This window comes from Pan troglodytes, chromosome 22 (assembly GCF_028858775.2).
Source record: "Pan troglodytes isolate AG18354 chromosome 22, NHGRI_mPanTro3-v2.0_pri, whole genome shotgun sequence".
NCBI lineage: Eukaryota > Metazoa > Chordata > Mammalia > Primates > Hominidae > Pan > Pan troglodytes.
The window spans coordinates 6,612,405-6,684,493 of record NC_072420.2 but is presented as its reverse complement, the minus strand read 5'-3'; positions in this window follow the sequence as shown (position 1 = coordinate 6,684,493).

The following is a 72,089-nucleotide window of genomic DNA, read 5'->3' as shown; positions in this document are numbered from 1 at the left end:
AATCCGAGTGCAATGGAATGGAGTGGACGGGAATGAAATGGAATGGAATGGAATGGAGTGGAGTGGAATGGAATGGAATGGAATGGAATGGAATAGAATACAATGGAATTGAATCAACTGGAATGGAACGGAATGTAGTGGAATGGAATGGAGTGGAATGGAGTGGAATTGAATCAAACAGAGTGGTATGGAATGGAATGGAAACGAATGGAATTGACTGGAAACGAATGGAGTGGAATGGAATGGAATCGAATTGAATCAACACTAGTTGAATGGGATGGAATGGAATGTAATGGAATGTGGAATGGAATTGAATCAACCGCAGTGGAATGGAATGGAATGGAATGGAATGGCATGGATTGGAATGGAATGTAAAGGAAAGCAATAGAAATCAATCAACCGAAGTGCAATGGAAAGGAATGGAATAGAATGGAATGGAATGGAACGGAATGGAATCAACCCGAGGATAATGTTTGGAATGTAATGTAATGGAATGGAATGGAATGGAATGGAATGGAATGAAATGGAATGGAATGGAATGCAACGGAATGGAATGAAATGGAATGGATTGGAATGGAATGAAATGGAATGCAATGGAATGGAATGAAATGGAATGGGATGGAATGCAATGGAATGGAAAGAAATGGAATGAAATGGAATGGGATGGAATGCAATGGAATGGAATGAAATGGAATGGAATCGAATGCAACGGAATGGAATGAAATGGAATGGATTGGAATGGAATGAAATGGAATGCAATGGAATGGAATGAAATGGAATGGGATGGAATGCAATGGAATGCAATGGAATGGAATGAAATGGAATGGGATGGAATGCAATGGAATGGAATGAAATGGAATGGAATGGAATGGAATGCAATGGAATGGGATGGAATGCAATGGAATGGAATGGAATGGAATGGAATGGAATGGAATGGAATAGAATGGAATTGAATAAACCCGAGTGGAATGGCATGGAACGAAATGGAATGAAATGAAATGGAATGGAATGGTATAGAATGAAATTGAACCAATTGAATGGAATCGAATGGAATGGAATGGAATGGAATGGTATGGTGTGGAATGGAATAGAATGGAATTGAATCAATATGAGCGGAGTGGAATGGAATGGAAAGGAATGTAATGGAATGGGATGGAATTGAATCAATCTGAGTGAAATGGAATGGAGTGGACGGGAATGAAATGGAATGGAATGGATTGGAGTGGAGTGGAATGGAATGGAATGGAATCGAATGGAATAGAATACAATGGAATTGAATCAACTGGAATGGAATGGAATGGAATGGAATGGAATGGAATGGAGTGGAATGGAATGGAATTGAATCAACCAGAGTGGTATGGAATGGAATGGAATGGAATGGAATTGAATCGACCGGAAAGGAATGGAATGGAATGGAATGGAATGGAATGAAACCGAATGGAATGGAATGGAATGGAATGGAATGGAATGGAATGGAATAGAATGGAATTGAATCAACCCAAGTGGAATGGAATGGAATGGAATGGAGTGGAATGGAATGGATTGGAATGGAGTGGAAAGGAATGCAATAGAATTCAATCAACCGAAGTGGAATGGAAAGGAATGCAATAGAATGGAATGGCATGGAATGGAATCAACCCGAGGAGAATGTTTGGAATGGAATGCAATGGAATGGAATGGAATGGAATGCAATGGAATGGAATGGAATGGAGTGGAATGGAATGGAATGGAATGGAATGGAATGGAATGAAATGGAATGGAATGCAATGGAATGGAATGAAATGGAATGAATTGGAATGGAATGGGAAGGAATGAAATGGAATGGGATGGAATGCAATGGAATGGAATGGAATGGAATTGAATGGAATGGAATGGAATAGAATGGAATGGAATGGAATGGAATGAAATGGAATGAAATGGAATGGAATGGAATGAAATGGAATGAAATGGAATGGAATGGAATGGAATGGAATGGAATGGAATGAAATGGAATGGAATGGAATGGAATGGAATGGAATGGAATGGAATGGAATGGAATGAAATGGAATGGCATGGAATGGAATGGAATGGAATGGAATTCAATGAAATGGAATGGAATGAAACGGAGTGGAATGGAATGGAATGGAATGGAATGGAATGGAATGGAATGGAATTCAATGAAATGGAATGGAATGAAACGGAGTGGAATGGAATGGAATGGAATAGAATGGAATGTACTGAAATGGAATGGAATGGAATAGTATAGAATTGAGTCAAACCAAGTGGAATGGAATGCAATCGAACGTAATGGAATGGAATGGAATGAAATGGAATGGAATGGAATAGAATGGAATGGAATCATCCCAAGTGGAAGAGATTGGAATGGAATGGATTGGAATGGAATGGGATGGAATGGAATGGAATAAAATGGAATTGAATCCACTGGAATGGACTGGAATGGAATGGAATGGAATTGAATCAACACGAGCAGAATGGAATGGAATGGAATGGAATGAAATGGAATGGAATGGAATAGAAAGGTATTGAAGTAACCCGAGTGAAATGGAATGGAATGGAATGGAATGGAATGGAAGGGAATAGAATGGAATGGAATGGAATGGAATCAACCCGAGTGGAATGGAATGGAAAGGGATGGAATAGATCGGAATGGAATGGAATGGAAAGGAATCAACCCAAGTGGAGTGGAATGGACTGCAATGGTATGGAATGGATTGGAATGGAATGGAATAAACCCGAGTGGAATGGAATGGAATGGAATAGAATAGAATGGAATGGAATGGAATAGAACAGAATGTAATTGAATCAACCCGAATGGAATGGAATGGAATGGAACGGAATGGAGTAGAATGGAAATGAATGAACTGGAATGGAATTGAATGGAATAGAATAAAATGGAATTGAATGAAGTGGAATGGAATGGAATGGATTGGAATGGAATGGAATGGAATCGAATAAACTCGAGTAGGATGGAATGGAATGGAGTGGAATAGATTGGAATTGAATGGCATGGAATGGATTGGAAAAGAATGGAATTGAATCAACTGGAATGGAATGGAATGGGATGAGATGGAATGGCATGGAATGGAATGGAATGGAATGGAATGGAATAGAACGGAATAGAATCAACTGGCATGGAATGGAATGGAATGGAATGCAATGGAAAGAAATGTAATGGAAACAACTGGAATGGAATGGAATGGAATGGAATGGAGTGGAATGGAATGGCATGGAATTGAATGGAATGGAATGGAATGGAATGGAATGGAATGGAATTGAATGAAATGGAATGGAATGAAACGGAGTGGAATGGAGTGGAATGGAATGGAATGGAATGGAATGGAATAGAATGGAATGTACTGAAATGGAATGGAATGGAATAGTATAGAATTGAGTCAAACCAAGTGGAATGGAATGGAATCGAACGTAATGTAATGTAATGTAATGGAATGAAATGGAATGGAATGGAATAGAATGGAATGGAATCATCCCAAGTGGAATAGATTGGAATGGAATGGATTGGAATGGAATGGATTGGAATGGAATGGGATGGAATGGAGTGGAATAAAATGGAATTGAATCCACTGGAATGGACTGGAATGGAATGGAATGGAATGGAATCAACACGAGCGGAATGGAATGGAATGGAATGGAATGGAATGGAATGAAATGGAATGGAATGGAATAGAAAGGTATTGAAGTAACCCGAATGAAATGGAATGGAATGGAATGGAATGGAATGGAAGGGAATAGAATGGAATGGAATGGAATGGAATCAACCCGAGTGGAATGGAATGGAAAGGGATGGAATAGATCGGAATGGAATGGAATGGAAAGGAATCAACCCAAGTGGAGTGGAATGGACAGCAGTGGTATGGAATGGATTGGAATGGAATGGAATAAAATGGAATAAACCCGAGTGGAATGGAATGGAATGGAATAGAATGGAATGGAATGTAATAGAACAGAATGTAATTGAATCAACCCGAATGGAATGGAATGGAATGGAATGGAATGGAATGGAATGGAACGGAATGGAGTAGAATGGAAATGAATGAACTGGAATGGAATTGAATGGAATGGAATAAAATGGAATTGAATGAAGTGGAATGGAATGGAATGGAATGGAATGGATTGGAATGGAATGGAATGGAATCGAATAAACTCGAGTAGAATGGAATGGAATGGAGTGGAATTGATTGGAATGGAATGGCATGGATTGGAATGGAAAAGAATGGAATTGAATCAACTGGAATGGAATGGAATGGGATGAGATGGAATGGCATGGCATGGAATGGAATGGAATGGAATAGAACGGAATAGAATCAACTGGCATGGAATGGAATGGAATGGAATGCAATGGAAAGAAATGTAATGGAAACAACTGGAATGGAATGGAATGGAATGGAATGGAATTTAATCAATAAGAATGGAATGGAACGAAATGGAATGGAATGGAAAGTAATTGAATCAACCGGAGTGGAATAGAATGGGATGGAATGGAATGGAATGGTAATGAATGGAATGGAATGGAATAGAATGGAATTGAGTCAACCTGACTGGAATGGAATGGAATTGAATGGAGTAGACTGGAATTGAATCAACCCGAGTGGAATGGAATGGAATGCAATGGAATTGAAACAACTGGAATGGAATGGAATGGAATCGAATGTAATGTAATGGAAAGGAATGGATTGGAATGGAATGGAATGGAATGGAATGGAATGGAATCAACCTGAGTGGAACAGAATGGAATGGAATGGAATGGAATGGAATAGAATGGAATTGAATAAACCCAAGTGGAATGGAATGGAATGAAATGGTTGGAATGCAATGGAATAGAATGAATTTGTACCAATTGGAATGGAATGGAATGGAATGGAATGGAATGGAATGAAATGGAATGGAATGGAATGAAATGGATTGGTATGGAATGCAATCGAATGTAATTGAATGGAATGGAATCAACCCTAGTGGAATGGAATGGAACGGAATGGAATTAACTGGAATGGAATGGAATTGAATGGAATGGAACACAATGGAATTGAATAACCCCGAGTGTAATGGAATGGAAGGGAATGGAATGGAATGGAATGGAATGGGAGTGAAATGCAGTAGAATGTAATTGAATTAACCGGAGTGTAATGGAATGGAATAGAAGGGAATGGAATGGAATGGAATGGAATGGAATGGAATGCATTAGAATGTTATGGAATCCACTCTTTTAAAATGGAATGGAATTGAATGGAATGCAGTAGAATGGAATGGAATCCACTCGAGTGGAATGGAATGGAATGGAATGGAGTGAAATGCAATAGAATGGAATTGAATCAACCTGAGTGGAAATGAATGGAATGGAATGGAATGGAATGGAATGGAGTGAAACCCAATAGAATGGAAATGAATCAACCCGAGTGGAATGGAATGGAATGGAATGGAATGGATTGGAATGGAAAGGAATAGAATGGAATTGAATGAACCCGAGTGGAATGGAATGAAATGGAATGGAATGGAATGAAACGGAAAAGGATGGAATTGAATCAACTGGAATGGAATGGAATGGAATCAACCAGAGTGGAATGGAATTGAATGGAATTTAAATGGAATGGAATGGAATGGAATAGAACAGAATTGAATCAACTGAAATGGAATGGAATGGAATGCAATGGAATTGAATTAACCGGAGTGGAATGGAGTGGAATGGAATGGGATGGAATGGAATGGAATGGAATGGAATGGAATGGAATCAACCTGAGTGGAATGGATTGGAAGGGAATGGAATGGAGTGATGTGGAGTTGAATGAAATGGAGTGGAGAAGAATGGATTGGTTTGGAGTGGTTTGGATTTGACTACATTGGAATGGAGTGGAGAGGAGTGTAATGGAGTGGAGAGGAGTTGAGTGGATTGGAGTGGAATGGAGTGTCATGGAGTGGAGTGGATTCGAGTGGAATGGAGTGTCATGGAGTGGAGTGGATTGGAGTGGATTGGAGTGGAGTGGAATAGAGTGGAGAGGAGTGTAATGGAGTGGAGTCGAGTGGAATAGAGGGGAAAGGAATGGAGTGGAACGGAATGGAATGGAGTGGAACGGAATGGAATGGAGTGGAATCAAATGGAATGGAAGGAAATGGAGTGAAATGGAGTGGAGTGTAGTGGAATGGGATGGAATGGAGTAGAATAGAATGGAATGCAGTGGTGTGAAACAGTGGAATTGAGTGGAGAGTAGTGGAATGGAATGGAGAGGAGAGGAGTGGAGTGGAGTGGAATATAGTGTAATAGAGGAGAAAGGAATGGAAAGGAGTGCAGTGGAATGGAATGGAGTGGAATGGAATGGAATGGAGTGCAATCGAGTTGAATGGAGTGGAATGGAGTGGAGTGTAGTGGAATATAATATAAAGTAGTGGAAAGGAGTGGAATGGAGTAGAGAAGAATGGAATGGAATAGGGTGCAATGGAGAGGAATGGAATGGAGTGAAGTGGAGTGGAATGCAATTGAATGGAGTGGAATAGAATGGAATGGAATGGAGTGGACTGGAGTGGAATGGTGTGGAGTGGTGTGGAATGGAGTGGAGTGGAATGGAGTGGAATTGGGTGGAGTGGAATGGAATGGGTTAGAGTGGAATGGAATGGACAGGAATGGAATGGAATGTTGTGGAGTTGAATGGAGTGGAGTGGAATGGAATGCAGTGGATTGGAATGGAATGGAATGGAATGGAATGGAATGGTATGGAATGGAATGGAATCAACCGGAGTGGAATGGAATGGAATGGAATGGAACACAATGGAATTGAATCAACCCGAGTGTAAGGGCGTGGAATGGAATGCAATGGAATGGAATGCAATGGAAGGAAATGGAACAAAGTGAAATGCAGTAGAATGTAATTGAATCAACCCGAGTGTAATGGAATGGAAGAGAAGGGAATGGAATGGAATGGAATGAAATGGAATGGAATGAAATGGAATGGAATGCAATAGAATGGGATGAAATGGAATGGAATGGAATGAAATGGAATCTAATGGAATGGAATGCAATGGAATGGAATGGAATGGAATGGAATGGAATGGAATGGAATGGAATAGAATGGAATGGAATCATCCCAATTGGAATGGATTGGAATGGAATGGAATGGAGAGGAATGGAATGGAATGGAATAGAAAGCAATTGAATCAACTGGAATGGACTGGACTGGAATGGAATGGAATTGAATCAACCAGAGCAGAATAGAATGGAATGGAATGGAATGGAATGGAATAGAATGGTATTGAAGCAACTGGAGTGGAATGGAACGGAATGTAATGGAGTGGAATGGAAAGGAATAGAATGGAATGGAATCAACCCGATTGGAATGGAAAGGAAAGGAATGGAATAGAATGGAATGGAATGGAATGGAAAGGAATCAACCCGAGTGGAGTGGAACGTACTGCAATGGTATGGAATGGATTGGAATGGAATAGAATGTAATGGAATGGAATAAACCCGAGTGGAATGGAATGGAATGGAATAGAATGGAATGGAAAGGAATGGAACACAAAGTATTTGAATGAACCCGAATGGAATGGAATGGAATGGAAAGGAATGGAATGGAATGGAATGGAAAGAAATGGAATGGAAAGGAATGGAATGGAATGGAATGGAGAAGAATGGAAACAATGAACTGGAATGGAATTGAATGGAATTGAATAGAAAGGAATTGAATGAAGTGGAATGGAATGGAATAGAAGGGAATGGAATGGAATGGAATGGAATAAACCCAAGTAGAATGGAATCGAATGGAGTGGAATTGATTGGAATGGAATGCAATGGAGTGGAATGGAATGGAATGGAAAAGAATGGAATTGAATCAACTGGAATGGAATGGAATGGGATGAAATGGAATGGAATGGAATGGAATGGAATAGAACGGAATAGAATCAACTGGAATGGAATGGAATGGAATGGAATGGAAACAAATGTCATGGAAGCAACTGGAATGGAATGGAATGGAATAGAATGGAATGGAATCGTATGGCATTTAATCCATAGGAATGAAATGGAATGGAATGAAATGGAATGTAAAGGAATTGAATCAACCCGAGTGGAATAGAATGGGATGGAATAGAATGAAATGGGAATGAATAGATTGGAATGGAATGGGATGGAATATAATGAAATGGGAATGAATGGAATGGAATGGAATGGAATGGAATGGAATGGAATAGAATGGAATTGAATCAACCTGACTGGAATTGAATGGAATTGAATGGAGTAGAATGGAATTGAATAAACCAGAGTGGAATGGAATGGAATGCAATGGAATTGAAACAACTCGAATGGAATGGAATGGAATCGAATGTAATATAATGGAAAGGAATGGATTGGAATGGAATGGAATGGAATGGAATTGAATCAACCTGAGTGGAACGGAATGGAATTGAATGGAATGGAATCAACCCTAGTGGAATGGAATTTAACGGAATGGAATCAACCGGAGTGGAATGAAATGGAATGGAATGGAATGGAATGGAACACAATGGAATTGAATCAACCCGAGTGGAATGGAATGGAATGGAAAGGAATGGAATGGAAAGGAATGGAATGGAATGGAATGGAGAAGAATGGAAACAATGAACTGGAATGGAATTGAATGGAATTGAATAGAAAGGAATTGAATGAAGTGGAATGGAATGGAATGGAAGGGAATGGAATGGAATGGAATGGAATTGAATAAACCCAAGTAGAATGGAATCGAATGGAGTGGAATTGATTGGAATGGAATGCAATGGAGTGGAATGGAATGGAATGGAAAAGAATGGAATTGAATCAACTGCAATGGAATGGAATGGGATGAAATGGAATGGAATGGAATAGAACGGAATAGAATCAACTGGAATGGAATGGAATGGAATGGAATGGAAACGAATGTCATGGAAGCAACTGGAATGGAATAGAATGGAATAGAATGGAATGGAATCGAATGGCATTTAATCCATAGGAATGAAATGGAATGGAATGGAATGGAATGTAAAGGAATTGAATCAACCCGAGTGGAATAGAATGGGATGGAATAGAATGAAATGGGAATGAATAGATTGGAATGGAATGGGATGGAATATAATGAAATGGGAATGAATGGAATGGAATGGAATGGAATGGAATAGAATGGAATTGAATCAACCTGACTGGAATTGAAAGGAATTGAATGGAGTAGAATGGAATTGAATAAACCAGAGTGGAATGGAATGGAATGCAATGGAATTGAAACAACTCGAATGGAATGGAATGGAATCGAATGTAATATAATGGAAAGGAATGGATTGGAATGGAATGGAATGGAATGGAATGGAATAGAACGGAATTGAATAAAGCCATGTGGAATGGAATGGAATGAAATGGAATGGAATGCAATGGAATAGAATGAAATTGAACCAATTGGAATGGAATGGAATGGAATGGAATGGAATGGAATGAAATGGAATGGTATGGAATGGAATCGAATGGAATTGAATGGAATGGAATCAACCCTACTGGAATGGAATTTAACGGAATGGAATCAATCGGAGTGGAATGAAATGGAATGGAATGGAATGGAATGGAACACAATGGAATTGAATCAACTCGAGTGGAATGGAATGGAATGGAATGGAATAGAGTGAAAAGCAGTAGAATGTAATTGAATCAACCCGAGTGGAATGGAAGAGAATAGAAGGGAATGGAATGGAATGGAAAGGAATGCATTAGAATGGTATGGAATCCACTCTTGCAAAATGGAATGGAATTAAATGGAATGCAATAGAATGGAATGGAATTCACTCGGGTGGAATAGAATGGAATGGAATGGAGTGAAATGCAATAGAATGGAATTGAATCAGCACGAGTGGAAATGAATGGAATGGAATGGAATGGAATGGAATGGAATGGAATGGAATGGAATGGAATGAAACCCAATAGAATGGAAATGAATCAACCCGAGTGGAATGGAATGGAATGGAATGGAATGGAATGGAATAGAATGGAAGTGAATCAAACCGAGTGGAATGGAATGGATTGGAATGAAATAGAATGGAATTGAATCAAACCGAGTGGAATCGAATTGAATGGAATGGAATGGAATGGAATGGATTGGAATCAACACGAGGGGAATGTAATGGAATTGAATAGAATGGAATGAAATGGAATTGAATGGAATAAACCCGATTGGAATGGAATGGAATGGAATAGAATGGAATGGAATGGAATGGAACACAATGTATTTGAATGAACCCGAATGGAATGGAAAGGAATGGAATGGAATGGAATGGAGAAGAATGGAAATAATAAACTTGAATGGAATTGAATGGAATGGAATAGAAAGGAATTGAATCAAGTGGAATGGAATGGAATGGAATGGAATTGAATAAACCCGAGTAGAATGGAATTGAATGGAGTGGAATTGATTGGAATGGAATGTAATGGATTGGAATGGAACGGAATGGAAAAGAATGAGATTGAATCAACTGGAATGGAATGGAATGGGATGAAATGGAATGGAATGGAGTGGAATAGAAAGGAATAGAATCAACTGGAATGGAATGGAAAGGAATGTCATGAAAACTACTGGAATGGAATGGAACGGAATAGAATGGAATGGAATAGAATGGCATTTAATCAGTAGGAATGAAATGGAATGGAATGGAATGGAATGGAATGGAATGGAATGGAATGGAAAGGAATTGAATCAACCCGAGTGGAATAGAATGGGACGGAATAGAATCAAATGGGAATGAATGGAATGGAATGGAATGGGATGGAATATAATGAAATGGGAATGAATGGAATGGAATGGAATGGAATGGAATTGAATCAACCTGACTGGAATTGAATGGAATTGAATGGTGTAGAATGGAATTGAATAAACCAGAATGGAATGGAATGGAATGGAATGCAATGGAATGCAATGGAATTGAAACATCTCGAATGGAATGGAATGGAATCGAATGTAATATAATGGAAAGGAATGGATTGGAATGGAATGGAATGGAATGGAATTGAATGAACCTGAGTGGAACGGAGTGGAATGGAATGGTGTAGAATGGAAATGATTAAACCAGAATGGAATGGAATGGAATGGAATGCAATGGAATGCAATGGAATTGAAACATCTCGAATGGAATGGAATGGAATCGAATGTAATATAATGGAAAGGAATGGATTGGAATGGAATGGAATGGAATGGAATGGAATGAACCTGAGTGGAACGGAGTGGAATGGAATGGAATAGAATGGAATTGAATAAAGCCATGTGGAATGGAATGGAATGAAATGGAATGGAATGCAGTGGAATAGAATGAAATTGAGCCAATTGGAATGGAATGGAATGGAATGGAAAGGAATGAAATGGAATGGTATGGAATGGAATCGAATGGAATTGAATGGAATGGAATCAACCCTAGTGGAATGGAATTTAACGGAATGGAATCAACCGGAGTGGAATGGAATGGAATGGAATGGAACACAATGGAATTGAATCAACCCGAGTGGAATGGAATGGAATGGAATGCAATGGAATGGAATGGAATAGAGTGAAATGCAGTAGAATGTAATTGAATCAACCCGAGTGGAATGGAATGGAATAGAAGGGAATGGAATGGATTGGAATGGAAAGGAATGCATTAGAATGGTATGGAATCCACTCTTGCAAAATGGAATGGAATTAAATGGAATGCAATAGAATGGAATGGAAACCACTCGAGTGGAATAGAATGGAATGGAATGGAGTGAAATGCAATAGAATGGAATTGAATCAGCACGAGTGGAAATGAATGGAATGGAAAGGAATGGAATGGAATGGAGTGAAACCCAATAGAATGGAAATGAATCAACCTGAGTGGAACGGAATGGAATGGAATGGAATGGAATACAATGCAAGTGAATCAACCCGAGTGGAATGGAATGGATTGGAATGAAATAGAATGGAATTGAATCAAACCGAGTGGAATCAAATGAAATGGAATGCAATGGAATGGAATGGAATGGAATGGAATACATGGAATTCAATCAACCCGAGTGGAATGGAAAGGAATGGAATAGAATGGAATGGAATGGAATGGAATGGAATGGAATGGAATCAACACGAGGGGAATGTAATGGAATGGAATGAAATGGAATGGAATGGAATAGAATGGAATGGAATGGAATGGAATTAAATGGAATGGTATGGAATGGAATGGAATGGAATTAAATGGAATGGAATGGAATGGAATGGAATGAAATGGAATGAAATCGAATGCTATGGAATGGAATTGAATGGAATTGAATGGAATGGAATCAACCCTAGTGGAATGGAATTTAACGGAATGAAATCAACCGGAGTGGAATGGAATGGAGTGAAATGGAATGGAATGGAATGGAACACAATGGAATTGAATCAACCCGAGTGTAATGGAATGGAAGGGAATGGAATGGAAGGGAATGGAATGGAATGGAATGGAATGGAATGGAATAGAGTGAAATGCAGTAGAATGTAATTGAATCAACCAGAGTGGAATGGAATGGAATAGAAGGGAATGGAATGGTTTGGAATGCAAAGGAATGCATTAGAATGGTATGGAATGCACTCTTTCAAAATGGAATGGAATTAAATGGAATGCAATAGAATGGAATGGAATCCACTCGTGTGGAATAGAATGGAATGGAATGCAGTGAAATGCAATAGAATGGAATTGAATCAGCACGAGTGGAAATGAATGGAATGGAATGGAATGGAATGGAGTGAAACCCAATAGAATGGAAATGAATCAACCCGAGTGGAATGGAATGGAATGGAATGGAATGGAATAGAATGGAATGGAATGGAATAGAAAGGGAGTGAATCAACCCGAGTGGAATGGAATGGAATGGAATGGATTGGGATGAAATAGAATGGAATTGAATCAACCCGAGTGGAATGGAATGAAATGGAATGGAATGGAATGGTATGGAATGGAATGGAATGGAATGCAATGCAGGGAATTCAATCAACCCGAGTGGAATGGAAAGGAATGGAATAGAATGGAATGGAATGGAACGGAATCAACACGAGTGGAATGTAATGGAATGGAATAGAACGGAATGGAATGGAATGGAATGGAATGGAATGGAATGGAATGGAATGAAATGGAGTGAAACCCAGTAGAATGGAAATGAATCAACCCGAGTGGAATGGAATGGAATGGAATGGAATGGAATAGAATGGTAGTGAATCAACCCGAGTGGAATGGAATGGAATGGAATGGATTGGAATGCAATAGAATGGAATTGAATCAACCCGAGTGGAATGGAATGAAATGGAATGGAATGGAATGGAATGGAATTGAACGGAATGGAATGGAATGGAATGCAGGGAATTCAATCAACCCGAGTGGAATGGAAAGGAATGGAATAGGATGCAATGGAATGGAATGGAATCAACACAAGTAGAATATAATGGAATGAAATAGAATGCAATGAAATGGAATGGAATGGCATGAAATGGAATGGATTGGAATGGAATGGAATCAACCCGAGTGGAAGGGAACAGAATGTAATGGAATGGAAAGGAAAGGAATAGAATGGAATGGAATCAACCCGAGTGGAATGGAATGGAAAGGAATGAAAAAGAACGGAATGCAATGGAATGGAAAGGAATCAACCCGAGTGGAGTGGAATGGAATGGAACGGTATGGAATGGAATGAAATGGAGTAAACTCGAGTGGAATGGAATGGAATGGAATGGAATCTACCATAGTGGAATGGAATTGAATGGAATGGTATGGAATAGAATGGAAATGAATCAATTGAAATGGAATGGAATGGAATGGAATGGAATGGAATGGAATGGAATGGAATGGAATCAACCCGAGTGGAATGGAGTGGAATGGAATGGGATTGAATGGAATTGAATGGAATGGAATGGAATCAACCTGAGTGGAATTGATTGGAATGGAATGGAGTGATGTGGAGTGGAATGGAATGGATTTTAATGGAATGGAAAGAAATGGAATGGAATGGAATGGAATGGTATGGAATGGAATTGAATAGAATGAAATTGAATCAACCCGAGTGGAATGGAATGGAATGGAATGGAGTGGAACTGAATGGAACGGAATGGAAAGGAATAGAATGGAATTGAAGCAACCTGATGGAATGTAATGGAACGGAATAGAATAGAATGGAGTGAAATGGAGGGGAATGGAATTGAATGGAATGGAATGGAATTGAATTTACCTGAGTGTAATGGAATGAAATGGAATGGAATGGAATGGAAAAAATGGAATGGAATGGAATAGAATGGAATTCAATAAACCCGAGTGGAATGGCGTGGAATGAAATGGAATGAAATGGAATGGAATAGAATGAAATTGAACAAATTGAATGGAATGGAATGTTATGGTACGGTATGGAATTGAATAGAATAGAATTGAATCAATACGAGCGGAGTGGTTTGGAATGGAATGGAAAGGAATGTAATGGAATGGGATGGAATTTAATCAATCCGAGTGCAATGGAATGGAGTGGATGGGAATGAAATGGAATGGAATGGAATGGAGTGGATTGGAATGGAATGGAACGGAATGGAATGGAATGGAATGGAATGGAATAGAATACAATGGAATTGAATCAACTGGAATGGAACGGAATGGAGTGGAATGGAATGGAATGCAGTGGAATGGAATGGAATTGAATCAACCAGGGTGGTATGGAATGGAATGTAATGGAATGGAATGGAATAGAATGGAATTGAATCGACAGAAAAGGAATGGAATGGAATGGAATGGAATGGAATGGAATGGAATGAACCCGAATGGAATGGAATGGAATGGAATGGAATGGAATGGAATGGAATAGAATGGAATTGAATCAACCGCAGTGGAATGGAATGGAATGGAATATAATGGAATGGAATGGAATGGAATGGAATGGAACGGCATGGATTGGAATGGAATGGAAAGGAATGCAATAGAATTCAATCAACCGAACTGCAATGGAAAGGAATGGAATGGAATGGAATGGAATGGAATCAACCCGAGGAGAGTGTTTGGAATGCAATGGAATGGAATGGAATGGAATGAAATGGAATGGAATGGAATGCAACGGAATGGAATGAAATGGAATGGAATGGAATGGAATGAAATGGAATGGGATGGAATGCAATGGAATGGAATGGAATGGAATGGAATGGAATGGAATAGAATGGAATTGAATAAACCCGAGTGGAATGACATGGAATGAAATGGAATGAAATGAAATGGATTGGAATGGAATAGAATGAAATTGAACCATCTGAATGTAATGGAATGTAATGAAATGGAATGGAATGGTATGGTATGGAATGGAATAGAATGGAATTGAATCAATACGAGCGGAGTGGAATGGAATGGAATGGAAAGGAATGTAATGGAATGGGATGGAATTGAATCAATCTGAGGGCAATGGAATGGAGTGGACGGGAAAGAAATGGAATGGAATCTATTGGAGTGGAGTGGAATGGAATGGAATGGAATCGAATGGAATAGAATACAATGGAATTGAATCAAATGGAATGGAATGGAATGGAATGGAATACAATAGAATGCAATGGAATGGAGTGGAATGGAATGGAATTGAATCAACCAGAGTGGTATGGAATGGAATGGAATGGAATTGAATCGACTGGAAAGGAATGGAATGGAATGGAATGGAATGGAATCAACACTAGTTGAATGGAATGGAATGGAAAGGAATGGAATGGAATGGAATGAACCCGAATGGAATGGAATGGAATGGAGTGGAATGGAATGGAATGGAATAGAATGGAATTGACTCAACCCCAGTGGAACGGAATGGAATGGAATGGAATGGATTGGAATGGAATGGAAAGCAGTGCAATAGAATTCAATCAACCGAAGTGGAATGGAAAAGAATGGAATAGAATGGAATGGAATGGAATGGAATCAACCCGAGGAGAAGGTTTGGAATGGAATGGAATGGAATGGAATGGAATGGAAAGGAATGGAATGCAATGGAAAGGAATGGAATGGAATTGAATGGAATGGAATGAAATGGAATGGAAAGGAATGCAATGGAATGGAATGAAAAGGAATGGAATGGAAAGCAATGGAATGAAATGAAATGGAATGGAATGGAATGGAATGAAATGGAATGGGATGGAATGCAATGGAATGCAATGGAATGGAATGGAATGGAATGAAATGGAATGGAATGGAATGGAATGGAATGGAATGGAATGGAAAGGAATGGAATGGAATGGAATGGAATGGAATGGAATGGAATGGAATGGAAAGGAATGGAATGGAATGGAATGGAATGGAATGGAATGAAATGGAATGGAATGGAATGGAATGGAATGAAATGGAATGGAATGGAATGAAACGGAGTGGAATGGAATGGAATGGAATGAAACGGAATGGAATGGAATGGAATGGAATGAAATGGAATGGAATGGAATGAAACGGAGTGGAATGGAATGGAATGGAATGGAATGAAATGGAATGGAATGGAATGAAATGGAGTGGAATGGAATGCCATGGAATGGAATGGAATGGACTGGAATGGAATGGTATTGAATGAAATGGAATGGAATGAAACGGAGTGGAATGAAATGGAATGAAATGGAATGGAATGAAACGGAGTGGAATGGAATGGAATGAAATGGAATGGAATGAAACGGAGTGGAATGGAATGGAATGGAATTGAATAGAATGGAATGGACTGAAATGGAATGAAATGAAACAGTATAGAATTGAATCAACCCAAGTGGAATGGAATGGAATGGAACGTAATGTAATGGAATGGAATGAAATGGAATGGAATGGAATAGAATGGAATGGAATCATCCCAGGTGGAATAGATTGGAATGGAATGGATTGGAATGGAGTGGATTGGAATGGAATGGAATGGAATGGAATGGAATAAAATGGAATTGAATCCACTGGAATGGACTGGAATGGAATGGAATGGAATTGAATCAACCCTAGCGGAATGGAATGGAATGGAATGGAATGAAATGGAATGGAATGGAATAGAAATGTATTGAAGCAACCCGAGTGAAATGGAATGGAATGTAATGGAATGGAATGGAAAGGTATAGAATGGAATGGAATGGAATGGAATCAACCCGAGTGGAATGGAATGGAAAGGAATGGAATAGAACGGAATGGAATGGCATGGAAAGGAATCAACCCGAGTGGAGTGGAATGCACTGCAATGATATGGAATGGAATGTAATGGAATAAACCCGAGTAGAATGGAATTGAATGGAATAGAATGGAATGGAATGGAATGGAACAGAATATAATTGAATCAACCCGAATGGAATGGAATGGAATGGAATGAAATGGAATTTAATGGAATGGAATGGAATGGAATGGAGTAGAATGGAAATGAATGAATTGGAATGGAATTGAATGGAATGGAATAGAATGGAATTGAATGAAGTGGAATGGAATGGATTGGAATGGAATGGAATGGAATCGAATAAACTCGAGTAGAATGGAATGGAATGGAATGGAATTGATTGGAATGGAATGGCATGGAATGGCATGGAAAAGAATGGAATGGAATCAATTGGAATGGAATGGAATGGGAAGAAATGGAATGGCATGGAATGGAATGGAATAGAACGGAATAGAATCAACTGGCATGGGATGGAATGGAATGGAATGCAATGGAAAGGAATGTAATGGAAACAACTGGAATGGAATGGAATGGAATGGAATTTAATCAATAAGAGTGGAGTGGAATGAAATGGAATGGAATGGAAAGTAATGAATCAACCGGAGTGGAATAGAATGGGATGGAATGGAATAGAATGGTAATGAATGGAATGGAATGGAATAGAATGGAATTGAGTCAACCTGACTGGAATGGAATGGAATTGAATGGAGTAGAATGGAATTGAATCAACCCGAGTGGAATGGAATGGAATGAAATGGAATGCAATGGAATTGAAACAACTGGAATAGAATGGAATGGAATCGAATGTAATATAATGGAAAGGAATGGAATGGAATGGAATGGAATGGAATGGAATGGAATGGAATGGAATGGAATAGAATGGAATTGAATAAACCCAAGTGGAATGGAATGGAATGAAATGGTTGGAATGCAATGGAATAGAATGAAATTGAACCAATTGGAATGGAATGGAATGGAATGGAATGGAATGGAATGGAATGAAATGGAATGGTATGGAATGCAATCGAATGTAATTGAATGGAATGGAATCAACCCTAGTGGAATGGCATGGAACGGAATGGAATTAACCGGAATGGAATGGAATGGAATGGAATGGAACACAATGGAATTGAATCAACCCGAGTGTAATGGAATGGAAGGGAATGGAATGGAATGGAATGGAATGGAATGGGAGTGAAATGCAGTAGAATGTAATTGAATTAACCGGAGTGTAATGGAATGGAATAGAAGGGAATGGAATGGAATGGAATGGAATGGAATGGAATGGAATGGAATGGAATGCATTAGAATGTTATGGAATCCACTCTTTCAAAATCGAATGGAATTGAATGGAATGCTATAGAATCGAATGGAATCCACTCGAGTGGAATGGAATGGAATGGAATGGAGTGAAATGCAATAGAATGGAATTGAATCAACCCGAGTGGAAATGAATGGAGTGGAATGGAATGGAATGGAATGGAATGGAATGGAGTGAAACCCAATAGAATGGAAATGAATCAACCCGAGTGGAATGGAATGGAATGGAATGGAATGGAATGGAATGGATTGGAATGGAAAGGAATGGAATGGAATTGAATCAACCCGAGTGGAATGGAATGAAATGGAATGGAGTGGAATGAAATGGAAAAGGATGGAATTGAATCAACTGGAATGGAAAGGAATGGAATGGAATGGAATCAACCAGAGTGGAATGGAATTGAATGGAATTTAAATGGAATGGAATGGAATGGAATAGAACAGAATTGAATCAACTGGAACGGAATGGAATGGAATGCAATGGAATAGAATTAACCCGACTGGAATGGAGTGGAATGGAATGGGATGGAATGGAATTTAATGGAATGGAATGGAATGGAATCAACCTGAGTGGAATGGATTGGATTGGAATGGAATGGAGTGATGTGGAGTTGAATGAAATGGAGTGGAGAAGAATGGATTGGTTTGGAGTGGTTTGGATTTGACTACATTGGAATGGAGTGGAGAGGAGTGTAATGGAGTGGAGAGGAGTTGAGTGGATTGGAGTGGAATGGAGTGTCATGGAGTGGAGTGGATTGGAGTGGATTGGAGTGGAGTGGAATAAAGTGGAGAGGAGTGTAATGGAGTGGAGTCGAGCAGAATAGAGTGGAAAGGAATGGAGTGGAACGGAATGGAATGGAGTGGAACGGAATGGAATGGAGTGGAATCAAATGGAATGGAAGGAAATGGAGTGAAATGGAGTGGAGTGGAGTGGAATGGGATGGAATGGAGTAGGATAGAATGGAATGCAGTGGTGTGAAACAGTGGAATTGAGTGGAGAGTAGTGGAATGGAATGGAGAGGAGAGGAGTGGAGTGGAGTGGAATATAATGTAATAGAGGAGAAAGGAATGGAACGGAGTTCAGTGGAATGGAATGGAGTGGAATGGAATGGAATGGAGTGCAATCGAGTTGAATGGAGTGGAATGGAGTGGAGTGTAGTGGAATATAATATAAAGTAGTGGAAAGGAGTGGAATGGAGTGGAGAAGAATGGAATGGAATGGGTTGCAATGGCGTGGAATGGAATGGAGTGAAGTGGAGTGGAATGGAATTGAATGGAGTGGAATAGAATGGAATGGAATGGAGTGGACTGGAGTGGAATGGTGTGGAGTGGTGTGGAATGGAGTGGAGTGGAATGGAGTGGAATTGGGTGGAGTGGAATGGAATGGGTTAGAGTGGAATGGAATGGACAGGAATGGAATGGAATGTTGTGGAGTTGAATGGAGTGGAGTGGAATGGAATGCAGTGGATTGGAATGGAATGGAACTGAAAGGAATGGAATGGAGTGGAATGGCATCGGATGGAGTGGAGTAGAATGGAATGGAGTGGAGTGGAATGAAATGGAATGGAGTGGAATGGAACGCTGTTGAATAGAATTGAATTGAGCGGCATGGAGTGGAATGGAGTGTAGTGGTGTGGAATGTAATGGAATGTATTGGAATACAATGGAATTGATTGGACAGGAATGCAGTGGAATGGCGTGGAGTGGAGTGGAGTTGAGTGGATTGGAATAGAATGGAATGCAATGGGATGGAATGGAATGGATTGGAATGGAATGGAGTGGAGTGGCATGGAGTAGAATGGTTTGTAGTGGACTGGAGTGGAATGGAGTGGGACGGAAAGGAATGGAGTGGATTCGAATTGACTGGAGTGGAGTGGAGCACAGTGGAATGGAGTGTAGTGGAATGTAGTGGAGTGCAGTGGAATGGAGTGGAGTGGCGTGGAATGGAATTGACTGGCGTGGAGTTGAAAGGAGTGGAGTGGAATGGAATGAAATGGAGTGGAGTGGAATGCAGTGGATTGGAGTGGAATGGATTTCAGTGGAGTGTAATGGAGTGGAGAGGAGTGGAATGGAGTGTAGTGTAGTGGAGTGCAGGAGAAGTAAGTGGACTGGAATGGAGTGGAGTGGAGTGGAATGGAAAGAAGTAGAGTGGAGTTTAATGGAGTGGAGTGGAGTGAAAAGGAATGGAGTGGACTGGAATGGAGTAGATTGGAGTGGAATGGAGTGGAGTGAGAGTAATGGAGTGGAGAGTAATGGAGTGGAGAGGAGTGGAATGGAGTGGAGTCGAGTGGAGTGGAGTGGAATGGATTGGAGTGGAATAGAATGGAATAGAATAGACTGAAGTGGAGTGGAAGGAATGGAATGGAATGCCATGGAATGGAATGGAATGCCATGGAATGGAATGGAATGCCATGGAATGGAGTTCAACGGACTGGAGTGGAATGGAATGGAAAGAAATGGCAGGGAATGGAATGGAATGGAGTGTAGGGCAGTGGAGTGGATTAGAATGGAGAGGAGTGAAATGGAGTGGAAAGGAGTAGAAAGTAGAGGAGTGGAATAGAATGTAGTGGAGTGTAATAGAAAGCAGTGGGACGGAATGGAATGGAATGGAGTGGAGAGGAATGGAGGGCAGTGGATTGGAGTGGAGTGGAGTGGAATGGATTGGAGTGGAATGGATTGGAATGGAATAGAGTAGAATGAAATTGAGTGGAGAGGAATGGAGTGGAGTGGAATGGAAAGGAGTTAAGTGGAGTGGAATGGAGTGGAGTGGAATGGAGTGGAGTGCAGTGGAGTGGTGTGGAATTGAAAGGAGTGGAGTAGAGTGCAATGGAATTTAATGGAGTGGAATGGAATAGAGTGGGGTGGATTGGAATGGTGTGGAATGGAATGGATTGGAATGGAATGGAATAGAGTGGAGTGCAGTGGAGTGGAGATGAGTGGAATATGGTCGAGGGGAGTGGAGTGGAACGGAGTGGAATGGAATGTAGTGGAATGGAGTGGAGTGAAGTGGAGTGGAATGGAATGGAAAGCAGTGGAATGGAAATCAGTGGAATGGAATGGAATGGAGTGGAATGGAGTGGAATTGAGTGGAGTGGAATTAAATGGGTTAGAGTGGAATGGAATGAACAGGAATGTAATGGAATGTTGTGGAGTTGAATGAAGTGGAGTGGAATGGAGTGGAGTGTAATGGAACGGAATGGAGTGGAATGGAATGGATTGTTATGGAGTGGAGTGGAATGGAAAGGAATGGAATGCAATGGATTGGAGTGGACTGGAGTGGATTGGAGTAGAATGGAATGCAATGGAGTGGACTGGAGTAGATTGGAGAGGCATGGTGTGGAATGGAATAGAGTGGAATGGAATGGAATGGCCTGAGATGGAATGGAATGGAGTGGAGTGAAGTGGAGTGGAACGGAGTGGAATGGAGTGGAATAGAGTGGAGGGGAATAGAATGGAGTGGAGTGGAGTGGAAAGGAGTGGAGTGGAGTGGGCTGCTGTGGAATGGAGTGGAGTGGAGTGAAATGGAATAGAATGTAGTGGAATGGAATGGAGTGGATTGGATTGGAATAGAGTGGAATGGAATGGATTGGAATGGAATGGAATAGAGTGGTGTGTAGTGGAGTGGAGAGGAGTGGAATGGAGTTGAGTGGAGTGGACTGCAGTGGAATGGAATGGATTGGAATGGAGTGGATTGGAATGGATTGGAATCAAATGGAAAGGAGTGGAGTGCAGTGGTGTGGAGTGGATTGGAGTGGAGTGGAGGGGAATGGAGTGGAGTGGAGTGGAATGGATTGGAATGGAATGGAGTTGAATGGATTGGAATGGAGTTGAGTGGAATAGAATGCAGTGGAATGGAATGGAATGGAATGGAATGGAAGGGAGTGGAATGGAGTGGAGTGGAATGGAATGCAGTGGAATGGAATTGAATGGAGTGGCATCGAGTGGAATGGAGTGTAGTGGTTTGGAATGTATTGGAGTTGATTGGAATGCAATGGAATTGACAGGAGTGAAATGGAGTGGAATGGGGTGGAGTGGAGTTGAGTGGATTGGAATGGAATGGAATGCAGTGAGATGGAATGGAATGGATTGGGATCGAATGGAGTGGAGGGGCATGGAGTAGAATGGTGTGTATTGGAATGGAGTGGAGTGGAGGTAGACGCAAAGGAATGGATTGGATTGGAATTGACTGGAGTGGAATGAAGCAGAGTGGAATGGAGTGTAGTGGTATGGAGTGGAGTGCAGTGGAATGGAGTGGAGTGGAGTGGAATGGAATGGAGTGGATTGGGGTTGAAAGGAGTGGAGTGGAGTTGAATGTAATGGAATGGAGTGGAATGGAGTGGATTGGAGTGGAATGGGTTTTAGTGGAGTGGAATGGAGTGGAGTGGAATGGAGTGCAGTAGAAAGAAGTGGAGTGGAATGGAGTGGAATGGAAAGTAGTAGTGTGGAGTTGAATGGAGTGGAGTGGAGTAAAATGGAATGGAGTGGAGTGGAATGGAGTAGATTTGAGTGGAATGGAGTGGAGTGGGAGGAATGGAGTGGACAGGAGTGGAATGGAGTGGAGTCGAACGGAGTGGCGCTGAATGGAGTGGAGATATTGGAGCAGAATGGATTGGAGTGGAGTGGAATGGAATGGAAAGGAATGCAGTGGAATGGAAAGGAAAGGAATAGAAAGGAATGGAGTGGTGTGGAATGGAGTAGAATTGAATGGAGTGGAGTGGAATGCAGTAGAGTGGAGACGACTGGAATTGAATGGAGTTTAATGGAGTGGAATGGAGTGGAGCGAAATGGAATAGAGTTGAGTGGAATGTAATGTCCTGGAGTGGAATGGAGTGGAGTTGAGTGGGGTGGAATGAAATGAAATGGAGTTGAATGGAATTGAATGGAATGGAGTGGAGTGGAGTGGAGAGTAGTGGAGTGTTGTGGAGTGGGGTTAAATAGAATGGAGTGGAACAGAGTGGAATGGAGTGGAGGGGAATGGAATGGATTAGTGTGGGCTGGAATGGACTAGAAAGGAATGGAATTTAATGGAATGGAGTGGAGTGTAGTGGAGTGGAGAGTAGTGGAGTGTTGTGGAGTGGGGTTAAATAGAATGGAGTGGAATAGAGTGGAAAGGAGTGGAGGGGAATGGAATTTATTACAGTGTGCTGGAATGGACTAGAAAGGAATGGAATGGAATGGATTTGAATGGATTGGAATGGAATGGAATGGAACGGAACGGAGTAGAGTTGAATGGAGTGGAGTGTAATGAAATTGAGTGGAGTGGAATGGAGTGGAGTGGAATGGAGGGGATTGGAGTGGTTTGGAGTGGAGTGGAGTGGAATGGAGTGGAGAGGAGTGTAAAGGAGTGGATTGGAGTGGAGTTGAGTGGAGTGGAGTGGAATAGAGTGTCATGGAGTGGAGTGGATTGGAGTGGATTGGAGTGAAGTGGAATGGAGTAGAGAGGACTGTAATGGAGTGGAATGGAGTGGAGAGGAGTGTAATGGAGTGGTATGGAACGCAATAAAGTGGAAAGGTTTGGAGTGGAATGGAATGGAATGGAGTGGAATCAAATGGAATGGAAGGGAATGGAGTGGAATGGAATGGAATGCAGTGGTGTGTAATAGTGGAAATGAGTGGAGAGTAGTGGAAAGCAATGGAGTGGAGTGGAGAGGAGTGGAGTGGAATATAACATAATTGAGTAGAAAGGAGTGGAATGGAGTGGAGTCGAATGGAATGGATTGGAGTGGAATGGAATGGAATGGAGTGGAATCAAATGGAATGGAAGGGAATGGAGTGGAATGGAATGGAATGCAGTGGTGTGTAATAGTGGAATTGAGTGGAGAGTAGTGGAAAGCAATGGAGTGGAGTGGAGAGGAGTGGAGTGGAATATAACATAATTGAGTAGAAAGGAGTGGAATGGAGTGGAGTGGAATGGAATGGAGTGGAATGGAATGGAATGGAGTGCAATGGAGTGGAATGGAGTGGAATGGAGTGGAGTGGAGTGGAATATAATATAATGCAGTGGAAAGGAGTGGAATGGAGTGGAGTGGAATGGAATGGAATGCAGTGGAATGGAGTGTAATGGAGTGGAATGGAATGGAGTGGAATGGAATGGAATGGAGTGGACAGGAGTGGAATGGTGTGGTGTGGAGTGGAACTGAATCGAGTGGAATGGAGTGTAATTGAGTGGAGTGGAATGGAATGGAGTAGTGTGGAATGGAATGGACAGGAATGGAATGGAATGGAATGTCGTGGAGTTGAATGGAGTGGAGTGGAATGGAGTGGCATGGGGTGAAGTTTAATGGTATGGAATGTAATGGAATGTAATGGAATGCAGTGGAATGGAATGGAATGGAATGGAATGGAATGGAGTGGAGTGGATTGGAGTGGAGTGGAGTGGAGCGGAATGCAATGGAGTGGAGTAGAGTGCATTGGAGTGGCATGGAGTGGAATGGAAAGGAGTTGAGAGGAATGGAGTGGAATGGAATAGAGTGGAATGGCATGGAATGGCCTGGGTTGAAATAGATTGGAGTGGAGAGGAGTGGAATGGAGTGGAGTGGAGTGGATTGGAGTGGAGTGGAGTGGAGTGGTGTGGAATGGAGTGGAGTGGAGTGAAATGGAATTGAATGGAGTGGAATGGAATGGAGTGGAGTGTATTGGAATAGAGTGGAATGGAATGGATTGAAATGGAATGGAATGGAGTGGTGTGTGTTGGAGTGGCGAGGAGTGGAATGGAGTTGAGTGGAGTGGAGTTGACTGGAGTGGAATGGAATGGAGTGGAATAGAATGGAATGGAATGATTTGGAGTGGAGTGGAATGGAATGAAGTGGAGTGGAACGGAATGGAGTGGAATGGAAGGGAATGTAATGGAATTTTGTCTAGTGGATTGGAATGGAATTGAATGGAATGGAATGGAGTGGAATGAAATGGAATGCCATGGAATTCAATGGCGTGGAATGAAGTGGCGTAGAATGGAATGGAAAGCAATGGCATGGAATAGAATGGAATGGAATGGACGGCAGTGGAGTGGAGTGGAATGAAAGGAGTGGAATGGATTGGTAAAAAGGGTAGTGGAATAGAATGTAGTGGAGTGCAATGGAATGCAGTGGAACGTAAAGGAATGGAATGGAATGGGGTGGAATGGATTGTAGTGAAACGGAGTGCAGTGGAGTGGAATGGAATGGAGTGAAAGGGAGTGGAATGGAATGGAGGGGAATGGAGTGGAATGGAGTGAAGTGGAGTGGAATGGAATGGAATGGTGTGGAATGGAATGGAATGGAGTGGAATGGAATGCAGTGGTGTGTAATGGAGTGGAATTGAGTGGAGTGTAGTGGAATGGAATGGAGTGGAGTGGAGTGGAATGGAATATATTGGGGTGGGAAGGAGTGGAATGGATTGGAGTGGAATTGAATGGAGTGGAATGGAATGGAATGGAGTGGAATAGAGTGTAATGGAGGGGAGTGGAATGGAATGGAATGGAGTGGAGTGGTGTGGTGTGGATTGGAACTGAATCGAGTGGAATGGAGTGTAATTGAGTGTAGTGGAAAGGAATGGAGTAGTGTGGAATGGAGTGGACAGTAATGGAATGGAATGGAATGTCTTGGAGTTGAATGGAGTGGAGTGGAATGGAGTGGCATGGGGTGAAAAGTAATGGTATGGAATGGAGTGGAATGGAATGTAATGGAATGGAGTGGAATGTAATGTAATGGAATGGAATGGAGTGGAATGGAATCAAATGGAATTGAGTGGAGTGGATTGGAGTGGAGTGGAGTGGAGCAGAATGCAATGGAATGGAGTAGAGTGGATTGGAGTGGCGTGGAGTGGAATGCAATGGAGTCGAGAGGAATGGAGTGGAATGGAATAGAGTGGAATAGAATGGAATGGCCTGGGTTGGAATGGATTGGAGTGGACTGCAGTGGAGTGGAATGGAGTAGAGTGGAGTGTATTGGAGTGGAGTGGAATGGAATGGAGTGGAGTGGAGTGGTGTGGAATGGAGTGGAGTGGAGTGGAGTGGTGTGGAATGGAGTGGAGTGGAGTGAAATGGAATTGAATGGAGTGGAATGGAATGGAATGGAGTGTATTGGAATAGAATGGAATGGATTGGAATGGAATGGAATGGATTGGAATGGAGTGGTGTGTATTGGAGTGTAGAGTAGTGGAATGGAGTGGAGTGGAGTGGAGTGGACTGGAGTGGAACGGAATGTAGTGGAATTGATTGTAATGGAGTAGAATGGAATGGACTGGAATGGAATGGAATGCAGTGGAATGCAGTGGAGTGGAGTGGAGTGGAATGGAGTGGAGTGGAGTGGAGTGGAATGGAGTGGAATGGAATGGAGTGGAATGGAGTGGACTGGAATGGAATGGAGTGGTGTGGAATGGAATGGAGTGGAATGGACTGGAGTGGAGTGGAGTGGATTGGAGTTGAGACGAGTGGAGTGGAATGGAATGGAATGGAATAGAATGGAATGTAATGGGATATAATGGTGAAATGAAATGTGAGCTGAGATTGTGCCACTGCACTCCGTCCTGGGTGACAGAGTGAGATCCTGTCTAAGGAAAGGAATTGAAGGGATTAGAGTGGAATGGAATGGAATGGAATGAAAACGAATGGAATGGAATGGAGTGTAGTGGTTTGGAGAGGAGTGGATTGGAGTGGAATGAAGAGGAATGGAATGTAATGTAATGGAAAGGAATGCAGTGGAGTAGAGTGGAGTAGAGTGGTTTGGAATAGAATGAAATGGAATTGAATTTAATGAAATGGAATGGAATGGAATGGAGTGGAACGGAAGGAAACGGTCAAATGAAATGTGGGCTGAGATTGTGCCACTGCATTCCAGCCTGGGTGATGGAGTGAGATCCTGACGAAATAAAATGGAATGAAATGGATTGGAAAGAAATGGAATGGAATGGAATGGAATGGAGTGTATTGGACTGGAGTGGAGCGGAATGGAGTGAAGTAGAGTGGAAGGGAGTGGAATGGAGTGGAATGGAATGGAATGGAATGGAATGGAATGGAATGGAATGGAGTGGAATGGAATGGAATGGAATGGAATGGAATGCAGTGGAGTGGAGTGAAGTGGAGTGCAGAATTCCTCAATAAAATACTATGAAACCGAATCCAGCAGCAAATCAAAAAGCTTATCCACCATGATCAAATCTGTTGCAACCCTGGGATGCAAGGCTGGCTCAACATACACAAATCAATAAATATAATCCATCATATAAACAGAACCAACGACAAAAAATATATGATTATCTGAATAGATGCAGAAAAGGCCTTTGACAATATTCAACAACTTTCATGCTAAAAACTCTCAATAAATTAGATATTGATGGGACGTATCTCAAAATAATAAGAGCTATTTATGACAAACCCACAGCCAATATCATACTTAATGGGCAAAACCTGGAAGCATTCCCTTTGAAAATCTCAGTTACGTTTCTTTTGGATATGTGTGTGAGGAAAGGGTACCTACAAACTACCCTTTTAGTTAAATGCCATATACAATAAATATTAATACCTACAGTCCTCATGTTGTACATTATATCCCTCAACGTGTTAATTCTACATATCTACAACTTTGCATCCTTTGAATTCTGTATCTCCATTTTCTCTTCTCACCCCCAGCCCCTGGTAACCACTGTTTTATACTCTATCTCTGTGTATTTAAGTTTTTGTTGTTTTTGTCCTGAGAAGTTTGTTGGGACTTTCAGCTAGGAGATAATATGTTCTGAGTCTTGGGTATCTCAAATGATAGCAGGTAAGAAGTTTTACTGGTCTGGAGAGCAGAGTGCCAGTGCATAATTTTATGCAGAAGAGGGAATAAAGATAATTCTCTACAATTTGAATCAGAAATATGGCTCATATTTTTATGTACAACAATCTCTAAGGCTTCTTGGAAAGGAACTAGCTGCCTGATTTTTTTTTCATTTGAATCCACTAATACATGAAGAGGATGATTCTCCCATACCAATCATGAGAATGATATCTGTAGAATCAAAAGTTGAAATCCTATTATCCTAGAACTTTTTTCAGAAAACTTGAGCATGTATTGAAATGTCATGCTGGTCATATATTTTATAGCAATGAGGAATTTACTTATTATATACTTTAGCTTTTTAGCCCTTTCCCTGCCACCAGAAATGTTTCTTTTGAATCCAATATGGTCCTCAGGGTTTAAGAATGTTAAGGAATGTATATGGGGTTTCTTTTTTCTTCTTCTTTTTTTTTTGTCAAGCTATTGTATATTTTTACTTTACCTGTTTGGGTATGTAGTTACTATTTGTTTGGACTCTCATACCAGAAAAAAAAATCATAGTGAATTTTACATGTACGGAGTCTACATTAATCTGTACAAACTGACAAGTTTAGAATATCAAAGTCAACACTGTAAAAAATAAAGTGATATTTTGTCTGGTCTATCTCCTTGCAAATAAAACAACAATAAATTCTGTATTATTATGAAATATAAGAGCTTGAAAATTTTTCAAGTGCCTTGTATAGAATGGCCTTCGAATTCAAGGTATAAACTACAACAAAACACTTTCGAGATCTAGCTTGATTGAAGAGTGCATTCTTACTCATTTATATATTCTCTGCAATTTCTGATTCAAGATATTTCACAATTCTAAAGGAAAGCCAAAATAGGATAATAATTACAAAACAAAATAAAAAGTAATTGAGGAAGATAACTGAGCAACTTATTCTTGACAACTAGCTTTTTAACACACAGAAAAGTGCACTAAAAATACTGCCTAGTTGTTTAAGGTAGGCTGAGATCTGACTGTATCCCCTGAGTGAGTGTAATAAAGAAAAAATTACCTTTGAGGGAGCACAGTGGTTAAATTTAAAAGATTTATTGTTTAACCTCAGGAAGACTTTCAGTAACTTTTTAGAAAATGTATACATTTAATGGAAGACATGCTATGCTTCTTGTAAGAATTTGTTCCAAGTCACTGTGTATAATTAATGGCTTGTCTACATATTTTTTCAATAAAACTGTTCATGCAGAACTTTAAGTACGCACTTTCAGTACCAGAAGGAATGCATCTTTGTGAAGATACCATTTATGTACCATAACATCTAAAGCATAATGAGGAGATTTTGATACACTGAAGATTTAGAACTGAGTTGGAAAACAAAACTTCAACATACTGTCTTGTCAGCACAAAGCAAATAAATTCATCACTGTAAGTTGAGATTTAAATTCACAAACTTATAAGCAATAAAATCAAAGTAATTTTATTATAAGTGTTTTGACACCAGATTATATGGGGTAAATAATTTACTTTCTAATCAAGCAATTGATATATATAAACCTGAAATAGAGAGTTTTGCCTTTTAATTAGATACATTGTTAAACAAAGAATGGTTGAAGCAGCAGTTGAGAATTATCTTTTTCTCTTTTTGCTGTTCTTACAAGGACAGTTTCTAGAATTGTTTTCAAAACAATAGAACAGAAAATTTCACTTACTCAATTTAACTTTTGTTAAAGTACTTTGCCAAAATTAGCAAACTATGAAAGGAAAGTTTGCCTTTTCAATATATATGTAAGTGGCAAGTAAAAGTTGTTCTTAAATCACGTGATCTCATAGAAATAACATGGGATAAAAAGAGTTCTGAAGGTGTTCAGGAAATGCCAGTCCTAAATGGATTGCTTTGGTGTACTGATTACATCGAACTGAAAATATTTGAAAAACAGCAAATGCGGGACATGCTTTCTCTGCACTCCCTTTACGTTCCTCAAGAGAGATCCTCCAAAAGGAACTTTCAATACCAGAATGAATGTATTTTGGTAAAGATACCATTTATCTACCATAACATCCAAAGCATGATGAGGAGATTTTTATATACTGCAGATTTAGAACTGAATTGGAAAACAAAGCTTCAAGATACTGTCTTGTCAGCACAAAGACATTCATCTCCTTCCTAGGAGTTTCATCAGCCAGGGAAAATTGACTCCTCATATCACAGGAGACAAGACTAAGGGTCCATACCACACCAAGACAGACTGCCACAAACTATCATCTATTGTCCTAAGGGTCTGGTCATCTTTCCCAAAAGTCATTTGCTCCCCCCTAAGTTTCCTACATTCTTCCTCCTGCCTTCCCTATAAGCTCCCAAATCTCACTGGGGTTTTTTCTTGCTGGTGTTTTGTTTGTTTGTTTTTTGTTTTGTTTTTGATTCCACTTTTCTTTCCTGTGATTCCCCCATGCGTGTAATAAATGTGTATACCTTTTCTTCTTTTGACATGCCTGTTATCCATTTATTTCATAGACTCAGTTATCATACCTTCACAGGGTAGAGGGAAAGTTCTCCAAGTCCTACAGTTCCAAAAGAAAATAGCTAGTAACTGCAAATTCAAAAGTCATATAAACTTAGAGACAAAGTTAACTTCTTATATGATATGTTCAGAAAGAAGAGGTGTGTTGCACACCAAGGGATATTTCCCTGGTCTTAGCTCCTAAGTTTCTCAGAGAAGAAGCAGTTACTACTACAAAAGTTAAACACCTGACTCCCAAATTATAAAAGCCTAAGTGTTGATTTTAAATCATTAATTGTCACCTGTGAATCATAAAGTCTGAACTCTTTAAACTGCAAACACACATATAAAAGGGATTCTTATACAAGGATCCATGAGTGGAACTGCAAAGTTTTGTCAAAATCTGTATATATGTTTTCTTTTTAAGGATCATAGATTTCAATATATGTTAAAAGATATCTGGAGCTAGTAAAGATTAATAACCATTTTCAGTTTCGTGCTGAAATTGGCAAATCATGGCTTTTCTCCCTCCAACACACCCCCTCCCACCCCAGCACACCACTGGTTAATCTTTATTTTCATGAGAGAAAAAGATGTTTCATACTAATAAAGGTAAATTATACACTTGTTTGTTTTATACTTTTCCACCTCTTAAGCTTCATATAAGTTTTAATAATATATAATTGAATACATTAACATTTAGATGTTAGTAAACTAATAACAAATGTTCATTATTTCTCTTGAGTAGAGGAATACAAATTTTGCACCCATTGTTGTATAGAATGATTTTAAAATATCATTCAATCCCTTAGAAGTTTAAGATTTTTTTCAAGAATTTATATATAAAATTTTTACTTAGAAACAGATAGCTCACAAAAAGTATGGGGTTTTTTTTTCTATTATAACTAAACTATTCCACTCACCAAGATGCTGAGACATCCTACTTTCTGGTATTTTGAAATGAAAACAAAACACAAGAATGTGATGATGAAGCAAGTGAAAATTAAAAGGGTACAGACTTTAGAAGTATCATAAGCTAAAAATAAAGTGAAACAAATCTGTAAAGGAACCAAAAGCCCAGGCAGATATAATACAGTAAATTATGAGAAGCTAAAAAAATGAGGGGGTGACAAACAATAAAGTGAGAGTCTCTGATAAAGCCAAAACTATTTGAATGGCAGTCAACAAAACAGAAGAAAAAAATGACACTCATAACAAGGCAGAACTATGGAAATGCATCCCTGGGGGTAAGATAATAGAGTTGTGAATTAGTGGAGGCGAATCACCAATACTGGCCAACTAAAGCCCGCTAACATAATTCAAAGGATGGAGAAATTCTGTAGCTGAAGATAAAAGGTCTGAAATATATTATGGTATAGTCAAATGAGTGTCATTTCTAATATACACACGTATTTTTCAAGAGTTGATAATATGAAGTAAAAACTTAGTATGCAAAGTTCAAATTTTCCACTTGTTGAGTAATTCATTTTTATTAAATATTTTCCAACAATTAAACTAAAGTGGTACCAGAACAGAGTAGACATTCTGAGCTTTCACTTTACAAAAGCTACACATAAATCTACATACTTTTTAAGGGTATAAACAAAGTCAGAGCCTGTGTGATATTTCAATAAACAATTGGAGAAAAATTTTATTTAAGAATAGATTATATACATATTGACCTCTTTGAGATCCTTATTTTTTTCTTGTTTGTGTGTGTGTGGACATATGTTTTCATTTCTTTTTTTAAATTATTATTATTATACATTAAGTTTTAGGGTACATGTGCAGAACGTGCAGGTTTCTTATATACATATACATGTGCCATGCTGTTGTGCTGCACCCATTAACTCGTCATTTAACATTAGGTATATCTTCTAATGCTATCCCTCCCCCCTCTCCCCACCCCACAACAGTCCCCAGTGTGTGATGTTCCCCTTCCTGTGTCCATGTGTTCTCATTGTTCAATTCCCACCTATGAGTGAGAACATGTGCTGTTTGGTTTTTTGTCCTTGTGATAGTATGCTGAGAATGATGGTTTCCAGCTTCATCCATGTCCTTACAAAGGACATGAACTCATCATTTTTTATGGCTGCATAGTATTCCATGGTGTATATGTGCCACATTTTCTTAGTCCAGTCTATCATTGTTGGACATTTGGGTTGGTTCCAAGTCTTTGCTACTGTGAATAGTGCCACAATAAACATACGTGTGCATGTGTCTTTAGAGCAGCATGATTTATAATCCTTTGGGTATATACCCAGTAATGGAATGGCTGGGTCAAATGGTATTTATAGTTCTAGATCCCTGAGGAATCACCACACCGACTTCCACAATGTTTGAACTAGTTTACAGTCCCATCAACAGTGTAAAAGTGTTCCTATTTCTCCACATCCTCTCCAGCACCTGTTGTTTCCTGACTTTTTAATGATCGCCACTCTAACTGGTGTGAGATGGTATCTCATTGTGGTTTTGCTTTGCATTTCTCTGATGGCCAGTGATGGTGAGCAGTTTTTCATGTGTTTTTTTGGCTGCATAAATGTCTTCTTTTGAGAAGTGTCTGTTCATATCCTTTGCCCACTTTTTGATGGGGTTGCTTTTTTCTTGTAAATTTGTTGGAGTTTATTGTAGATTCTGGATATTTGCCCTTTGTCAGATGAGTAGATTGCAAAACTTTTCTCCCATTCTGTAGGTTGCCTGTTCACTCTGATGGTGCTTTCTTTTGCTGTGCACAAGCTCTTTAGTTTAATTAGATCCCATTTATCAATTTTGTCTTTTGTTGCCATTGCTTTTGGTGTTTTAGACATGAAGTCCCTGCCCATGCCTATGTCCCGAATGGTATTGCCTAGTTTTTTTCTAGGGTTTTTTATGGTTTTAGGCCTAACATGTAAGTCTTTAATCCATCTTGAATTAATTTTTGTATAAGGTGTAAGGAAGGGATCCAGTTTCAGCTTTCTACATATGGCTAGCTAGTTTTCCCAGAACCATTTATTAAATAGGGAATCCTTTCCCTAGTTCTTGTTTTTGTCAGGTTTGTCAAAGATCAGATAGTTGTAGACACGTGGCATTATTTCTGAGGGCTCTGTTCTGTTCCATTGGCCTCTATCTCTCTTTTGGTACAAGTACCATGCTGTTTTGGTCACTGTAGCCTTGTAGTATAGTTTGAAGTCAGGCAGCGTGGTTCCTCCAGCTTTGTTCTTTTGGCTTAGGATTGACTTGGCAATGCAGGCTCTTTTTTCATTCCATATGAACTTTAAAGTAGTTTTTTCCAATTCTGTGAAGAAAGTCATTGGTAGCTTGATGGGGATGGCATTGAATCTATAAATTACCTTGGGCAGTATGGCCATTTTCACAATATTGATTCTTGCTACCCATGAGCATGGAAGGTCCTTACATTTGTTTGTATCTTATTTCATTGAGCAGTGGTTTGTAGTTCTCCTTGAAGAGGTCTTTCACATCTCTTGTAAGTTGGATTTCTAGGTATTTTATTCTCTTTGAAGCAATTGAGATCCTTATTGTGAGAGTCAGTTCAGAATCTGGGGTTTTGTTTTGTGTTGTTTTGTTTTGTTTTGTTTTGTTCTGAGATGGAGTCTCTCTCTGTTACCAGGCTGGAGTACAGTGGCACAGTCGCGGCTCATGCAACCTCTGTCTCCCAGGTCCAAGTGATTGTCCTGCCTCAGCCTCCCAAGTAGCTGGGACTACAGGCACGTGCCACAATTCCCAGCTAACTTTTGTATTTTTTTAATTAGAGATGGGGTTTCGCCATGTTGGCCAGGATGGTCCCGATCTGTTGACCTTGTGATTTGCCTGCCTCAGCCTCTCAAAGTGCTGGGATCACAGACGTGAGCCACTGTGCCCAGCCCAGAATCTGGGTTTTAACCAGATTTGCCATTATAAAATGAAATGAAATGAAAACCACCTGTCAATATCTGTAGCAGTGTTATTGTTGGGGAGCATGCACGTTTGTTTGAGCTTATTTATACATACAGAGCTGTTTAGCTTAATATTTAAATTGAAAATTTTTAGTATTTTTAGAATGTTTTAGATACTTTGATGAATAAATTTTGTGTTAACAAACTACTATTAAAAAATTATACGTTATATATTTCTGAACACATTGGCAGATGTAAATGACAAAGTTATATTCACACAATCAGTTTTTCTTGCACAGAATTGACATTTTGTCAAAAAGTTAAAATCTTTGAAGTGTATTTTCTGTCCTCATCTTTCCCCTTTTGAGCATTTTTCCCCCTGGGTTGGTTATAAAATGTTCCCTAACTTCAGGCATCTGATTAAATTTTGGGTTTTCTCCCTTCCTACCAACTCATATGGATTGGTAATGATCTGATAGAAGACAATTGCCAAAAATCAATCAAATATATTTTAAATTAAACTTCTCCAAGATAATATTCATTTTAATCCTTCTTTAATTGCTGAGTGAGGAATAATTGTTCACTGACCCTTAAAATCCTAAAACTTAATCAGCTCACTGGAGTGGATGAATGTATATTTGTCCAGATGAGAATGCTTAAGGTCTACTTCAAGGAGTTCATAATAGTAAACATGTCCTTTTCTTCCATCAGAAGCTTCATCCTGGATCTTTTCATCCTTATTTATCTACTAGCTCTCCTTCTCCAAATACACTGACTTGGAACCCCAGTTTCAGTGGTGGACTGCATGGATTTGATTCTAAGCTATGCTATAATGAGAAAGTTGCTGTAACCCTATTCTCATTTTCTTCACATGTAATATAGAAATCATCATCAGGCAATATACAGATAGGGGCAAGTTATTTCACAGATAATAATAGGTGAAAATGGAGAGTATGTGGGTGTAGACATGGCAAAGTGAGTTTAAATGGTTTCAGGAGTCTGTGGAAGTTGTCTTTGGATGATTCAATGTTCTCAGGGAAGCACAACCAAAAAGACATTGAGGATTTCTGGGGAAGTGTTAGGGATTAGAGACAGAATAAGATACAAAATTAGGTAAATTAGAGAGTGAATAGATTGGAGCATATGTAGTATGATTGATTGATAGGCAGCACTGAGATTCTCATTTTCAAGTGGGATATTTTTCAATTTGATCCATATAGCTAGTTGCTCAAATATATGTGGGGATTTGGTGGAAATTTGGATCTAACCAGGGTTATTTTCCTGGTTAGATTCAGCAAAGTGAAAGAGAAACAAGGAAGTTGAAGTTTCCTGGGAATGGTTGGCCATGGAATTTAGGCAGGAGAACAGGAAATAGAGTACATCAAGTTGGTAAGGGTCATTGTGAATATGATAAAATAATAGTTTGGAGGTCTCAGAGAGATTGAAAAATTTTATGTCAGTGTATGAAAGGGAATGATTAAAGGAGGAGCTCAGAGAATGGGATGAATGAAATTATGACTACAGAGAAGTTGCTATTATAAGTAACGACGATGCTTCACTCAGTCCGTCTGGAAGTGTGGTCCCTGTGCTAGCAACATCAGCATCACCTGGGAACTTACTAGAACTGCGCATTCTCAGGTTACACCCCCAGATCTACCAAATCTGAAATTCCAATAGCAGGCCTCAGCAATCTCTTATTGTAACACAACTGTAGGCAATTTTGAGGCACACAGTAGTTAGCACAACTGGTCTAGGGTATGTCCTATTTGGTCTTCCTCCTCAGTTCACAGTACAGAGCTCCTAAAACTTGAAATATCCTGATAGAGATGAGAGGACCATCCTTTACTAGTCATAAGTCCCTCTTAGCCATACCTGAGTTTATGCTATTGACATGACATGAGTGGTGGCTGGAGACCCGTATAGCTTCAGGGTGGGTACTGGACATCAGAAACATGAAGGCATAACTAGATGGTTGAAACTGTCAGCCCTCTCCTCCATCACCTCTGAGGTGCTGGGAGGGTGATACAGTGACATACTTAGAGGTCATATGGCAGCTTTGTGCCCCTTTTCACCATACCTGGCCCTATGTCTCTCTTCTATTTGACAGTTCCTGATTTGTATCAGACAGTAACTGTAAGCAAAGTGCTTTCTTGGGTTCTGTGCGCCATCTTAGCAAATTATAGAACCTGGGGAAGGAATCCATGGAAGTCCTAATTTATAGCCAGTTGGTCAGGAGTATGGGAGGCCCACAACTCCTCTCTAATGGTGGGGGCGCAGTCTTGTGGGCCTGAACCCTGAACTTTTGGGATCTGATGCTATCTCCAGATAGATAGTCTCAGGATTGAATTGAATTGTAGGACACCATTTGGTGTCCTGAGAGTTGAAGAATTGATTGGGGTGAGACTAAATCCACAAATTTGATCTCAGAAGTTTGAGTAGAAATAATTCTGTTGGAAAACATTATCATTAGATCAAAGGTGTTCATAGAACTGAGAGATCAAAATGGCAAAGAGTCATCTATGATTACACATTGTTGACATAAACTAGAATTAAGACAAGAGTATGTCAAAGAGAGTTACATTGAGCCAGGGATAAAAATAGTCAATCAATTGATTGATTAGAATTTAGTAAGTGCCATTTTTAAAAAAATTAATCTTTACTTAATTAATGGAGATACTTATCTCCATTTTGACTTTAAATTTATAATTAAAAAATTGCAATTTTATCTACTTTCCATAAAAGGAAACTGAAAAGCAATAGTAAAATGCTTCGACAGAAAATCTAACCTTCTTATTCCCAAGACAAAGAATGGCCAACTACCTTAAGCACAAAGTTAGAAAAACTTTCATAATTTTTTACGTTGCCAAATTTTATAGCTTTGAACAAGTTGAATTGTTAACTAGACCGCCCAGAGAATGGAGCCATCTAATATAATTTCCTTACTACTTAGATAAGATTTTGTTGTTGAAAATCTTAATCATTTTTAATGACCCTGTTTTCAGAGCCTGATATTAATGATTCGTGAAACTCATTAAATGTAGTTATGCATCTGATTTGAAAATCATGAGGGAGATTTTTGGTCAGATATGCATAGCAAATCTATGTCACTAGACATATGTCCCTGCTACCCATGTCACAACCTTTATGTCTACTCTTGAATTGAGGTTTTGCTACGTTTTATTTTTGAGGTTTAAGAATTATTCGTTTAGGTATCTGGGTGCAGTACACCAGCATGACACATGTATACATGTGTAACTAATCTGCACAATGTGCACATGTACCCTAAAACTTAAAGTATAATGATAAAAATAAAATAAAATAAAATAAAAAAAGAATTATTCATTTAACTGACGGAAAATTGTATTTCTCTTGTTAGAATAGAGCCCAATTTATCTTTTCTATTTTTCATGGAGACATGAAAGGATGTGAATTTGGAATCAGAGAAACCTGAGTTCCACCATGCTTTCTTCCTCTTGCAATCCATGAAACCCACAGTGGGTTAGTGGATATTACAAAACCTCTGGTGCCACCTTATTAAGATGGAAAAAAATAATACTAATTGAAAGAATGAATGTGATAATGAGAAGAAATGGCATCAATAAAGTTTCTGGGACACAGTAAGTTCTAACAAATGCTAGTTCTTTTCTTTCATTATTCAAAATCTAAATAGAAGCCAGTTGGTAATTCCAAGATAATAGTATGAAGACAAAAAAAAAAAAAGTTTGTTAACTGACCTTCAACCATTGAGGCCTTATCTTATAGAAAGCAAAATTAACAAATATTTTCTCCTTTCTACAAATGTACACCCTCTGAGAAAGAGAGACAGTGTTCCAATCAAGATGATGAAAGTATTCTGGGCACACATAGGAAGGGAAGAAGAATAAGAGAGAACTTTTAAAAAGACAATTTTAGATAGGCACCCTATTTTTACCGGCAATAACATTTTTTAGAACTTACGGCATACCAAATAGACCTTAAATGGACTCAGTGCTGAGAAATTTTTATAAGGGTGCTTTATTTTCTTCTATGGTAAATCTAGGAACCAATAAAATAGCTTTGGTAATTCACTCATTACATTCTTTCCTAACTAATCTATTTACATTATAAATTTTGTTGATATGCTGCGCTTTTGCATTAATAATTCTCATGTGTATCATTTGTGAATACATGAAAACTAGTTGTAAAATAAGGAAAATGTAATTTTGAAACATCTTCAAAAACAGTTGCATAATTTAACAAATGTTTACAAATTTTCATCCTTACTCTAAAACCATAGATATCCTAAAAGTGATTGAAGGTAAAATGATTTCTTTAAATAACTGGATTTCTCACCTTGAGTTATTTTATCTCCGTACAAACTGTAGCAGTGTTATACAATGGTTAAGAAGAAATTACTTCCAAGTGAGAATAAAGATACAGCTTATTAACACTTAATTTTGTGGATGAGACCTGAAAAATTAAACTTTTCTTCTAGAGACAAGTTGGAGTTAGTTGTATATATAGAGTGTGAATACATAGTGTCTATATTTTACTGTCATTATTTAAACAGAAACACGTAATTTGCACTTCAAAAACCTACTACAAATTAGCTGTGTCATTTGGAAGTGTCAAAATTATCTCATTAATGATCAGATAGGCTTTTTGCTCATTGTAATGAGATGTTCCTATAAACCAAATTTGAAAGACAAAGACAGAGTTTGGAGTCTTTAGTACTTGGTAAAATCAGTAGCTCTATTTAGGGCTATATTTGCAAAATACTATTTCTACTCAAGCATATTATTATTTGCAAGGCCCTTCACAAATGTTGACCACAAAGATGTTTCTACCTAGCAGAAATAATTATAGTTACATATAGTTGTCTTGGAATATCTTAAACATAGGGTATTAAAATAACTTTCAAGAACAAGAAGAAATGTTATACCAGGCATTTTTGCAACTAGTGCTCTATTTCAGTGCAATATTTGTGGCAATTAAAAACATAAATGACTTGGATTCACAGCTAAGATATCAAAGGAAAAATATGCAAAGGCATGATTATTTTATAAATGTGCCACATATGTGACTTGAGGTACAAAACCTCTAAGTTTAAAATTGTCTTTTTAAAAAAGAAATCAAAACAGACAAGTGGGCAATAAGTTATGGATACTATTATAGGGTACCCTGGTAAACTAGTAGGAAGAAGACTTTTGGTACTGAAAATTCCAATTAACCACATGCCTCCATTAAGGACATGATCACTGCCAATTTTTACTCACAAAGGCTGGAGCTAGAGTTATGTGGAATTCCATATGTGTCTAAACCATAGATTTATCAATTATCACTTAAACGCAACTTGGAGGACACTATCCAGAATTTGTAGGGCTTGGCCTTATTCTAGAGAAACATACATTGGAATAGGCAGTTGGATTTTAAATTCAGCCTTAAATCTGTTGAAAATAATGCATTTTTTTCTCAGAGATGAGATATTGTCCAACTCTCTTGACTTATTTTATATTTGATATTATACAGTTCGAACACCATGGAGGTTTACTAATCTGAATGAACACATACCAAATTAGTCTTTGCTGCAGTCTCAAAATCTGAGATTAATTCTGGCTGCTGAAGAAATTTTCCAGGGTTAGGAGTACGCTTCAACGCTGCTGACCGGTACTACTTTCTGGTAAACTATAGATGACATGTACCCTTTCACTGCCTAAACTCACTTTGTAGAACACCATTAAATGAAACTCATCACCAGTAATTTGGGAGGCTATGGTGGGCAGATCATTTGAGGTCAGGAGTTTGAGACCAGCCTGGCCAACATGATGAAACCCCGTCTCTACTGAAAATACAAAAACTTATCCAGGCATGACGGGATGTCCCTGGAATCCGAGCTACTTGGGAGGCTGAGGCAGGAAAATCGCCTGAACCCAGGATGTGAAGGTTGCAGTGAACAGAGATGTTGCCATTGCACTCCAGCCTGGGCGACAGAGTGAGACTTCATCTCCAAAAAAAGGAAAAAAAAAGAGAGAGAGAGAGAAAGAAAATTATCAGTGTTCAGTGACTGTTTTTTTTTCATGCTGATAAACTATTACACAGAAAAGGAAAATTTTCGTGCTGATAAACTATTACACAGAAAAAGAAATGTATCCATAATGGACAATTAAAAGGGCTATACAATCTCTCTCACTGTATGATTCTGGTTTTTTTCTTTTTCTTTTCTTTTTTTCTTTTTTTTAAGACAGGATCTCACTCTGTCACCCAGGCTGGAATGCAGTGGCTCTATCTTGGCACACTGCAACCTCAGCCTCCTGGGTTCAAGCTATTCTCCTGCCTTAGCCTCCTGAGTAGCTAGGACTAGACGCATTCACCACCACGCCCAGCTAATTTGTGCATTTTAAAAATACAGGTGGGGTTTTGCCATGTTGCCCAGGCTGGTCTTGAACTCCTGACCTCAAATGATCCTCCCACCTCGGCCTCCCTAAGTGTTGGCATTACAGGCATAAGCCACCAGGCTTGGCCTGATTCTGTTTTTTAACACAATTCCTATTACTTCTGTTTTAATTTTACAAAGCCATAGGTTTTTAATCTGAGAAACCTTTGAGAAAGCATCCAGATAAATTTATAAATAGAAAAATAAATTCAGATACATAGAATTAAGTTTATGATCTAATTAGTGGGTGGCAACTGAAAAATTTTCAAGTTCCATAAACTGAAGTGAAAGGATCACTTTCCTGAAAATATTACAAAGGCTTGATAATAATTACCTGGATTGTACTAAAACCTACACAATCTAGTATATTCTATAGCAGCAATTCATAAAGACAGCTTCACTTACCATGTAGAATTTATACGTACACTAAATTTAAGGAATGCATTACTTGTTATTGGAGAAGGATAATAACTCACAGCCGAACTGATTTGCATGAATGCCTATTAAACTATCATCGATGTAGAAATTAAAAGTTAAGCTATTCAGCCCCAGATGTGTGAGAGACAGAGAAAATCTTCAAAAGAGTTCAGCTACCAAATCCCTTCCTCAATAGCTCTTTGAGTCTCAAGACAGTTTCAACCACACACAGCCTCAGAGTCTTATGGTCCAAACAACAATTGACTGCAGCTCTAAAGTAAGAAAACATTTGAAAAGAAACAATCAAAGATCTATGCCAAGTTATGGTCAAGGAGGTCCACCTACTGGTGGGTGAGCATGGCAAGCATAGGGACTAAGCCAAATGATGGGTTTACCAAAACAGAAACAAGAGAAGCCAATGGAAACAGAGTCCAGGTTATAACAGGAGCCCAGGAACTTGATGTGGGAACCCTATTTGTCTCATTTAGCAGCTAGAGTTTTAACGTCCTATGAGGCACAGCTAATGCCCTTCATTATTATTTTTTGTAATTGACTGCATAGTTTAGAACTATGCCTTGAATTTAATATCTGTCTGTTGAAGAAGAGAATAATGATGAAAATCTGTCCACAGGTTCTGTGCAGTACTGAAGAGCAACTTCAGCTCTTGAGGTATCTATCAGAAGTCTTACTCTCTAAAAAGCCTCTGGTTAATTACTGATATAGGTTGCTGACAATTTCACTCTCACAATATAGGGGAAGCAGGAATGTTATCTGGCCTCTTGGCTCCTCTTCCTTTGCCTTCCACAGATCTCTCTGCTGGTTCACAGAGGAACAGTTTCGTGGCTCTCAGTTCATTTTGCAATTCTGCTAGAATCTCATTCCATCCTCAATTGTAACTAGCTTGTCCTTCACCCAACGCTTATTTATGGAGGGACAGATAGCAAGAAGAAATCGCACTCTGGATTACAAAGTGGGAAGACGCACCCCTTAGCCAGAATGCCTGCCTCCTGTGTTCATGATGGATATTTCGAATTGATCTCAGTACTCTTTTCCATTGAGCCCATGTCCCAAATTGGCCGTGAGTTAGGGAGAGGGCTCTAGAGTGGGAAAGATGTACCCAAAACTTCCCTAATCTGACTATCAAGCCTAAAAAATTAAACTTTCAATTCAACATCCCTTGTTTCTCCAACTTGGAGTGCCTGATGGTGTGGGAAGCCCCTACTCATAAAAATTCATAGTTGAAGATTGTTGGTAATTTTGCCCAACCCCTTCTTTTTTTGTTATACTTTATGTTCTAGGGTACATGTGCACAACGTGCAGGTTCGTTTCATATGTATACATGTGACATGTTGGTGTGCTGCACCCATTAATTCGTCATTTACATTAGGAATATATCCTAATGCTTTCCCTCCCCTAGCCCCTCACCCCACAACAGGCCCCAGTGTGTGCTGTTCCCCTTCCTGTGCCCATGTGTTGTCATTGTTTAATTCCCACCTATGAGTGAGAACATGCAGTGTTTGGTTTTTTGTCCTTGTGATAATTTGCTGAGAATGATGGTTTCCAGCTTCATCCATGTCCCTACAAATGACATGAACTCATCATTTTTATGGCTGCATAGTATTCCATGGTGTATATGTGCCACATTTTCTTAATCCAGTCTATATTGTTGGACATTTGGGTTGGTTCCAAGTCTTTGCTATTGTCAGTAGTGCCTCAATAAACTCCTTCTTTCTTTGCCTAGTTACAGCTCAATGCAACCTCCTGGCAGGCCAGCCTTAAGCCCAGCAGTCCAACCATGCATCTAAGCTGAGTTCTCATCAGAGCCAACTTCAATTATAAACAACTGAGATGATGCCAGAGGCCAGAATCCCTGAGAACCCAATTTGCTGTCATCACGATGGCTGAAACAAGGTGCTTGGCATCTAGAAAAGCTGATCTGTAGGAAATTTCCAATAGAGTTCAATTTTTCTAAGTTTAAAGTGTACAATATCATCAAGGTCAGACACTCGAGATAAAACTAGGCTTGCATTTAAATATAATAAAAATATTTGAAGAATAGTAAGAGTGGTGACTACTTTTACACAGGAATGTTTTAAATAAATTGTTTTTTTCTTCTGCCTTTAAAATTTTGTGATTTGTCAATGAGATGTTGACATATTTTTAATGAAGCATGGCTTGTAAAATAATAAGTGAATGAAAAATACACAGTAATATTCACATCAACAAAGCTAGAAGACTGTATGTCTCAAGAGGCTCCATCATCTACCCAGTGGCCACTTGACCAAATTAAGATCCAAATACCAAAAAGAAAAGTAATTAAAATTTGTGTTGCATGCCTTATAAGACCAAACCTATAAAATGAGGGAAAACTTCACAATTACTTGTAATTTGCTCTGTGGAATTGTAACAGATGGATTATAAAGACGATTCCATGATAAACATCTAAATGTGGTTACTACCTTCTGTGCTTTCTTGGTTCATATTTTTATTGTTTTTTTTCTTTATAAACAGATAATTCATTCCTATCTATGGCAATGCAAACTTTTCAGATCATGTGTGATAAATAGTTATCCAACTTTCTAGATGTCCACCCAGAGCTGCTTCCATGTGAAGAGGTGGAAACGGATTCTGTGCATGATACTGGTTAGGATTGGGAACTTTTTTTTTTAAAGGAGATTTTTAAAATTAGTTTTCCTTGTACACATAGCCATAATATTGTGTTGCTAACTGCCCTCTGGGAACAAAGTCATACCAATCACAAATATATTGCCTAAAGTGGGAGGCTTATTACTCTGCTGTGAATTCCATCTCCTATTATGTTTTAAAGATGCTACAAACTTGAGACATTACTATGTAGATGACATTCCCAGCAAATCCCCAAACAACACTTAATGAGATTTCAAATACCAGGATCATGCAACAGTAAAAGATATAAGGAAATAAAGAAAAGCACAGTATATGTGTAGAAGGCATTAAAACACAAATTTTATAATTATGAATGCATATAATACGGAACAAGTTTTACTCTAAATAGCAATTAAATCAGAACTACGATACAGGGAATAAAAGTGAATATTAAACCATTGTACTGACAATAACAGAGCCCTTTTTCTGCTGCGTGATGGAATTTAGTGTTTACTAAGGAAGAAAAAAATGCAAGATATCTTAAATTTGGTACTTTCCAACAAATTTAAGAAATGTGTACACACTTGAGGAGACTTAAGAAGTCTCTGACTAAAACACTAGAAAAGAAAAGCAGTGAAAAGCCAAATAACTATTACTCAACAATAACGACATTGGTTACTATTATATTAATATTAAACACACTATTAAGCAACAACATTTCAGTTACTCACTGAGCCCAAAGTCATTTTTCATGAACCATTCACAACACTGATAACCTATTGAAAAATTATTGAAAACAAAAAACTTATTGCTTTCCAAGTCCTTTTAAAGCCTTCTCATGTGTCATTTCATATAATCCTTATAACGAATCTATGGAGTATATACTGACTTTATCTCTGTACAGAAAAGAAAACTGAGTCATATTCAGAATAAGTTGCAAAGTTCCCCAGATAATCAGTGTCATAGGTGAAATTTGTTGTCACAGTGTACTCAAGTGTAATTTAGGGAAGCAGTACAAATGATGGTTGAAAGCACAGGTTCTGGGGTAAATAGCCTGAAGTCAAAATCTAGTTCATATCCTCAGTGGCTGTGTGATCTTGGGAAATTTCCCTTAACTCTCTGTGTCTTGGTTTTATAGTTTCATCCATTTTTGCCTCTCATATGAGGTGGTGAGCATTACACTAGTTTATGCTTCTAGGACACTGAAAACGGTACCTGGCTCTTGATAAATATTACAAATTTTGTTTCATTTTCTTCACCTTGAGTATTTCATGGCCAGATGGAAATCAATGTCAATATGAAAAAATGTTCATAATTCAACAGGAAGAAATACAAAACCATATAAACAACTTTGTTTTACTGGCAAGTGTATTTGGAAGCTATGTCAAATTGAGAAGGGGAAGGGAAAGCCTCTAAGGGCATCGATTAATCAATGACCGAAAGCTGATGAGATTTGTCTGGAATTTTTTTTGGAGACTCTGAGACTTAAAATTTTGACAAAACAAGGAGATGAATTGAGTAGTGTGGAAGAGACATTTTCTGAAGTCAGCAGAGAAAGGAGAGACAAATATGGTAAGGGGAAAATGGTATGAAGTAATATTATCTATGAAGTGCTTTCTAAAGTATAACACATGTAAATTATGTTAAATGTAAACTATCATGATTATATCATTACTGTCTGACTGATACAACTATATCCACCTCAGGTAGCCACATAAGATCAATTTTCCTATACCTTAGTGAATACCAGTAACCTCCAGTTCAGAAACAGCATAAATATCTATCCACAGCTGAGCAGACACATACAGCTAGCTACCAGATGAAATGGGCTATATCATAAAATACTATTGTTTTCCATTTTTTAATTGTGGCAAAACACACTCAACAATTTGCATCTTAACCACTGTTAAGTATACAATTCAGTGTTATTAAATGTATTCACAATGTTGTGCAAGCATCACCACCACCCATCTCCATAATTCTTTTTGTCTTGTAAAATTGAAATCCTGTACCCACTAAAAAGTGACTCCCCATTCCCTGCCCTCCCAGGGCAACTACAGCTTTACTTTCTGTCTTGATGAATCATACAATATCAAATGCAATTTTTAAAATATTTAAAATCTTTTGTCTGGAAGCAAAGTGGAAGTTAATATCAATGGCTATGCCTTCAGTGAGTTCTGAGACCACATTACAATGTAGTTAACCATTTATCTTTTATTATGTTCTAGACCTATTATTTCTTCCTGGCACAAAAATATCTTCTTTGTAGATTATGGCATTTACCTCTATCTCCACATCATTTTGGTCTCTCATCCACAGATCATCAGCCTGTTGCTTAGTCTTCCATTTAATGACAATTTCTATTTAGTATACAACAGTCCTTCCACCTGCAATGCAATTTCTTCACTCTTTAAAGCTCTGAGTCTGGCTACTGGTCTCTGTTTTGTACTCATCCCTAGAGCCATGTCTTCAAATATTTCTCAGAACTTCTTCACATCTAAAAATCAAGGATTAATTTATTGCTCTCTGATTATATTCTTCTGGTATTTCAAGTATCCTGTATAACTTCTTCATCTGCCCTTGCTTTTATTCTACATCAAGATGTCAAGTTCATGGACTTCCCAATTAATCATTTAAAAAATTTATTTCAAGCCTTTATGAGTCACTACAATATACATATGTTCTCAGGAATTATGGCCCTACAATTTGTATGTGAGAATAGTTCCTGTGTCAGGCATTATGGACATAAGAGTAAATAAATTCTAGCCCCTGCCTACAAGGAGCTAATTCCCAGCCTAAGACAGATTATAAGCCAATAATATGCAGAGTTGTAAGACTAAGGAAACTTATTGGGACATACCTAATTCGAGCTGGGAATATCAGAAGAAAAACTTTTTGAAAGTCATGAGACATGAGCTGTGCCTAAAAGAATAAAAAATAGAGAGAGAAATAAGAAGAATAAATTAGGGAATGAGATGGGTATAATAGTAGAAAAAGGAAATCTCTTTAGATAAAACAGGGTATGAGAGTATATAGGAGGCGTATTAACTCAGTGTGGTTGGAGAAAACAGGTTGAAAGGAGAAATAGGGGAGAAAGTTACAAAGGGAATCAAATGTGTTAGTAGTTGAAGGAAAAGCAAATACTGAATACGACCCATAGATCTTGTATAACCCAATGTTTGGTAGTAGCTTACATAAAAAGTTGTGACAAAATAACCAGAGATATACAGAGAAAATAATAACTGAGTATTATATTTCCTCTCAGTAGAAACCTAAAAAAAAATGTAATCACACACTGATCTTTTAACTGACCTCCACTTATCTTGCTGCCTGGATTGGCATACATATTCCTCTGCCTGAAAAATTGCTCAACACTTTTGAAAGGTTGTTTCTCACTGTTACACCCAGGCATTTCTGCTAACACCAGCTGAGTTGTAAGGGGCCCTCCAGGAGACCTAGGTTGTTCTCCTTATCACATACATTATTTTCATTTATCAATTTAACCAGAACATCCAATGAAATATTATGGACACCAATAGCATGAATACAAATATAGCTATAGACCCTAAAAAGTAAATTGATGTCTCCTGAAAGGCTGTCATGTCTTAGATGCTAAATTTGGAGTATGTGTTTCTAATAAATAGATAGCTTGCTTTAATCATTCTGACTTATGAATGTAATATAGGGGAGCAGCTTTGATTTCGCCCTTAATCTTAAAAAAAAAATTAGCCGGGTGTGGTGGTGGGCACCTGTAGTCCCAGCTACTCAGGAGGCTGAAGCAGGAGAATGGTGTGCCCCTGGGAGGCGGAGCTTGCAGTAAGCCAAAATTGTGTCACTGCTCTCCAGCCTGAGTGAGAGTGCCAGACTCTGTCTCAAAAAAAAAAAAATCATACAAGAAGTAAATGATGATTTAGCATAAAACACAACTTTAGCCTAAAACACAGTTCATAGGTCTCAAACTTTGTTATTTTATGGGATTATACTAACCAGTTAATATTCAAAATTTACCATTTCAAAAGAAGAAATATTGGTCTGGGAAAATTCCCATTGCTTATACAGAAGAATGGAGGAATCTTTTTGAGAACAACAATTCTAATGATCTTCCTCATCACTGGTTCCAAAACCAAGCCCATGGAAGGCCTGCATAGGGATAATGTGGAGAACATGCACAAGAAATGCACATCACCAGCTCCTCAACTCAGAGCTCCAAGGGAATTGCCAAGGAAGCTGTATTGTCCTAGGAAATTTGAGACAGTTTTGACTTACATTAAATCCTGCTCAATCATATGTATGTACACACACACACACACACACACACACACACACACAGACGGTGTTGTCAGTGAAGCCTCTAACAATGCATCTTGACTGGACAGATTTGACAATTAAAATGGCTGGAAGAAAATAGGGCTTCATAAGTGGCCCTTACTATTCACATTACACATTAAAAGGACATCTCCTAAATTAAATCTTGTCTATGATAAAAAGGCAGAAAATCATGACCCAAGGCTAGTTTATAACTGCAGAAATGTTCAAGATAGACCAATGCTTTCTATGTTTAGGAACTGACAATAAAGTACAGGTCTTTATAATCTACGATTTTGCCTCATTTGATACCAGGTGACCTTCATAATGCAGGCAATGGAGAATTGCAAGATTTGTCAGAGATTTCAGGTCTTTGGAAAGCTATGCTCTTTCACAAGAACAGCCAGGGAAACAGGAAGAAAGTCAATTCCCACTTAAGGTAATCAGAATTTACAAATATTCCTTTCTTCATTGAAATCTCAACAGGCACTTCAATATTATCTTTAATTAATTCTTTTGTTACAATCATGCATCACATAACAACATTTTGGTCAAGGATAGTGCACTTGTATGACAGTGGTGCAATAAAATCATAACACTGTATTTTTACTGTACCTCTTGTATGTTTAGAAATGTATAGATACACTTACTGTATAGATATAAGTAAGTATAGATATACTTAACTGTTGTGTTACAATTGCCTACAGTATTCAGTACAGTAACATGCTGCACAGGTTTGTAGCCTAGGAGGAATAGGCTATACCACCTAACCTAGGTATGTAATCAGCTATAGCATCTAGGTTTATGTAAGTAAACTCTGTGATGTTCATACAATAATAATATTGTCCAGCAATGCATTTCTCAGACACACCCCTGTCATTAAGTGACACATGACTGTATTAGTTAACACTATGGGAACTTCATGGGAAATGGACACTGCAGCTCCACCATAAATAGAAACTGTTTATGTCAAAAAACACGTAAAAGCATAGTTGCAAGATTACAATTCCTTCCAGATATTTCATTTAGTATCTCCAAAGATCACTTACTGCCTGAATAGCATTCTTGGGTCTCCACCGCCTCACATTTGATTTCAGGTCATTCCATCAATTGTCAAAGACACATCCAACATTAACTTTCCAACTACTGGTTTGGATTGTGTCAACATTGTCATCCTGGGCCACAAGAACACAAAAGGCTAACTCAGTGAGGCAACATAGACACTGATCAGTGAGATTTTGCTGAAGGGTGGTACCATTTTTTACTAAGATCAAGGGTATTCATAACTTCAGGCATCTAGACAACATCGAAAAGGGCAGGTTCATAGATAAAAAGGAAAAGAGGAAGGGTTTTTGCAGTATATATGAGCTACCATGTCTCCTGTTTAACCTGAGTCTGAAGAGATTCAAAGTGCAGGTGCCATGAAGGCCTCTTTAATAGTTCAATGTCGATTGATTTTCTGGGCTACACTTCCCAGCATTCAAATTGCTAAATGCATATAAACTACTACTGAATATTTATAACCTGGATTTGTGCTTTTGAGTGACCTTATCTACAGTTACGTGCTTCAGTGATCCAACTTGGGGTGGACTCCAAACTTTGATAAATTAAAGACCCTGCTTATTCCTTGAGTATTGCTACACTGACAACTGATTTAGTGAATGCCACTGTGAAAATAATAAACCTCTTGGTGAATATATTTAGACATGTCTTGTAACCTGTACACATCTTAACCAGAGATGTCACTTGGTCTTTCTATGTTCAGGAGCGGGTGGAGATAGAAAAACATACAGGATTTTAATTGTTTCCTGTGAGACTAACAGAAAATTCAAGCTAGTGAAGTATGTTTATGCATGGCACACTTCTCATGAGCAATTTTAGGAAGTTCTACCCACAACCCCGTATGTCTTTTGATATGTGGGTTACCTTGGAGAGAGAAAAAGAAACTCTGAACACAAGCATGAAATACTTTAGAATTTTATCTAGAGTTGGACGTGTCCGAAAGCTTTTGTATAAACTTGCTTGATGAGCAACTGTTGTCCACTGGTACCTTCACTGTACAATCCACACACAACCAAACTTCACAACTGGACACCTAAATTTGCACTTTGTTTGGTAAAGCTGAATGAAAAATGTTGTCTTTTAAGCTTATGCTCTCTTATGAAAACTGTTATTAGATTAATTTTACTCCAAGATATGCCAGTTAGGAAATAACTTCCAATTTAATTTCACCAGCTCCCTGTGGGTGGACTAATTACTCATACATCACACTTACTCTGGTGGTGAAATGCCTCAAAAGAAGGTCTCCAGAGTGTTGCTTTACCTAGAAGGACAAGAATGAAGAGACATAAAAATCATTCATTAAGAAGGAAGATTTTCCTTGCCTAGATTTTCACTTGTAGGATCCAATTAATTTTATCACTTAATATTTTGTCCTGGTGGGCATTCATTTTACAAATTTGTAAGGTCAGTAGAAATGGAAACTTTTGGAAATCGAACTGTAAATGTTCTGTAGACGTTGACAGAAATAGCAATTTGGAGCTGTGCTTTTGCCAACTAGACACTCTGAGAAAATCTGTGAGAGGATATTTTCAGGAAGTCATTGAACCCCCTAAAAATCAAGTTTATTGCTTTTACCATAAATATAAATAATTAATTTATTATCAACCACTTTCAATATTCCAATAAGTAACCTTTATTGTTTATTTCATTGACATGACCTACATAGACACACAATTTATCTTCTTTTGCAATACATTCAGAAAATTTGCTGCCTGGAAAAGCCATGTTTTAAAATTACCACCTGTTTGATGACTTTTTTTTGTACTTTAAGTTTTAGGGCATATGTGCACAACGTGCAGTTTAGTTACATATGTATACATGTGCCATGTTGGTGTGCTGCACCCATTAACTCGTCATTTAGCATTAGGTATATGTCCTAATGCTATCCCTCCCCCCTCCCCCACCCCACAACAGGCCCTGGTGTGTGATGTTCCCCTTCCTGTATCCATGTGTTCTCATTGTTCAATTCCCACCTATGAGTGAGAACATGCAGTGTTTCATTTCCACTTAAGTATCTATCTCTATTTGTCCTTTATTTTCACTTCCATCCTAGCTCTATCCCTTGTCTCCTTCGTGTGTCTCAGGATAGGTGCCCTATAACATTTTATATTTCTGGAAACCCTTCAATATAAATTTATTACATGTAAAAATAAAAAGTCTGTTTTAGCGAACTTTTTCTTCACGAATTATATTTTCCTACTTCCCTATTAGACAATTTTTGTAGGCTCCATATGCTATTAATTTATATTCACTTTTAGAAGAATTTTCATCAAAAGCAAAAGTCTTATGTAAATTGATTATATGCTATTTCTACTTCTATGTATATATACACACATAGCCACATACATATATGTAACTCCAGAGGCCTGCCTGGAGTGTTTAATAACTGTATTGAACAACAGCAAGAAAAAGCTGTTCAAATTTCAAACAACAAGTTGAACTGAATATCTCACATCTTTGAATTAAATAGACACTAGTAGCCTTTAAAAATTAAACATTTCTACGGTTTTAAAAATTATAGCCATCATAGTATGAGGAAAAATGTAATAATCTTTTTTAATTCTTGCCATTTTATTAACCACGGACTCCTTATGCCCTAACTTCATTGGTACCCCTTTGAGATTAAACAGAACACTTAATTTAAAATTCTGATAAATAAATTAATTACACCATTTACTTGAGGTACTCTTTCACCTTTCAAGAAATATTTTGAGAATTCATTAGCTAAATATTGCTATAATGCAGGTTAGTAATAAATGGAAAGAATGAATTCATTGTAAACTTTAAACTAATGATGGTATGATCCGGAATTTTTGTTAACTTAGAAGACATAATTAGCTTTAGAGGTGAAATGAAAGACAAAATCACTTCACATATTAGTAAAAAACAAATAATATAACTTTATAAGCTACTGCTGTTCTTTTGCTCTTAAGAACCAATGACATCTGTAATTAGGGAAGATTATGGAAAGGTTAAAGATGAGAATACATGCAGTCTATCTACAGGAAACCTAAACTGTTTAGGTTAAGGAAATGTCTGAGAAAGTCATATTAATTAGCAGGTTCACAGGAAACTAACATTTAATGTATAAATTCCATGGTAAAATGTATTAGGGCTCCACGCACACAACTATGTGCCATCTACGTTACCACACAGTGCTAACTTCTTTCAGTCTTTATTCATTTCTCTCCTAATGGTCTTTATGGTATTATTACATAGTTCTAAAAACCTTCCATGAGGCAGAAATTTCATTTAATCACATAGCTTCAAAAATAATGAAAAACAGTAGAAACTTTCTATTTTTTTATGAAGCAGAATTGTTGAATTTTCAGTTTCATTTATTTAATATTACAAGATGACAAACATATTTCTTTAATTCCCTCTTTTTATTTTTGTCTAACATCAACCAAAGCCATTTCTTTCATTTGAAGTTGAAAACTGCTCATCAAAATCCAGTTTAAGCTGAGAAACAAAGAACTAAATTTTGCATGAGAGATTACACACTGCATAAGTATAAAACAGGACCAGAAACAATGGTGGATTAGCAATTTTTAAAAAGACAAAAGCAGGTTATCATCAAATCAATTGTTACCAACACACCAATTCCACCTCTAGGCCAGAAAATTAGCCACTTACCCACAGGAAAACAATGATTGAAGACAAAGTTCACCAGTGAAAGTTGGTTATTTTTTTCCATCCTTGCATCAACTAAAATGATATCTACAGTTCCTCCTAACACTTTTCTGAGTTTCAAATATGTGGGTATGCTTCATTAGCTGAGGCCATTTTCCATATGTACATCTGGCTACAAGGGAAACTGGGAATGTGAGCCCTGATCCTAATGTTTGTGGAGTATTTAGAAATTTGAGAATTCCCTCCAAATAAAGAGTTTTTTAAAACATTGTTAGACAAAAAGTTTGAATTACAAAATGTGGTAGTAGCTCAGGTCTAACTCAAATGCAGGGAAAAAAACTATTAACTCTAAAAAAAATTAAATACACATTTGATGGTAATGAGAAACAGAAAACAGGCAGAAATAGTAGAATATTCAACCACTGATGAAGTATTTGACCATTGAATAAAGAAAATTGCAATGATTTAAATTTGCATCAGTGCAACTTCACACCTGATGACGCTTCCCAGTCTGTGCAAAATTAGATGTCTATGAGTAAAGCGGTGAGTTTTACTAGCTTGAGGAATAAGAGCACAGAGTTCCAGGCTGACAGAAAAGAAGAACTGGGAAATTTGAATGATATGGGAGGAAATCTCACACAATTGAAAGTCACAGAGGAGAATGTCACAGAGTAAAAATGTAAAATCAGCACTTCAACTTCATTCAGATATATGATGGCTGCTACATTTCACATTCATAAAAAGAGACTCCATAGAATCCAGCAGAAAACAACAGCTAAATTGCTAGTACAGAGCAGAGATTTCAACCATTGCATATAGCTCAGGAGTGAAATTTTGGTGTTTGACTACAGAAAAAAGACTAATGTTAGAAAAGAGTCACTCTTCAAAGGAAAATAGAAGAACCTATCTCTACAAAATATCATACACATAATCTAACATATAATTTAACCTGCCTAGACATAAAACCAGGAAAATATGATGCATAACAAAAAAAGGAAACAATGGATTAAGACAGTGAAATGGCCAACATGCTGGGATTAGAAGATAAGAAATTTAAAATAAGCTATTATAAGCATATTCAAGGATTTAAGGAATAGATGGTCATAAGAGGGAATATATGGAGAATCTCAACAGAGAAGTAAAAACGATAAAGAGATAATAGGACAAATTTTAGAACTGAGAGACTGAATATCTTATATAAAAGTGTCATTGTATGCACATACTAGTAAATTAAAGATGGCAGAAAAAACTATCAGTGCACTTAAAAACAGATCAAGAACAATTTCCCAATACAGATAATACAAAGGAAGAAAAATAATAAAAATAGGGCCAGTCTAGCGCTATTATAATTGGAGTCCTAGAAAGAGTAGAGAAGAAAATGAGACAGAAAAAGCTATTTGAAAAAGTAAAGACCAAAAGTTTTCCTAATTGTCAGCATATATCAACTTACAGGTTTAAGAAACTCAAAGAACAAAATAAAAATAAAGAGAACCAAATGTAGACATACCATAGTCAAACCACTGGGCAAAAAAAGAGTAAATCTTGAAAGTAGCTAAAGGGAGGGAGAAAATAATTTACATACGTGGAAACAAATAGACAGATGACCTGTCATCAGAAATGATACTTTAAAAAGCAATGAAACTACATCTTCAAAATAAAAGAAAACTGTCAACTCCAAATTCTATAACTAGAAAAAGTAATTCTTGAGAAAAGAAAGATTTATTCAGATAAAAGAAAGCTTCGAACAGTTGTCATTAGCAGACCTAGATACAAGAAATGCAAACGGAAATTTTTTAGGCTAATGAAAGATAACAACAGCTGGAAATTCTGACCTACAGGAAGCAAGGAGAAGCTCTAGGAATGGCATGTGCATAAACATGAAAAACTAAGGCTTTTTTCTTTTAGTTTTATAACAAACAACTGATGGTTTGAATAAAAACTTAAGTGTACTATTGATAATGTATGTAAAATATTCTAAATTAATAGCTCTGACAGGAGACTAAATGCAAAAATTTTGCCGCAACTTTTCTTTATGTTACATGAAAACGCTGACTGTTAACACTAAGTGGACTGCGATAAGCCCAGGATGTTTATTATAATCCCTAGAGAACCACCACATTATATCAAGATATTCTTCTAAAATGCCAATAAAGGAATTAAAATGGAACCCTGAATATTGTTCAGTTAATATAAAAAGGCATGAAAGAAAGAACAGAGGAGCAAAAAATGATGGAACAAATAGAACACAAGAGCAAAATAGGCTGGGTGCAGTGGCTCAGCCTGTAATCCCAGCACTTTGGGAGGCCGAGGCCGGTGGATCACGAGGTCAGGAGATCGAGACCATCCTGGCTAACACGGTGAAACCCCGTCTCTACTAAAAATACAAAAATTAGCCAGGCATGGCGGCGGGCGCCTGTAGTACCAGCTACTCCGGATGCTGAGGCAGGAAAATGGCGTGAACCCGGGAGGCGGAGCTTGCAGAGAGCCGAGATCCCGCCACTGCACTCCAGCCTGGGTGACAGGACCAGACTCCGTCTCAAAAAAAAAAAAAAAAAAAAAAGAAAAGCAAAAATAGTAGTCTTAAATCCAAACTTTTCAATAATTATTTCAAATGTAATTTAAATACTCCAAATAAAACACAGATTGTCCAACTATATAATAAAAGTACCTATAAGAGATGCATGCCAAATATTATGGTATAGATAAGTTGAGAGTTAAATAATTCCCAAGTATACCAAGGAAACAACAAGCACAAGAAATCTTATGTGGCTATATTAATATAAGAAAAAGCAGACCTCCAAACAAGCAATATTACAACAGACACCTATTTCATAATGATAAAATGTCAAGTAATTATGAAGACATAATGCTGTATTGCTGACAGAATAACTAAAGAAAATTAAGATAAAATAATTTTGACAACAGCTTGACCTAATCGATATTGACCAAGGCAATAGAATATATGTTCTATTATGCTACACATGAAACATTTATCAATAGGCTATAGACCACAAAATATCTCTCAAGAAGTTTCAAAACACTATAATCATAGAAAGTATGCTTTCTGACCATAATGAAAATGAGTTGAAATGGGTAAAAACAAGCTACCCATGAAAGTCTACACTATTGGAAGATTTAAATACATCTTAAAATGCCCTTTAGCTCAAGGAAGAAATCATAAGAAACACCTTTAAATACATTGAACTGAATACAAATAAAAATATACTATATCAAAATGTATGGGATAAAGTTAAGCAGACCCAGAGTAAATTTTTTGTATAAATGCTTATTCTAAAAAAGAGAAGTTCAAAACAAGTGAACTGATTTTCTACCTTAAAAAGAAAATCTAAAACAAGAGAGCAAATTAAGTCCAAAACAAGTAGAAGAAAAGAAATAAAACAGAAATTAGAAATCAATGAGACAGAAAAGAGAAACAGGAGAAAATCATCATGGCCAAAAGTTAGTTCTGTGAGAAAGAAAGAAAACACAAATTATAAATATCATGGATTAATGAGACTGTACAGTTGTAGACACAAGAGACATTAACAAGATAATGGAATATTGTGAAACATTTTATACTAATTTTCATTACTTGGATGAAAGGGTGAATTCCTTGAAAAAAACTTATAAAAAAAATTCACAAGATTAAATGGAACATATGAAGTAATTGACATTTATTAAAATAATTAAATTAATTGTCAAATACCTGCACATAAAAACATAAAACTAAAGAAATAAAAAAATAAGCAAACTCCAGATCCAAAGAGTTTCGCTGGTGAATTCTTTCAAACGTTTAAAAAAAATAAAAATTTTAAATTATTTCAGAAATAAAGAAGGGGGAAATTCCAAACTTTTTTTATGTTTCAGAATCCTGATAGCAAAACTACAAAACCCAGGAATGCAAAATTGATTTCAACTTAAAGAGCTATCACCATTCTAATCTGTGATTCTAATGAATTTGGCTATCTTAGATACTTTATACAAGTGGAATCATACAGTTTGTCCTTCTGTGACTGATTTACTTTACTTAGCATTAATGTCCTCTAGGTTCATCCATGTTGCATATTGCCAGGCTTTCTTGTTTTAAAGCTGAATAATATTCCGTTGTATGAATATATCACATTTTCTTTATCTATTCATCTGCCAATAGACATTAACCTCATTTCCACATTTTGATTAGTGTAAATAATGCTGCAATGAGCCTGAGAATCATCCCAATCTCAATTCTTTCAGATAAATAACCTGAAGTGGATTGCTAGATCATATGGTAGTTCTAGTTTCTTAATTTTTTTGAGGAACCACCGTACTGTTTTCCATAGAGGCTGCACAGTTTTACTTTCCCAGAAACACTGTAGAAGTGTTCCAATTTCTCCCCATTGTTAACACTCGTTATCTTTTTCTTTTAATAAGACCATTCTAAAGGGCTTGAGGCAATATCTCTTTGTGGTTTTGATTTGCATTTCCCTGATTAGTGATGCTGAGCATTTTTTTCATGTATCTGTTGGTCATTTGGATATTTTCTTTGGAGAAATATCTATTGCTGATTTTTAAAAAAACTCTCAGCAAGCTAGAAAAAGAAATTTTCTCGAAGTGATGGAAAGCATCCACAACAAATCATATAAACAATACTATATTTAATGGTGAAAGCGTAAATGTTTAAACCACATAGATTAGGACAAGAAAGGGATGTGTGTGTTCATCACTGCTATTCAACATTGTACTGGTGATCCTAGATTTTGAGTATAAATATTTAGCGGACAACTATTGTCACTGAAGCTCAAATCTAGGTCATCCTCAGGAAAAAAAAAGTTGATTAGGTTGTATATAATCTAATTCCACTTGCTAATTTAATTTCTCTAAAATTACAGCTTGTATCAACTCTAGAATTTATTGGGCACCTCCTAGGACATAAACACTGGAATTTGGTGAGAGACGTCAAATAGGAAAGAACCTGGCTCTGACATAAATTCAACACACGGAGGGGGACACATGTTATGAGACTGATATGGCCTCTTCATCTCATAAAAGGGGTTCTTGTTGCTGGTAACACAGATTAAAGCTATTTCAATTACATTCAAGATAAAAAGATTAGCAATGGTATGTAAGATGAAAAAATCACCCCGCAGGAAGACAAAAGTCTCACAAAAGGATATTTAAGCTAGCCAACACTTTGAAATTCAGGCAGAGATCGTGCTTTCTGGGTGAACTAAAGTAGCAAGAACAAAGTAGAGGCTCCAATTCTAGGAAAAATGGGCCCTAATAAGGTTTACAATCCAGAAACTCAAGATATCCAGACAGAAGGATGCAGTCTCCGCTTTCAAGGCAGCAGCAGTACCTGGATTACTAAGCCAATCCCCAACACAATCATAAACACAAATTTGATTGAGGAAGAAGCTTGCCCACCAGAAGATTTAGGTTATTACAAGGTAGAATGTGGTAGAGAAAATGAGCATGGGACTGGAAACAAAAGGAGGTAGCCCCATGATTACAACTGGAATATATCTGTCAGCGATGGTGCGGAAATAAGACTGAAGAGAGAGATCCTTAAACCCCACGTGGCTTACATCAGGACTAATCCTGGACACAGGCTGGAAAGCATAGCCTACAGGTGGTGAGGGAGGAGGAGTGGGCTCAGCTGTGAGAAGGAGAAGGAAATATGGCTGAAAACCAGATAGGGGTCTTGAAATCACACAGAGGATTTGGGCCTTTGCTGCTGTCTGCCAGCAGCTGCCAGTAGTTCTCACACTTTGGCTGGCAACAAAATCACCTGGGGCAGTGGTGCGGAAGCGGGGGGAGTGTTGTAAAACCACAAGTGACCAGGCAAAAAACACCTGTATGTTTTCCAATTCAGTAAGTACAGAAATATTAATTGGAAAAAGGTGGAAGTCAGACATTGATAGTGCTGTGGACTGCTCCAGGGACATAAGCATGATCTTTAGAGAGGCGACTCTAATCAGTTGAGGGCAACCACTGGACAGAAAGAGGTCCAGACCAACCGTACACAGAGACATCATACAACTACACTTTAGCAACCTCTCCAAATAACATGTCTCTTAGTGAAACTTGGGAGGTTGAAAGTTAAAAACATAAAATCCAGTGGCATTTATGTATCCTAGGCACTTACATTTGTCTGATTCTTCCAACTTGCCTTTGCTTGGTTAGAGTTTTGGGTAGATAAGAGGTGGATTTACATGTGCTAGCGTGAGAACTTTGATACACTCATTTAGACATTGACCTACTATCTTGAGGTTTGAAAGCTAAAACCCAAAGAAATTTGTCTTTTTACATAAAACAAATTCAGCCCTTGCCTTCCTTGTAGATTACATCTTCCACTAGCAGTAATAAAAAAGTAACAATATGCATAAGTCAAAGTATCTTCTTAGATCCTCTGTAGTGTTTTATTATTTAGTTTTGTTAAAGTAACTGTCTCAAAATTTCAAGGAATGCCAGAGAAGCAATTCATGTTCAAAGGCTGCCCTCTTGTGACAATGTGTTGTATGCTTTACTGTAAAGTAACCTTATTTTACCTTATAACCTCTACAATCCAATTCATAACAGCATAAAAAGGAAACAAAACCTTACATAATTTTGAATTTTAAAAAGTACCTTGTTTATATGGCTCCTTTAGCTAATGAATAGTCAATTTGGTAAATATTCCAGTGAGTTGAAGGTTTGAATCTATCTCACTTAACTAGCTTGATGAATGTATTTCTAAACCTATACAACCCACTCCTCTGCTTTTAAAAAATTAAAGTTAGCTGTAGATTGAGATGTCAGTGACACAGTTTATAGAACATAACTTAGATTGTCATCTACATTACTGTAACTACAAATACCACCCTCAGATGGAAGAATAAGTTTTATCAGTGAACATCTCTAATTGAACTATAAATGGTGTATGTCTTCTGGCTTTTACAAGCTCTTGGTCTAACACAGGGGACATATGATGTAAAAATTACAAAGCAAGGTCACTCACGGTGGCTCATGCCTGTAATCCCAGCACTTTGGGAGGCCAAGGCGGGCGGATCACAAGGTCAGGAGATCGAGATCATCCTGGCTAACATGGTGAAACCCCATCTCTACTAAAAATACAAAAATTAGCTGGGTGTGGTGGCACACGCCTGTAGTCCCAGCTACTCAGTAGGCTGAGGCAGGAGAATCGCTTGAACCCAGGACGCGGAGGTTGCAGTGAGCCAAGATCGCACCACTGCACTCCAGCCTGGTGGCAGAACAAGACTCCATCTCAAAAATAAATAAATAAGTAAATAAATAAATAATACAATAGCAGTGACTATAATGTTTTGTGATGTTAAACTTTGAGAGCTTTTTTTTTTCTTTCTTTTCCCAAGTGCCTTTCCCAGTTCCAGGAGCAGAGTTATTCTAAGCCCACTGATGTAAAGGAATAGAAAGAAAAGGTTTGGTGGAAAACCTAATAACCTGCTATCTTTCTGTCTTTTGTTTTTTAAAAGCTTGAGCATTTGGGAGAATTTGGAAAGATTGTGGAGTAAGTGCAAAGAAGGAATTTGCTAACAAAAATTATACAGGGTAAAATGAGTTTTTTCCAGGTTAGAAAATATCCACTCCCTACCCTCCTACATTCCTTTCCCATGGTTAAGAAGAGGAAAAAACAAAGGCCTCTTGGTGAGCAGTGGTGACTTAGGCAGTTTCTCAGAAATATTCTAGAAGGCGTAGTCATCTTTTAAAAAAATAGCTACAAGGATATGTCTAAGCAGAAGGGTCCATGGGCCAAATTACGTGTAGATTTTTGCATTCCAAATATGGTAAAGAAGAAGCAGGAAGCTGGGGCTCCTAAACAGGTCACACAGAAATGGACAAGGAAGAGGCCAGCAGCAGCTTGTGGGGACAAGATGTCAAACCCCAAATGTTAAACCCACCAACCATCCTCCAAATTCTGGCTCTGTTTAACAAGGCTGTGGTCTGACACTACATGCCGCCTCAGTGACTAAAGCATAATTTCCCGTCTCCTGGGAGTGTTGACAGCTGACTCCTGGCAACAATACTCACAGCACAGTAAAGTTCCTTCATCCAAGTTCATGTCCCTTCTCAAGGCATCCCACATCCGAGAACTGCTTGGTACAGAAATATAATGGCCTGGTTTTCTTGCTCGAATTCGAAGTCATTAGGTAAACTCACCAAGATCCCTGTAGAGTGGACTGCGGCCATGATAGTGATTGCATTCCAGCCGACTTCCTGCTCTGCCCAATCCTATTGCTTTCACTCTTCCACAGGTGTTGGGAATATCATTTCAACCTCCTTGCATGCAATTCTCCAACTCGGAGTCGGCTTCCTAGGACACCTGACTGGTGATATCTCTATCACTATCACAGTACTTAGAGGGGAGCATCTTAAAATGATTGAAGGCTAACTGCCCTAACAGCACAGGCAGATGATGGCTGAAAATAGAATTTAAGTGGATTTAAAAAAAACATGAAAAAAGTTGACATTGCACGCTCATATGAGCTTATGGATCAAACCATGTGTATGATTTTTAAGATCCCTCGTGCAGTATATATTTGCACTGTTTATAAATGACATCCCCTTGAATTGAATTCAGTGCAATTCAAAACAGTAATTTGTGGGAAAAATTAGATATGCAGATAGCCTGGACTCTAGAGAAGCATACATCATTTGGAGAATAATAGTGAACCGGCTGGTCTATGAGGGAAGAAAACAGAGTGAATATAGACTATTAGTGAACAACGATATTTTCCCATGTATATTCAAATTAAGGTGAACTTCTTTAGAGAATTGTGCCTTAGAAAGGAAAAGTATTTCCCTATATTTGAGTCCTCACAAGTTTTCCTACGATGAGTGCTTTTGTGATTATTTTGAATAACAAAGTAATATTTAAAGAAACTCTCTTGCCCTGAATGTACTTTACGTCAATTGATGTTGCATATAGAGAGCATCAGAGTCAAGCCACAAGAAAAGGAGGAACATAACTTAGCAAAGACTTAGAGGATTAGTCCTAATAGTGTGAAATCAAAAGTTCAAGTGAGGGAATAAATGCAGCTTCTAATGATTACTTAAATGAAGTTTAACTCTGGCAGGATCTACAAGAAATTGGCAACCTTTGGCTTCAGTAACAGAAACTCAGGATATATGCCCTTCAGTGCTTTTGGATTCCGCATCATATTGAGAGCGACTGCTTTAAACAAGCAATAAGAAACTTCCTGTGACAACATAATAAATTCAAAAAGTTCTGTAACTCAGACAATTTAGATAGAAGTGAGGACTTTGGCCTAGACAGCCCTGTTCACTCTAAAGATGGATTAAACAAGGAAAAAGATATTGATATCAAAAATTCAATCAGGAATTTGATTAAAGCATTTCATTAAATGTGATAATTTCTTAGTATATTATCTTACATATGCAATATTCATGTGTAACAAATTAAATACAAGCAAACATTTGAGCATATTATCTGCAGCATAATTCACATATCAATTTACATATTCAGTTTTGCTCACATGAAAACTTCGATCTTCTCAATAAGAAAATTTGTGAAATCTTTAATTCCTCATCCCCAGGAATGTAAATAAATAAATATAAATATTGTAAGTCAGTGATTTTTTTCCTAGGAAGACAGTAAAATTACTTTACACGCCTTCTCATTGTAAACCTAAATAACAAACAGAGAAAGGTTCTCTAAAGGAAAAAGACACATCTTAGGGAGGAGGGCACTGCAATGGGAATATGCATGACAAAGCAAACTGTGTAGATTCAAATGGTAAAGGAAGACAAGGTCTTTAAAAGAAAAGCGATCAACCTGGAATTATGGGGGAGTAGAAAAAAATAAATAAAGGAAAAATGAAGAGGCTTATCTAATTGTTTTGTTATAGTTATCTTTGACTATAAAGATCAACAACAAGGTCGATGTCAGTTGAAGTTTGGGCAGGTGGTTGCTGGATAGATGTCCTCACAGAAGTGTATTTTGTGTAAGGTTGCTATGGCCTTTGTGCAAGGTTGTGGATTTTGTGGTATTTTGTGATAGTTTGTATCAGGCCTAGAAGCATGAGAACCCTCTCTTCAAGGCCTTCTCTGAATCTATTTGTCCAGGTTTTTTCTTTTCTTTTTAAAGATTACTGACAGCTTTGATTCTGATAACTTTTATATCATGATCCCTAATTTCAAAAAAAAATTAAACGTGTAACTTTTTTATGATGTATTTGATAGGCTTGGATTTATGAATCACCTCTACTATCTATAGTGGTAGATATATCTGAGCCTACTTACACAGTACTTCCATCAGATTTTCTCTTCAGTGGAATTGGAAGAGGGGGGTTTTGGAGAAGGGGATGAAGGAATTGTGCTGCATCAGACGTCCCCACCTAACAGCACAGGGCCTTTTTCTGTGCTCTTGCCAGGCCGTTGAATTAGGCTGATACAAAAGTAATTTTTGTTTTGTCATTGAAAGTAATGAGACCATCTGACTTACAATGTCTGTGCCGTAACCAACTCCTAATAGCCTCCTAGGACAGCTTTGCTCTGATATACACTGTCCTGGAACCATGTCTGCTTTGTAACTCCTGAAGTAGCTGCCACCATGACCAATGCCTTCTCATCTTTACTGTACATGCAGGTAACAGTTATAATTATATCTCTGTGTATTCACAGAACATTTAGTACATCTGGGACTTCTACAAAATTTCCCTAGCTGATTTTGGTGTTCTAGTGTCCTGGCAGCTCTAGCCATGAAGGGATGATGCTTTATCAGCATTTCTGTTGAGTTTTTTACTTTTTCTCAGAAACTGATTCCACTTTTCCCACATACGTTTGACAATTCATTTGAACTCATTTATTCTAAACCCATTATTTTTTGTCTATTATTTAATAGGGTGGGGGACGAGGGATAAAAGATAACAAATAAGGTGCAGTGTACACTGTTCGGGTGATAGGTGCACCCAAATCTCACAAATAACCAGTAAAGAAGTTATTCATGGAACCAAATACCACCGTACCCCAATAACCTATGGGAAAAAAAATAAAAAATACAATAAAAAAGAGTCAGAAAAAAAGAAAATAATCACTGTACTTACCACGACACTTAGAAATGGTGCCTAGCATTAGTTGTGTCACCTAATAATATTATTATTTTTTCTTTATGCTACAAACTAGCTCTGCTATTTCAATCACTACTATTTGAAGTGTTACTAAATTAAATAAAATTTATTGTATCCTTCTGGACTCAAAAATGGGGGTAAATGCTAAGACAATTTCAGAATATTATCACATATTAAAAGCATATTATATGGGGAAAATGTGATTTTAAAAAAATAGAAATTGGTAGAGAAACAGTTTTGGGGTCTCTTTAATTTCCGCACATTTTGCAAGTATGGACGCTGACTTTCTTGTTCCAAATGATTGTTTTCAAGCATGTTTGTATAGAAAACAGCCTTGGAATAGAAAACCAGCACCTCCTTCTGGAACAAAGAAAAGTTTATTTACTGTCTAGTATAATGCAGATAATTTCTCCCTCTTGGGAAGGGTACAGCCAAGTGAACTTCCCATAATACAAGTTGGGGTTTCTTGAGCTTGGGTTTTTCTTCCACAGTGTAATGTGCAGGTGCCACTTGGCTCTCTTTGTGTTATCCTGGGAAAGCTGATGGCTGTAGGTGCATGTTTATTTTGGGGTTCTCTATTCTGTTTCATTGGTCTTTGTGTCTGTTTTCATATCGCTACCATGCTATTTTGTCTATTGTGGCCTTAGGGTATAGTATGAAGTCAAGTTATGTGATGTCTCCAGCTTTGTTCTTCTTGCTTAGGTTTCCTTTGGTTGTCTGGGCTCTTTAAAAATCCATATGAAATTTAGAATTTTTTTTTCTAATTCTGTGAAAAACGATATTGGTTGTTTCATAGGAATAGTGTTGAATGTGTAGATTGCTTTTGGCAGTATAGCCATTTTAACAATATTGATCTTTCTAATCCATGAGCATGGAATAGTTTTCCATTTGCTTTGTCATCTATGATTTCTTTCTGCAGTGTTTTGTAGTTCTCCTTTTAGATATCCTTTACCTCCTTGCTTAGACATATTCTTCTTTTCTTTTATTTTATTTTGGGGGTTGCTGTTGTAAACAGCATTGCACTCTTGATTTACCTCTCAGTTTAAACATTTTTGGTGTACAGAAATGATACTTCTTTCTATATATTGATTTTTTTAATCTTGAAAGTTTGCTGAAGTTTTTTTTTTATCAGTTCTAGGAGCCTTTTGGCACAGTCTTTAGGGATTTCTAGGTGTAGAATCATATCATCAGTGAAGAGAGATAATTTGACTTCATTTCCTATTTGGATGCCTTTTATCGCTTTCTCTTCCCTGATTGCTCTGGCTAGGACTTGTTAAACAGGAGTGGTGAGAACAGGCATCCCTATTTTATTCCTGTTCATAAGGGGAATGTGTTGGGAGAAAAGCTGAGTGTTGGAAGAGAAGCTGAGGCAGGGCCATATGTTTCTCATTCACTTGATACACCGTTTCCTTTCAACCCCTAAATCCCCACCACCTGTTTTTTTGAGCACCAACAAATAGCGTGGGCTCCCAGAGCTTGGGGACTTTGCAGACTCCACACTCGTGATGGTCTCCTGGTCCCACTTTCTCTCTCAAACTGTCTTTTTCTCATTCCTTTGACTCTGCCGGACTTCATCACCCCCATGACCTAGTGTTGGGTCTGATCACCCCAACATTCCTGGCGCCCAACATGGGGTGACAAAGACCCGGTGAAGGAAGGCTGGAGCATGTGAAAGCAGAGGACACGACATCAAAAGACACCCGAGGACATACAAAGATGGGGAATGAAATTTAGTACTTAGAATTTGTTATCACTCTTTAGTACAGTAAAGCAGTTTTGCCCATGGTTTCCAGAACAAAGGACTATGAAGTTGGATGAATGGGAGAGAATTGGAAGAGATTTTTTAAAAGGCATATAAAGATGGAGCAGAAATTCCAGTCTCTATATGGTCAGTGTGGGCACTAATAAAGGCAGCCCTTGAGCCATTTCAAACAGATGATGACGCAGACTCAGATGAGGAAGAGGAGGATGAGTGTAAAAAACTAACTTCAAATTCTGAGTGTGGGGAGCAGCTACCAGAGGGGATTAAAGAAAAGAAAGAAAAACTTTAAAAAGTATGTTTTACTAGCCCGTTGGCTCCACCTGCTGAATTAAGTGAATGGCCACCTCCTCTCTCTCCTCTAAATGGGCGAAAAAATAAATTAGCTGAAAAACTTACTGCTCCTGTAGTTACAACATTAAAACCTGGAGCAATTGGTGGTGGTAGACAAAATTCTATTCAAAAAGCTAAAGCCAAGGGAGACCTTGAAGCATGGCAATTTCCCGTTACTATAATCCAGCAAGTAGGACAGAATATAGCTAATTAGGCTGCTTTCTCTTTTAAGTTACTAAAGAATTTAAGCAAGCCATTAGTCAATATGGACTGAACTCTCTTTTTGTGCAAACTTTATTTTAAAATATGGCTCTTGATAATAGATTATTACCATAAAATTAGGATACTTTGACAAATCCTGTTCTCACTCCATCTCAGTACTTGCAGTTTAAAACTTGGTAGGCTGATGAAGCTCAAACTCAGGCAAAAGAAAACACACAAGTGCAGCCACCTGTGCCTGTTTTCTTTGATCAGTTAATATGAGTTGGCCCTAACTGGGGTTGATTAGAGAATCAAGCACTAATGGAAGATGTTGCCATTGTTCAGCTGTGCTTCATGTGCTTACATGCATAGAAAAGGATAAATGTTACAGGGGAAATGTAACCTTATTTCAGTTCTGTCTGACAAGGACCTAAAGAACCATATATTAATTTTGTTGCTCAGCTCCAAGAGTCTGTGTATAAAGCCGTAAATGATCAAAACAGCTCAGGATGTTGTAATACAGCTTCTTGCATACAATAATGCTAATGCAGAGTGTCAAACTGCTATTAGATCCCAGACAGAGAGGGCCCATTTAACTAAATATATTAAGGCTTGCGATGGCATTGGAGATAACTTACATAAGGTTATTCTTTTAGCTCAGGCTGTGGCTAGATTAAGAGTAAGAAAAAATATGCTTCATTTCTCAGGCTCTTGCCTTATTGTGGGCAAATTGGACACAAGAAAGGAATGTAGAAAGGAATTCAAAAGACGAAAACTACTACCATCAATCAACAGAAAAGTCCCAATGTACGTCCCTGGTGTAAGAAAGGCAATCACTGGGCAAGTCCGTGTCATTCTAAATTTAGCAAAGAAGGACAACCTCTTTCAGGAAATAGGAAGAGGGACCCTCCTCAAGCCCCTCAACAAACTGAGGCATACCCAGCACAGCCACTGCCCTTACAAATGTGCAGCAATTGTCCCCCGCCTCAGCAAGCAGTGCTGCTGTAGACCTCTACAGCACAATTCCCATCTCCTTACTTCCTGGGGAGCCACCAAAGAAGGTCCCCACAGGAGTTAGGGCACCCTTACCCTGAGGAACTGTTGGGAACAAGCCTCCCCAAATCTGGCCATAAACTGGCCCCCAAACTGGCCATAAACAAAATCTCTGCAGCACTGTGACATGTTCATGATGGCCATAACACCCACGCTGGAAGGTTGTGGGTTTACTGGAATGAGAACAAGGAATACCTGGCCCGTCCAGGGTGGAAAACCACTTAAAGGCATTCTTAAGCCACAAACAATAGCATGAGTGATCTGTGCCTTAAGAATAAGGGATACTTTTAGTTAATCTAATATCTATAGAAACAATGCTAATGACTGGCTTGCTGTTAATAAATACGTGGGTAAATCTCTGTTCAGGGCTCTGCTCTGAAGGCTATAAGACCCCCCCTCCCCGATTTCCCACTTCACACCTCTATATTTCTGTGTGTGTGTCTTTAATTCCTCTAGTGCTGCTGGGTTAGGGTCTCTACAACCGACCTGGTCTCAGCAAGTGGTGCCCATTCATGGGGGCTCAAATACAGGTCAAAGGATCGCTGGAGCAACGATTGGAGAATGTGGAACTAGCTGGAGGACACCCGAGTACTCTTAAAGCAATCCCCGTGGTGAGTAAGAAGGGGAGCTCGGAAGCATCAGGGTAGCAATAGGACAAGTGTGGGCTGTGGTTCGTTCTACCTTGGAACTTTTTCACACTGATGATGAGGAGGAAGGAGAGTATAACAAAGTAACAGTAGAGGTTACAGACCAGGTTTATTTGTCACCTAAAGCTGAAGCAGAAAAGGAGGGAGAGGTTCATCCCTATCCTTCTGCACACCCTCATTATTATTTTGAAGAAAACGACCCTCCAGATCTTTCTTTTCTGGAGGACACTGGGTGAAAAGTAGTTGCCCTGGTGACTGTTCGAGCAGCGCCTTGAGCGACTGCTCTTAGTTCTATTCAGGCAGGAATACAGCAAGCTAGACAAAAGTGGGATTTAGAGGCTTGGCAGTTCCCTGTTTGAATACACCCCCAAGATCAACAGGGAAACATTATAGCTACATTTGAGCCTTTTCCTTTTACATTACTCAACAAAATTAAACAAGCTATAAATCAGTATGGACCAGGTTCTCCTTTTGAAATGGGACTGTTAAAGAATGTTGCTGTTTCCAGTCGGATGATTCCTACTGACTGGGACACTCTTACTCTAGCTTGTCTAACTCCTGCTCAGTTCTTACACTTTAAAACTTAGTAGGCAGATGAAGCTTCCATTCAGGCTGCTCGCAATGCCTGGGCCCAACCTCAAATTAATATAACTGCAGACCAACTTTTGGGGGTTGGTGGCTGGGCAGGTTTACAAGCACAAGTGGTCATGCAGGATGATGCCATAGAACAGCTTAGAGGAGTGTGCATTAGAGCTTGGAATAAATCACTTCATGTGGAGAACAATACCCTTCCTTTAGTGCTATAAAACAGGGACCAGGAGAACCATATGTGGATTTTGTAGCTTGGTTACAGGAGTCTCTTAAAAAGATGATTGAAGATTTGGCTGCTTCGGATATAGTGTTGCAGTTATTGGTTTTGACAATGCTAATCCTTATTGCCAGGCTGCTCTGCGACCTATCAGAGGGAAAGCACATTTAGTTGATTATAACAAGGCCTGTGATGATATCAGAGATAATCTACATAAAGCTACTTTGTTGGCACAGGCGATGGCAGGACTGACAGTGGATAAAGGAAATACTCTATTTCCTGGAGCTTGTTTTAATTGTGGGAAACGTGGTCATACTAAAAAGAATGTAAAAAAAAATCACCGAGTCAGGCCACCAGATAGGGGAAAAAACAAAACTGCTGATCCTGAAATATGTCCAAAATGTAAAAAAGGAAAACTTTGGGCTAATCAGTGTCACTCTAAGTTTGATAAAGAAGGGAACCCGATTTTGGGAAACTCCCCGAGGGGCCCATCCCAGGCCCTGTTCTAAACCAGGGCATTTGCAGCTCGGGCCATTCCCTCACCCCCATACGTTATCTGTCCCCCACCACAGCCCATAGTGCTGCAGTAGATTTATGCTGCACAAAAGCTGTGAGCCTTCTGCCTGGGAAACCCCCGCAAAAGGTCCCAACAGGAGTCTGTGGACCGTTGCCAGCAGGGACAATGGGATTACTTTTAGGAACGTCTAGTTTAAGTTTAAAAGGGGTGCAAATACACACTGGAGTCATTGATTCAGATTACAATGAGGAAATTCAAATTGTGATATTTAGTTCTGTTCCCTGGAAGGCACAGCCAGGAGTGCGCATAGCACAGCTCCTGAGTGAGCCGTATGTGGGAATGGGAAAAAGTGAAATTAAATGAACTGGAGGATTTGGAAGCACAAATAAAAAAGGCAAGGCAGCTTATTGGGTAAATCAAATTACTGATAAACATCCTACCTGTGAAATAACTATGCAAGGAAAGAACTTTAAAGGTTTGGTAGATACTATTTTTTTTTTTTGGTAGGAGTGGACATTTCAATTATTTCTCTACAGCACTGGCCGTCCATGTGGCCAATTCAGCTCACTCAATTTAACACAGTGGAAACTGCTAAAGCTCTAGAAGTGTATCAAAGTAGCTATACTTTGCATTGTGAAGGGCCCGATGGACAACCTGGGACTCTTCAACCAACTGCAACTTCTGTATCTATAAATTTATGGGGGAGAGATTTATTATGACAATGGGGAGCACAAGTTCTAATTCCATAACAATTATACAGCCCTCAAAGTCAACATATGATGCACAAAATGGGGCATGTCCCTGGTATAGGAGTAGAAAAAAAATTGCAAGATTTGAAAGAACTGCTTCAAACGGAAAGACAAAGTTCCTGCCAAAGATTAGGATACCATTTTTGATGGTGGCCATAGTTAAGCCTCCAGAACCTATACCTTTAAAATGGTTAAGAGATAAACCAATTTGGATAGAATAATGGCTGTTAAGCAAAGAGAAACTGGATGCTTTAGAGAAATTAGTTACTGAACAATTAGAAAATGGGCACATAGCTCCAACATTTTCCCCTTGGAATTCTCCAGTTTTCATAATTAAGAAAAAATCAGGTAAATGGAGAATGTTAACTGACTTAAGAGCCATCAATTCAGTTATACAACCAATGGAAATATAACAGCCAGGATTGCCTTCTCCTACTATAATTCCAAAAAATTGGCCTTTAATAGTCACAGATTTAAAAGACTGTTTCTTTACTACCCTTTTAGCTGAGCAAGACTGAACGGTTTGCATTTACAATTCCTGCAGTAAACAACCTGCAGCCTGCTAAGCGTCTTCATTGTTTCACAGATGGGTCTAGTAATGGTAAAGCTTCTTATTCTGGATCAAAAGGTAAAGTTTTCCAGACACCCTATACTTCAGCTCAAAAGGCGGAGCTTGTAGCTGTAATTGAGGTGTTGACTGCTTTTGATATGCCTGTTAATGTGATTTCTGATTCTTCATACATGGGTCATTCCACACAGTTAATTGAAAATGCTCAGTTAAGATTTCATACAGATGAACAGCTGATAATAAAAACAAAAAAGGGGGAGAAACAGGGATTATGGGATATCTCATACACAATTGAATCTTGCATTATTAACTTTCAAATTTTTGAGCCTGCCCAAAGGCCAGATGTGACCAGCAGCTGAACAGCATCTACAGAAACCAGCTGCAAAGACAGAAGCAGAACAACTGGTTTGGTGGAGAGATCCAATAACAAAAACTTGGGAAATAGGTAAAATTATAACTTGGCATAGAGGTTATGCTTGTGTTTCTCCAGGACCGAATCAACAACTGATTTAGATACCATCAAGACACCTGAAATTTTATCATGAGCCAGATGCTGAGGAAGAGAGAAAAAGCACAATCATCATTGAAATTAGAGCTTCTGGCTGGGCGCGGTGGCTCACGCCTGTAATCCCAGCACTCTGGGAGGCCGAGGTGGGTGGATCACAAGGTCAGGAGATCGAGACCATCCTGGCTAACACGGTGAAACCCCGTCTCTACTAAAAATACAAAAAATTAGCTGGGTGAAGTGGCGGGCGCCTATAGTCCCAGCTACTCAGGAGGCTGAGGCAGGAGAATGGCGTGAACCCGGGAGGCAAAACTTCAGGTTTTGCCAAGAATGACACTGTAAATGTAACAAAGCTTCTGTGCTTGTTAGTGAACACCAAATCAGCTACTCTCCTGTATTCGGAGATCAGGATGAAATGAAAAGAACAAGCAGGCCGGGCGCAGTGGCTCATGCCTGTAATGCCAACACTTTGGGAGGCTTAGGTGTGCGGATCACCCGAGATTGGGAGTTCGAGACCAGCCTGACCAACATGGAGAAACCCCGTCTCTACTAAAAGTGCAAAATGAGCTGGGCGTGGTGGCACAAGCCTGTAATCCCAGCTTGGGAGGCTGAGGCAGGATAAGTGCTTAAATCTGAGAGGCGGAGGTTGCGGTGAGGCAATATTGCACCATTGCACTCCAGCCTGGGCAACAAGAGTGAAACTCCATCTCAAAAAAAAATAAAAAATAAAAAATGACCCCCAACCTTGTCTAAACTGTTGGGTTTCAGTTTCACCCCAGGGGGGTCCTGTTTGGGTTAGAACCCTGAATCTGGTTTGAGTTCATATCCTAAAGA